Source organism: Antedon mediterranea, chromosome 3 (assembly GCF_964355755.1).
Source record: "Antedon mediterranea chromosome 3, ecAntMedi1.1, whole genome shotgun sequence".
In the NCBI taxonomy this organism is placed as follows: domain Eukaryota; kingdom Metazoa; phylum Echinodermata; class Crinoidea; order Comatulida; family Antedonidae; genus Antedon; species Antedon mediterranea.
Window position 1 is genome coordinate 22,090,220 of NC_092672.1, and position 72,089 is coordinate 22,162,308.

The 72,089-nt window shown below is 33.8% G+C and overlaps 4 protein-coding genes and 1 long non-coding RNA gene across 6 annotated transcripts in view; 1 reads left to right on the top strand and 4 right to left on the bottom strand.

The window, feature by feature from the left end:
* The window catches only part of LOC140045036 (unconventional myosin-XIX-like), a 12,447-nt gene extending 6,032 nt beyond the window's left edge, over nucleotides 1-6,415 (bottom strand). The window contains 10 exon segments of the mRNA XM_072089768.1: nucleotides 1-28; nucleotides 718-823; nucleotides 2,057-2,254; nucleotides 2,896-2,998; nucleotides 3,133-3,202; nucleotides 4,018-4,091; nucleotides 4,233-4,291; nucleotides 4,643-4,756; nucleotides 5,220-5,359; nucleotides 6,129-6,415. The exon segment at nucleotides 1-28 is cut by the window's left edge and continues 159 nt beyond it. Of these exon segments, the coding sequence (XP_071945869.1) occupies nucleotides 1-28; nucleotides 718-823; nucleotides 2,057-2,254; nucleotides 2,896-2,998; nucleotides 3,133-3,202; nucleotides 4,018-4,091; nucleotides 4,233-4,291; nucleotides 4,643-4,756; nucleotides 5,220-5,249 (782 nt within the window). The 5' untranslated portion in view covers nucleotides 5,250-5,359; nucleotides 6,129-6,415.
* Nucleotides 6,416-9,522: 3,107 nt separating this feature from the next.
* On the bottom strand, nucleotides 9,523-12,129 carry LOC140045039 (uncharacterized). Its single transcript, XR_011844529.1, has 3 exons — nucleotides 12,077-12,129; nucleotides 10,291-10,362; nucleotides 9,523-9,567 (listed from the first exon to the last, which is right to left on the bottom strand). It is a non-coding gene; the product is annotated as an uncharacterized lncRNA (long non-coding RNA).
* A 231-nt stretch (nucleotides 12,130-12,360) lies between these two features.
* LOC140045037 (2-oxoglutarate and iron-dependent oxygenase domain-containing protein 2-like) lies at nucleotides 12,361-26,386 on the top strand. 2 transcript variants are annotated; one of them, XM_072089769.1, is made up of 7 exons: nucleotides 12,361-12,552; nucleotides 22,807-22,863; nucleotides 23,338-23,448; nucleotides 23,718-23,817; nucleotides 24,184-24,308; nucleotides 24,632-24,889; nucleotides 25,354-26,386. In XM_072089769.1, exons 1-7 carry the CDS (start codon nucleotides 12,424-12,426, stop codon nucleotides 25,654-25,656), a joined length of 1,083 nt encoding a protein of 360 aa, XP_071945870.1. In that variant the 5' UTR covers nucleotides 12,361-12,423; the 3' UTR covers nucleotides 25,657-26,386. The 2 variants fall into 2 exon arrangements, with proteins under 2 accessions (XP_071945870.1, XP_071945871.1); XM_072089770.1 differs by lacking the exon at nucleotides 22,807-22,863 and having other exon boundaries at nucleotides 25,354-26,385.
* Nucleotides 26,387-26,599: 213 nt separating this feature from the next.
* LOC140045038 (glutathione S-transferase theta-1-like) lies at nucleotides 26,600-30,309 on the bottom strand. Its single transcript, XM_072089771.1, has 5 exons — nucleotides 30,184-30,309; nucleotides 28,742-28,829; nucleotides 28,330-28,480; nucleotides 27,739-27,906; nucleotides 26,600-26,911 (listed from the first exon to the last, which is right to left on the bottom strand). The coding sequence occupies exons 1-5, from the start codon at nucleotides 30,293-30,295 to the stop codon at nucleotides 26,765-26,767; spliced, it is 666 nt and encodes a 221-aa protein (XP_071945872.1). The 5' UTR covers nucleotides 30,296-30,309; the 3' UTR covers nucleotides 26,600-26,764.
* Nucleotides 30,310-43,006: 12,697 nt separating this feature from the next.
* Nucleotides 43,007-48,875, bottom strand: LOC140044144 (uncharacterized). Its single transcript, XM_072088623.1, has 5 exons — nucleotides 48,776-48,875; nucleotides 47,832-47,943; nucleotides 46,784-46,950; nucleotides 45,862-46,010; nucleotides 43,007-43,153 (listed from the first exon to the last, which is right to left on the bottom strand). The coding sequence occupies exons 1-5, from the start codon at nucleotides 48,873-48,875 to the stop codon at nucleotides 43,007-43,009; spliced, it is 675 nt and encodes a 224-aa protein (XP_071944724.1).
* Between the last annotated feature and the right edge of the window lie 23,214 nt (nucleotides 48,876-72,089).

Here is a 72,089-nt window from a genome sequence, read left to right on the forward strand (position 1 = left end):
GCAGCAGCATTAACATATGTGGTGTCAACTCCTGATGAAGCAACACCAATAGTACAACAATATGATATATTGAATAATTAGTAAATTAGAAAATCTCTCTTTGGCTGAAATATTTTATCAACATTTTTTGAAGATGGAGAAGAATATTAATAAGATTATTTAAGATTTTAAAATGACATAATTATTAACGATATTTTTTGTATATATTTTTTGGGCAACCTATCGTAATATTAAGCTATTCCTTAGGTCTGTTTTTAGTTATTTTTCATATATTATATTATGGTAGAAATAAAAACAAATTAAAAAATACTAAAACGATATATAAACTGTTGATAGAATATTTTGAATTATAAAAAAATGCCAATTTACTTTAGATTTAAAATTCTAATAAAATTTAAAAAAACAGTATTATAAATATAAGCTATTAAAACTTTAAGGTCGGAACTACTTTAAGCTGAACTATAAATACTGTATGCAATCTTAAAGGTTGCAACTACTTTAAGCTGAACTATAAATACTGTATGCAATCTTAAAGGTTGCAACTACTTTAAGGTAAACTATAAATACTGTATGCAATCTTAAAGGTCGCAACTACTTTAAGCTAAACTATAAATACTGTATGCAATCTTAAAGGTCGCAACTACTTTAAGCTAAACTATAAATACTGTATGCAATCTTTTTATTGGTATAATACAGAAAATAATTAAACAGCATAACCTTTATATCATTTACCTTGTTTTTCAGAATCAATTTCACATGGTCCAGTGACATCATCATCACTAATAAACTCTACATTTCCAAGATGAAGTATACCACTTAGAACCTACAAATAAACACATTTCAAATACAATTCAATAATTCAAAAATAGAATTATAACATTACTATTAGATTTATGTATAAAAAACACCACAGTCTATTAAAACACATATTTATATACTGTACTACTAGGTAAAAGTTCACTGATGTTTACTGTCCACATGTGCTGGATTAGTTAAACCAAGGCATCTAAACACATTGCTTTGGTTCAGTTAGTTCACTGATGTTTACTGTCCACATGTGCTGGATTAGTTCAACCAAGGCATCTAAACACATTGCTTTGGTTCAGTTTAGTTCACTGATGTTTACTGTCCACATGTGCTGGATTAGTTCAACCAAGGCATCTAAACACATTGCTTTGGTTCAGTTAGTTCACTGATGTTTACTGTCCACATGTGCTGGATTAGTTGAACCAAGGCATCTAAACACATTGCTTTGGTTCAGTTAGTTCACTGATGTTTACTGTCCACATGTGCTGGATTAGTTCAACCAAGGCATCTAAACACATTGCTTTCGTTCAGTTAGTTCACTGATGTTTACTGTCCACATGTGCTGGATTAGTTCAACCAAGGCATCTAAACACATTGCTTTGGTTCAGTTAGTTCACTGATGTTTACTGTCCACATGTGCTGGATTAGTTCAACCAAGGCATCTAAACACATTGCTTTGGTTCAGTTAGTTCACTGATGTTTACTGTCCACATGTGCTGGATTAGTTCAACCAAGGCATCTAAACACATTGCTTTCGTTCAGTTAGTTCACTGATGTTTACTGTCCACATGTGCTGGATTAGTTCAACCAAGGCATCTAAACACATTGCTTTGGTTCAGTTAGTTCACTGATGTTTACTGTCCACATGTGCTGGATTAGTTCAACCAAGGCATCTAAACACATTGCTTTGGTTCAGTTAGTTCACTGATGTTTACTGTCCACATGTGCTGGATTAGTTCAACCAAGGCATCTAAACACATTGCTTTGGTTCAGTTAGTTCACTGATGTTTACTGTCCACATGTGCTGGATTAGTTCAACCAAGGCATCTAAACACATTGCTTTTGTTCAGTTACTAAGTTTAACCATGTTTTACCAGTGAATTCACTCTTTCCTGGTAAAACAATGTTTGTTAAGTAACCAGTTCTAATTAAGTAAAAGTTTCTTACTTTAAATAATTCTTGTTGCTGTGACCTGCTAAAGTCCAACATTAGCCATCGCTTACTAACTAATTAAGTAAAAGTTTCTTACTTTAAATAATTCTTGTTGCTGTGACCTGCTAAGTCCAACATTACACATTGCTTGCTTTGTAATTATAAAATCTTGTTTATCCTTTTGATTACATGCATCTTCTGAACGGTTTAGTTTCACATAGTTTAAGTTGTCTGAACTCAATACATTTGGTAGTAACCAGTTCCTCATTTCCCTTTCATTTCCGCCAAACAGCATCTATGATAATTTGAAAGAAGAAATGTTAATGATATTATTAAAAAGACTAATAATGAGAATATAAACTAATAATATATTTCATGCTTTGATAACATTAGTAGAGTGAGTGCTTTCTTGCCCTATATTACAAAATATTACAAAGTGACAATTTTGTTTCAAGATGTTTAATATCAGTACCAGAAAGATCCTTTTCACATCTGCCTACATTGATCTCCAGACTTATTACATGTTTTCATATTTACTCACGAACCTTGTGAAATCACGGGAGAAGTATTGTCATTGTACAGTTGGGGGTGCTATCATTAGCGCAACCTCAAGTTTGTGAAAAAAAAACGTCACGCTCCGATACTTTCAAACAGGTGTGCGGTCAGTTAAATACCAGGACAAAGCACAAATGCGCAGAACAAACAAAAAAACAAGCCCCTGTGAATATCAGTAGAATTTTAACAACCTGATTACAACCAAAGGGTATATGTTTGCTATTAGCCTACTCACTTTAGAAACATGGCAACAGAAATAAATTGCAGGGTTTTCTCTAACCTGCAGAAAATATGCAAATGTATCACAGTTCCAACAGTTAAGTTAAACAGTTGGTTATCCGGTTTAAAGGTACACAAAAATGAAACATAACTAATACTAACTTGGTAAAAGATGTGAAAATTCCTGGCACCATCACATTGATAAACAACTCTAGTTTTCTCAAGAAGATATGTCTGAATAGAAGCACCAACAACATGATTTCCACTGAAAACAAAATTGGAAAGTTAAAATAAGAATTCCTCTTGTGTGTAATTTCATTCTTCCCTGCTATGACACACAAAATGGCATATGTAGAAACACTTGAACATTGACAAATAAACATAATGTATGAAACTTACTGACTGAATTGTAGCTGAATGTACTTTCCAAAGCGGCTACTATTGTGATTCCTGGTTGTGCTAGCATTGCCTAAAAAAATGAAATAATAGTTGTCTAACAGAGATGGAGTTGTAGGGAGGTGTAGGGTACTGGGTGGCAAAAGATTAATATTACTGTATATATATATATACTGGTACAGGCCATCAAATATTGCCATCAATTGCAATTAATTCTACTAGTCTTAATGATACCAAATCTGCCAAAAATTAAATTTGAGCATAAAATCTCACGAAATTCATATTTAGAACATACTGTAAGTTGGCCACTGCTGATCAACAGTTTTAGCCTATATATTATATTAGGAGTTTAAAGGATTTTGGCACCATGACTGAAGGTTAAAGATTATGCTAGAATTACAAAATGTAAAATCAGTACACAAACTGCTTTAAATTAGCATTTTAAATTTCATTTTACATAAAGCGTTAATCAATTTTAGGTTAGGTGTAGCTTTATTTATTTATTTTTAAATCAGTATGATACTTATTGACTTTTATATTTCAGTTTTCTCAGGGAAGAGTTAAATTACAATTTAATTTAACTCTTCCCTGGTTTTCTTGTAATTGTAATGGTACACTATCATTATGCTCATTTTTATTTGGTTCTCATCTCTTTATCGACTGTTCTTATTCTATTTTTTTCTTTATCTGTTGATGATAATGATGATGAATATAGAAAATTTGATATATTGATATGATTTAAAAATGCTGATTTTGTATATTTAACAAAAATAAAGGTGCTTCTTCTAGCGATGTTTCTTAGGACCATAACAGTACATAGATGTTTTTACATTTGAGAATGACATGTGTATCTTACTGTACTTTATTAAAGATAAACATAATAATTACCAAATGCTTCAAGAATAGGATTTGAGTCTAATATTCTACGTTCAATGCAATCTGCTGGTGATGGTGTAAAACCACTATGAACAAAAAGACAACAAGTTATCACAAATAAGTAACAAAACAGAGACAAATCTATAATTATGATGAAATAAAAACTGTAATTTTACATACATGAGAGTGTTTAATGATATTAAATTAAATGTGTTTATTTTTATTACCCAGGGTTACATACTGCCACCATTGTCAGATATTTTAGTAAACATCTTGCATTCCATGTCTGTAATAAAACAATAATAAATAACAGAGAATAACAAACGTTTTTGTATTTTCACAAAAAATATTGACAAACTGCCTTTGTGAAAATGGGTTGCCAACATTCCCTCTTTGCACGTCTGGCAAGCATTTATGTGACATTCAATAAATGCTGATTTTGTAACAGTGTCCTTTGAAACAGTAAAAACAAATTATAGCACTCTCTATTACTTGTCCATGCTTTTAGCCTCTCTATTTTTATTCAAGTTTGGGCCTCTCTATTATTTTAAAATAAACAAGAAATGGTTTTAAAGGTAAAAAATTGACTCTGATTACATTGGTGAAAACAAACGTAAAACAGAAATTGTTGAATTACCTTTCCAGAACCACTTTCACCGCTGACAATTATTGACTGATTAATCTTGTCTAGTCTTCTAGTAAGATTACACAAAGCTGTTTCTGCAATTCCAAATACATGTGGTGGGTGTGCCTGAAAAAAAAAAAATAAAGATGTATATTCCCCAAAAAACATGAAAATGAGGATTAATAAAATCAAGCCATTTTGCTGTTTTAAAAAAGTTATTCATTTTAAAGAAATAAAAACAAACAAATATAGTGTTTTTACTTTAAAAAAAGACAAAATTAATGGTTAAACTTAACCAAATGTTAAAAAATTACAGTTTTTCAGGTAAATAATGTTTTTTTTTCCAATTTTTGGTCAAAGTGAATAACTACAGTATTATGTGACATAAAATAGCATATTCAGCAAAACAATTATCTTTTCAGAGGAGCTCTGCATATATCTCTAAGTTCTCACTTCTAAGTGCAACTGAGGACATATTAATATTTTTGCCCAATATTGAAGATAAAGTGAAGTCAAGATTTTAATAGTGATGTCACCAACATATCAATTTTCCTAAAAATCAATAGTATACTAGCAAATTATTGTTTACCTTTTGATCACTATGGTAACGATGAATCATATGAACATCAAAATGTCCAGTTTCTTTGAAAGGATTTAAAGTAACAAGGGTGTTGCCAGTCTGAGTGTGGTATCTACCAGCTAAGTAGCGCTCACGTAAACAGTTCAGCACTATGAACAGAAAACATTAGAAGTAACAAGTGTGTTGCCAGTCTGAGTGTGGTATCTACCAGCTAAGTACCGCTCATGTAAACAGTTCAGCACTATGAACAGAAAACATTTTGTTAAGTAACAAGTGTGTTGCCAGTCTGAGTGTGGTATCTACCAGCTAAGTACCGCTCATGTAAACAGTTCAGCACTATGAACAGAAAACATTTTGTTAAGTAACAAGTGTGTTGCCAGTCTAAGTGTGGTATCTACCAGCTAAGTACCGCTCATGTAAACAGTTCAGCACTATGAACAGAAAACATTTTGTTAAGTAACAAGTGTGTTGCCAGTCTGAGTGTGGTATCTACCAGCTAAGTACCGCTCACATAAACAGTTCAGCACTATGAACAGAAAACATTAGAAGTAACAAGTGTGTTGCCAGTCTAAGTGTGGTATCTACCAGCTAAGTACTGCTCAAGTGTGTTGCCCATATTTTGTCAAATTTTCTTCAAATTATTTGCTGTTCTACTCTAAAAATGTATTACTGAACTATAAATTTTATTTTAAAGTGAGTATTTAATTTGGAAAAATTTGAAGGAAAATGTTGGATTCATCCAAATTGTGGTCTTTGATCTCTAATTAGTTAGAGGGAGGCAACAGCTAATGGTAAAAAATAGGTGATCATCTGGCTTTAAATTAGATTGAGCTTTTAATTAAAGGGGTCTTTAATAGAAGGAAGACCTGTATAGTAGTAACAACCATTGAAACATGTGTCTACTATTAATTCGCTTACCAGCAGGTTCTGAGAGAGGATTAATCAAGACAAGATCATCTGTATTGATCCAATCTGTTTGAGTACACAGCACTGGATAGCCAGCATGACCACGTATCACAACCTCCTAGACAATGAAGTTACAAGCAATATTTAAAATACATTATATAGAATACTTAGTAGCAAGGTTGGGTTGTTGACATAGATGGTATGCTTCCCTCCCCTCCTTACCTCACAATTATATTTTGTGTCTATAATCTTGCCATCACTAAAACATGAATCAACACACGCTGGAACCCAAACCTCTTACCTGGCCATTAGATTTAGTGACTATAATCTTGCCATCACTAAAACATGAATCAACACATGCTGGAACCCAAAACTCTTACCTGGCCATTAGATTTAGTGACTATAATCTTGCCATCACTAAAACATGAATTGACAAATGCTGGAACCCAAACCTCTTACCTGGCCATTCGATTTAGTGACTATAATTTTGCCATCACTAAAACATGAATTAACACACGCTGGAACCCAAACCTCTTACCTGGCCATTAGATTTAGTGACTATAATCTTGCCATCACTAAACATGAATTAACACACGCTGGAACCCAAACCTCTTACCTGGCCATTAGATTTAGTCACTATAATCTTTCCATCACTAAAACATGAATCAACACATGCTGGAACCCAAACCTCTTACCTGGCCATTAGATTTAGTGACTATAATCTTGCCATCACTAAAACATGAATTAACACATGCTGGAACCCAAACCTCTTACCTGGCCATTCGATTTAGTGACTATAATCTTGCCATCACTAAAACATGAATTAACACACGCTGGAACCCAAACCTCTTACCTGGCCATTAGATTTAGTGACTATAATCTTGCCATCACTAAACATGAATTAACACACGCTGGAACCCAAACCTCTTACCTGGCCATTAGATTTAGTCACTATAATCTTGCCATCACTAAAACATGAATCAACACACACTGGAACCCAAACCTCTTACCTGGCCATTAGATTTAGTGACTGTAATCTTGCCATCACTAAAACATGAATTAACACATGCTGGAACCCAAACCTCTTACCTGGTCATTAGATTTAGTGATTATAATCTTGCCATCACTAAAACATGAATCAACACACGCTGGAACCCAAACCTCTTACCTGGCCATTAGATTTAGTGACTATAAACTTGCCATCACTAAAACATGAATTAACACACGCTGGAACCCAAACCTCTTACCTGGCCATTAGATTTAGTGACTATAATCTTGCCATCACTAAAACATGAACTAACAGTTAACACACGCTGGAACCCAAACCTCTTACCTGGCCATTATATTTAGTGACTATAATTAGGTATCCCAATGAAAAAATTCAGATTAATTTTTTTACATTTTCTTTCAGTTAACCATAAAGAACTTAATGTAATTAGCATTTTGCGATTTAAATGATTGAAATCCGATTACCCGTTCTAAAGTTATGGTTATTTAAAGTGGTAAAAAAATATACGATTTTTTGCCTAAAAATGGTGTTTTTTGCAGTTGAAATTGGAAGCATTTTTAAAAGGTTATAACTTTTACAATAATTAGTTAAAAGTTTTGAATTTTGTTAAACCTATAGATATCACAGAGTTGTACAACTCTATTTTTTTTGGAGCCTCAACGAAACCTATTTTTTAAATTATTGGTCCGCAAAGTGGTAGGAAAGCATTTAACGCCCATTTTTGCTGGAATTCCCTAAAAAATGAAAAAACTGCTATTTTTCAATGATCTGTAACTTTTGAACTACTGTACTAATTCATTTAATTTTTTTTGTACTTGTTAGAATGTAGTGTATATTTCATTAATAAATATATTTTAGATGTGTATATGAAAAAAAAAAATTTTTTTAATGGTGAAATTTAAAATTATAAAAAGAAAAAATGAAAAAGTATGTTAAAAACGGTGTGTACTGTTTCTTTTCTTTTACACTAATTTTCGGTAAGTATAATTATTAGAATATTTTAATATACTTTATATTTATAATTTCAATCATAAATACTATTATATATAACTTTTGAATACGTAAAACAAGATTTTAGGCCCATATGATTATGACACCAAATCTAAGCCGGGCTGCTAAGTAAGATATGCTCTTTTAAGGCAAACGCACAATATGGGTCAAAATAAACTCATTTTATGTTAATTAAAACAATTAATTGTTTACCTGAATAGTATATATAACATTATAAAAATTGTTTTCTTTTCGTATTATTACGTTATTAAATTGAAATACGGAGCTAAAGTTTAGGCCAAGTCACGGCTTACTCGCGATCAGTAGTCGCTCCGTTAAAGTATTTCGGTCGCAGTTAATGACTTTCGGCCGCCGTATACAGAGTCAAATGTAACGTTGGTAAATTAGCTTAATAAATTTCCTCGGTACATTTTAACCTAACGCATTTGCATTGTATACTTGCATAATAAATCTTCCGCACATTACATCAATTTTAAGTTGTTAAATTAATGTGTAAAACCAGATATTCTACGACGGAAAAGGACATGTCAATCTCCGACATCGCTGCTGTCACACATCTCGCGTCGAGCCGGTCGAACTCGAGCGAGGAAAACTAAACAACGTGTTCAAAATATGGAACGTACCATTCGCTGATAGGGTGCATTAATGTATTTAACGGAAAACGCCACAACAAACACGCGCGTATTTTAGAGTACAATATTTTACTCACTACAATATTCACCGGATTATAATGGTTGGATCTTTAAAATTTTGAACGGGATTTACGCCTCATGCACCATTTTAAAATGTAGTTCGCTCAATTACCATGCACAATACGTTTGTAAACTATGTTTTATCGATTTCAATGTAGATTTAGCTATAATTTAATACCAAAATCCATAATATTTTTCCATAAACGGTGAATCAAAATTGGATTTTTGTCACAAAAATTGACTTTTCGTTACGAAAAACCTATTTATAGAAGACGATTTTCGTATCAAATTAAAGCTTATTTAAAGCCTGATAACATACAACAAAAATTAATCCGCTAGCTCCAATGGTAATCGTGCGATCGTGTTTTGAAAACTGATGGGGATTTTCCGATGAGGTTTTCAACGCGCGGAAATCGGCTCGACGGGATTTTAGAACCGTTTTAAAATCGCATTTTCTCGGCAACTAATTCATTAATTTTAATTATAAACACACTTATACATAGATTAAAACAAGTACTTTCAAACAATATAAATTTTGTAAGTATTAATTAAGACTGAATACGATTTATTTAACATCAAAGTCATACTACTTTTTCGAATTTCGTCAATATTTCAAAAGTGATACCCCTCTGTGCGCTTTCATTGGGATACCTACTATAATCTTGCCATCACTAAAACATGAATTAACACACGCTGGAACCCAAACCTCTTTTTCCTCATGTATCCACACCATTAACCCCTGAAAGTACAGTAAACAGTTCATTATTCAATTCAATCAACTTTTATTATCCACAATCTGATTCTTTTGGTTGTGGCAGACTCACAAATGTAAACAAACATTTAAAACAAACATTTAAAATACACATCTATACAAATTATTGCTAAAGAGTAATTTTTGTAAAGTCTAACAGCTTTCATAATAAATTATTCATTTGGAGCTTTGAGGACTAAAATATGTATTGAAAAGAGGATGTGTTTCATTTTGAAGGATCTAATAGTAATTATTCTGTATATAATTCTTTATGTTAAAACCATTCATGAATACGTACATGTGTGACGTTTCAACTTGTTTTTAACAAGTCAGGCAATGACTATTTGTAATTTGTAATAGTCTGTGATTTTCCGAAGTTCTTTGCCTTTTTAGGGGGCGCTAATCTACAACTAGCAAAGCTACAGTACTCCTAGCAACTACTAACATCTAGTCAGTTGCCAGATGAAGACTTATTAAAAACAAGTTGAAACGTTGCACATGTACGTATTATTTTTAAACAATCTACTGACTTAAAGAAGGGCTAGACGGATGGAATTAGTAAATTAACCAGCCATGTGTGGGCAACCATTTCATTCCATGTTTTAATACCCTAATGACTAACTGTGCCAAGTGTCAGAATTTTCACTTCAGGTCTACTAAAGTAGGCCTACTATGCATGACAGAGAGAATATCAACAGCATTTTCCTTTACCTTTTTGAAACGACATGCTGGTTTCTTTTTAACTTGTGGTGGAATGCATCTAGGCCTATTTTTGGTAATAATCTGAAAAAAATAGCGAAATGCTAAATTTTTACAAACAAATTTTTATGAACATATAACCAGTTGTGACCTAGCCTAGCTAGGAATTTAAATGGTCATTTGGCCCTATACTACTATTATAGCCTAGACAGGCCTGCCTACAGTACTAAGTACTAGGAACAGGCTTTTGCAGAAAAGTGTAGTCGGTCTGATTTGATTTGAATTGATTAGAAAATCATCATAAAAAATACATACAAAAGAAAGTGATAACATAAATTACTGACATTACAAATAATACAATTATAAAAGATTTTGCAGGATAGCCCAAAAAGCTTAGGCCTAAATAAACATTCATCCCTTATATATAGTACCAAACAAATATTGACCAGAACCAGCAATCAACAACGCTCCATACCGAACACCCGATTTTATTGGAACCAAAATAAAACATCGATTTGACCATATATCAAACATAAAACTACCACATTGGGCCCTGCGCTAATACGATCGGGCCCAGCAAATGAGACGATAGAGACCAAACTGGTTCCTAACACATGAGACGATCGGGCCAACGCATGAGACGATCGGGACCACATTTTCTGGGCCCAAGACGATCGGGCAGCAAATAAAAAAATTTTACTGTGATAACCGGCCTAGACTTCGGTTAGGCCTAATATAGTAATAATACGATTTCGATCCAAGTCGGCCCTAAACCGTCTCGGCCAAAGTCAAGTCGGCCCCAAGTAAACCCCAAGTCAAGTCGGCCCCACGTCAAGTCGGCCTCAAGTCAACTCGGCCTCACGTCAACTCAGCCAAAAAATAATCGGTCAACTCGGCCCCATTAAAGTATGGAACGCAAAAAGTGCAAATGAAGAGGATTGATAAAATAATATTTCTTCACAATTTTTTAACTATGAATAATTCTGACTTTTAATGAATATTAATATTTAGACAATAATATATTTAGCAACAAAAACAGGAATGATTTCACCAACTTTCCTTTATTTACGTTTAATAAAATTTCAAATTGCACAATTGAAAACAATTCGTAGCTGCGCCTCCCTGTGCATTTGGCAGCTTTTTCGATATCTACAACTGCTATGTGTTTTCGCTGACCGGGGGATTCCCCTTTTTTTAAAACGCAAAGTATGGACAAAAACGATGTACGATCATTTTTTCTATGGCCAAATGTGATGGAACCTAGGCCTCCGTCTTCGATTTACTAAATGCAATAGGCCTACCTGCACATGTTTTTGTAACACGCGGGTACTTCTATTCATATCGGCAATGAGTTCATTTTTTTATATGATATTATTATATTATATTTTTCATTTCTTCATTTTTTAGAGTGGATAGGCCTAGGCCTAGTAATAATCATAATAACATTAAGTACTTTTTGCGTTCCATACTTTATTGTGGCCGAGTTGACCGATTAGTTTTTGGCCGAGTTGACGTGAGGCCAAGTTGACTTGAGGCCGAGTTGAGTTGAAGCCGACTTGACGTGGGGCTGACTTGACCTGCACCCAATAATACCCTACCCAGGCCTACCTACCTAGCCTAGGCCTAGTAGGCTACTAGCTAGGCTATGATTGATAGCCTAGAGGAGGAGTATAGGCTAGCCTGGCTGGCCCTAGCCTAGGCCTAGATTTATTGCACCTGACCTGCATTATCCTACATAATTGCCTGTACCTAGCCTAGCTAGGCGCCGCCTAGTAATTGCATTAATTTAGTAACTTACTTTTTTGCCTACTGGAATGTAATTATTGCTGTTTTCCATCAAAATAGTTGTCATTTTGATAGGCGCGCCTCCTCTCTCACTTACCCAAAACCAACAGTTCCTTTTTTTTTTTTCAAAAACACCGCCGCGCGCGCCACCTATAATAAAGTATCTAATAAAAAAATAAAAAAACCGCTGTGTACCGCCCTCTCTGTTATGACTCGGTGACCTTAAAATAAACAACAGCTATTTAATTACACAATGTTTTTTGCTATGATTTTTGCGATCAATCAATCACACGCCACAAGCCAAGCTTTAGCTAGGCTACAGAACAGTAAGCATACAGTTACGTAGGCCTAGAAAATAAAATGAGTCTTGATGATAGAAAGAGCTTCTATGTTTGTAGCTGTTACTACACCCATAACATATTTTTACCTAAGTTTAAACTGCATGTGACGTATATAGATGATAAAATATTTGCTGATATTTGGAAACCGGTAAAACCTGTTGCTGCCAAATCTTTGTACTAGGCCTAGTAGTACTAGCAAAGAACTTATAAAGTTCTTTGGTACTAGGCCTAGCTAGGGTAGGCCTAGACAGCAGAACTTGGTCTGGTCCTAGTTAATTAAGTAGAACTAGCCTAGCCTAGTAGGGTTTACGATGAAATCGGTCGCGTCTGAAATCGGTCGCGTTTGAAATCGGTCGCGATAAAATCAACTTCCGGTATTTTGTATGGCGCGCCGCTAGAGCTATAATCCTTTTGATGATATCGGTCGCGTTTGAAATCGGTCGCGCTATTTTGTATGGATCGAGCGGGATGCATGCTAGAACGGGATATACATTTTTCGTTTATATATATTTAATTGATATTTTTTAGGAACTAGATTATTTATGTGGATATTTTTTACTTGGTTAATAAATATTTATTATCAATCATTAAATTAATTTTTTTTTTGTATTTCACAGGTCTCGGAGAAGGACTGTATCTTTTCAAAATGACCATTTCTAAACACGTTTAAATATTATATTAGGCATAATGAAATGTTATATTTATTAGGCATATAATAATTTACCTCTATTAATATGTACTGTAATTAATATATTATATAGAGAATATACGTCTGTCGTGTCTTTTATTACGCAAACAATTACGTAAAAGAGAACAATTTATTTAAAAACAAGAATGTTTACAATATAGCCCGTAAAGCCAGCGTATCCATTTTTATACTTATGCATACTGTGACTGATTATATCATGTCGTTAACAACATACTATTCGATCACCTTATTTTTATTTCTATTTTCTAAGTGTATAATGATTATTGTTGAGGCAAATCACGTGTATGTTTTTATTTCTAATGTTTAAAATAGTTTTTAGTAAAATGATCATTATATGCGGATGGTTAACAGGCGAGTTACTGAAATAAACCCCCGAATAAGCCATATTGGAGATGCGCCTTCTATGATCGTGCAGCTGTTTCCTCTAACAATACGTTATTTTGCTGACGGGGATTCCCCTTTTTAAAAAACACGCACTAGTAGTGTGTCAAATCATGGAGAAAACACGTACGATCGTTGTCCATGGCGAGGTAAAGATGACGTCTATTACTAATAACCATACATTTGAAAGGTCTATAGGCCTCCTGCACGTGTCATTACACGGACCAGGCTACTTTAGCGTTACGTTTGGCATCCACTGAATCAGTGGATGACCTATCCCCTCAACATGTCAATTGTGGTATAAGTTGACAGGAATAATACTCTGTGGTGTAATAAAAATGCCAGCGTGTTTATTTAGGACTGCAAGTGTTAAGAATAACTTGCTGTCCATTTTCAACTTCCTCTTACCAATGACCAATAGCAAACAGGCACTGCTTGTCAATCAGGTCCTCACTGACTGGGTATTAACCAATCAATTTACTATTAGATAGGTCACTGATTTTATAAAATAGTTTGCGGGAAATTTGATTTCTGACCTTGTACAGGAATAAATACTTTAGTGGTTGTTTATAATAATAATCTAAATATTTCTCAATGCTGCTTTATGCAAAGCAATTTAACTAGAACTACAGACACATTAAATAAATACTTTTAAACATGAACAATAGTTTTGTTAGGGAATTGGGATGGCCGTGTGATATTCAATTTATTAAATTTAATGGGAAAGTATATATCTTTCACATTTTTGGGAACAAAATGGATTGATAGTCAATCAATCATATTAGTGTTTCATGTTTTATTCACCTGTTGTTGGGTGGTGGACATCTTGTAGACAATGTACAGCAGCAACAAACATACATAATTGATACAAATAAACACAATTTAAATTTGATAACTCTACGCGATTTTATACGAGATAAATGCGTAGACTCGGTCATCAATGACCGTCTACTTGATAATATAAACGACGAGCGTGGAAAAAAATGTAGCCTACAACAGAACTATTAGAAAGAATTAATCGCAAAAGGGTTTGGCCTAAGCCAGATATACCATGGAGTTCAAATATCCCCCGCCATCCCTCTTGATGGATTGAGGCGGCAGGCATCAAAGCGATTTTAAAATTGAATGGAAGCGCATCGAAAATAAATAAAAGATCTTTCTCGGAAGATTCATTGTGGAGGAAAATCTGACTTGCTGCATGCGTTTGCATGGTAGGTAGAAATCAACGTGCCGATAAAAATAAAATAATTAACAAATTCTTATCAGATAGATCTACGTAAACGTGTGAAGTAGGACTAAAGAGGTCTTATTTACAGTATATCAGTAGGCCTAATATATATTCGTATAAAATATCCTAATTTCCACAACTCAGGATTATGTCCATAATGATATCAATAATAAGAATCTGTTATAGGCCTATGCGTAATTTTTTTTTTTATTAAGCCACTAATTTTTCATTATCATACATTAAATTCAATTATACCATACACAATTCAGTGATTATTTTACAATTATTTTCTCATTTTCCCAATTGTCTTTTCTCTTACAGGTAATAACGTGGTGCGTGCTTCATGATTGATGGTAAAATTAATTTATACCTGTAACAATAGATTATGGCAAGGCGTTTCGGACCGGACGGAGTAGGCCTACTCCTTTAAAGTTGTCATCGGAGGAGAAGATTAGGTGGAAGAAATGCTTTCCATGGACTGCACCAGAAGTAATTTCTGGTGTCGAAGCCCCATCAGAGCACAGCGCTATTTACGCGTTTGGATACATGTTCAGCCGCATATTTACCAAAACGAACAACATAAGAATACGGGAAACTGGCGAGATATGCATGCGGCGGCCGTCACCTGCAGAGCTAGCTTGACCACCACCTTTTATGTAATAACGTTAGATCATGAATAATTAAAAATTGAATGAACCCACATAAGAAAAAAAAAGTTAAATGAAACTTTGATGGGTTATACTGTAGATGCAAAAAAGGATAATCTGTTGGAAATAAATTTTGTAAACATTTAAATAGCAAAAAAATCAATGTTAAAGGATGAGGAAAATATAATGTTAACAGTAAAAAGTTAGTAAGTAATTAGTATAACAGAGAATATGCATTGTTTAAATGAAAATATGTTTGCATAGATAAATCCAAAGAAAAATAAAATGGGACAAACCCATGGGATGGATTTAGTAAACATAAACGTATTATAATTGTATGAAATAAATATGCATGTAGATGAAAAAAAAACAACTATGTAAGAAAAAATTGTTTTGTACAAAAACATTGACTGGGTACAAAAACGGTGGCAGGGTATAAAAACAGTGGCAGGGTACAAAAACAGTGGCAGAGTACACAAACAGCGACAGGGTACAAAAACGGTGGCAGGGTACAAAATCGATGGCAGCTGGGTACAAAAACAGTAGCAGGGTACAAAAACAGTAGCAGGGTACAAAAACAGTAGCAGGGTACAAAAACAGTGGCAGGGTACAAAAACAGTAGCAGGGTACAAAAACAGTGGCAGGGTACAAAAACGGTGACAGGGTACAAAATAGATGGCAGCTGGGTACAAAAACAGTAGAAGGGTACAAAAACAGTAGCAGGGTACAAAAACAGTGGCAGGGTACAAAAACGGTGACAGGGTACAAAATAGATGGCAGCTGGGTACAAAAACAGTAACAGGGTACAAAAACAGTGGCAGCGTACAAAAACGGTGGCAGGGTACAAAAACGATGGCAGATGGGTACAAAAACAGTGGCAGGGTACAAAAATAGTGGAAGGGTACAAAAACGGTGGCAGGGTACAAAAACGGTGGCAGGGTACAAAAACGATGGCAGCTGGGTACAAAAAAAGTGGCAGGGTACAAAAACAGTGGCAGGGTACAAAAACGATAGCAGCTCGGTACAAAAACAGTGGCAGGGTACAAAAACGGTGGCAGGATACAAAAACGGTGGCAGGGTACAAAAACAGTGGCAGGGTACAAAAACGGTGGCAGGGTACAAAAACGATGGCAGGGTACAAAAACGATGGCAGCTGGGTACAAAAACAGTGGCAGGGTACAAAAACGGTGGCAGGGTACAAAAACGGTGGCAGTGTACAAAAACAGCGTCACTAATTTTATACAATAGTTCGCGGGAAATCTGATTGCTGACCTTATACAGGAATAAATACTTAGTGGTTGTGATATTCCATTTATTTAATTTAATGGGAAAGTATATCTTTCACAAAATGACTTAAAATATCTTTGTAGGTCAGGCAGTGTTAAAAAGGCTGGAAGGGCCTGGTGGAAGGGTACAAACAGTGGCAGGGTACAAAAACGATGGCAGCTGGGTACAAAAAAAGTGGCAGGGTACAAAAACAGTGGCAGGGTACAACATTGATGGCAGTTGGGTACAAAAATGAGCAGGGTACAAAAACAGTGGAGGGTACAAAAACGGTGGCAGGGTATAAAAACGATAGCAGCTCGGTACAAAACAGTGGCAGGGTACAAAAACGGTGGCAGGATACAAAAACGGTGGCAGGGTACAAAAACAGTGGCAGGGTACAAAAACGGTGGCAGGGTACAAAAACGATGGCAGGGTACAAAAACGATGGCAGCTGGGTACAAAAACAGTCGCAGGGTACATAAACAGTGGCAAAGTACACAAACAGTGGCAGGGTACAAAAACGGTGGCAGGGTACAAAAAAAGTGGCAGGGTACAAAAACGGTGGCAGTACAAAATCGATGGCAGCTGGGTACAAAAACGGTGGCAGGGTACAAAAACGATGGCAGATGGGTACAAAAACAGTGGCAAGGTACAAAAACAGTGGCAAGGTACAAAAATAGTGGCAGGGTACAAAAACGGTGACATGGTACAAAAACGGTATCAGGGTACAAAAACAGAGACAGGGTATGACAAGCAGTGGTCTATGGTACAAAAACTTGTGTTGTATACAAAGTGTCTGGGAAAAAAGACGATGACAGTGGTACAAAAACGGTGGCAGGGATACAAAAACGGTGGCAGGATACAAAAACGGTGGCAGGGTACAAAAACAGTCTCAGGGTACAAAAACGGTGGCAGGGTATAAAAACAGTGGCAGGGTACAAAAACAGTGGCAGGGTACAAACACGATGGCAGCTGGGTACAAAAACTGGGGCATGGTACAAAAACAGTAGCAGGGTACAAAAACGGTGGCAGGGTACAAAAACAGTACAGTAGCAGGGAACAAAAACGGTGTCAGGGTACAAAACAGTGGTCTAGGATACAAAAACTTGTGTTGTATACAAAGTTTCTGGGAAAAAAATAAGATTGCAGGGATACAAAAACGGTGGCAGGGATCATCAAAACAGTGGCAGGGTACACAAAATTGTGTTGTACTAAAACAGTGGCAGGGTAAAAAACATACACACTTATTTGTAGCATTTTACGAAAAAAAGTATCAGAGTATTCATCAACAGAGCTAAACAAATGAAGGAAAGGGTCAGAACATGTGACTCTGGCAGATAACAGATAACAATTAACATTACTTTTCAAGAGTGATAAGAAAAAAGGAAACATATTATATTCAATTTGTTAACCTAAATATATCTTTCATTTTTAATTTAAGACAATTATTTACATGATGATAAAACTTTTGAATGTGTATTAATTTAAATTGGTTATCATCACTTGGCGTTTATTTTTGTTTATATGTTTATTTTAGGGTTCTTTCATAGGTCAATCATTTTTTCCATTAAAACAAAAAAATTGGCTATTTGTAGTTTATTGTATTAATCTTTATGGTTTATTTTACATCATTTATATCTCAATGTATATTGAATTATTGTTCTTATCTTTGATTAAATATTAATATTATCTACTGTAGTAGGCCTATAAACATTTTTAAAAATGCTCAACAAAGTCTCAAACCACATAAAATCTAAAAGTTGAAACTGAATATTTAATGGCCCATGAGAATTCTAGGTAGCCTGCGCAAAGGTCATCGAGGCCAAACTTAAGAGAATGACTCAAGCTCTTCCATGCGAATCATCTTAGGTTAGACCAACCTCCAGTGGGCAGGACTTGTAGTTAGAACTTGTGGCTCAAATGACACTCCAGGGCAATAAAATCACAATAACTTACAAAGCACTGACAGTAATTGCTTGTCAAAACCAAATTGCCTAACCGTAACGCTAACGTAGCCTGGTCCGCGTAATGGTTTTTGTGAAACGATCCAATGAGCTATAGATGCTCGACGCGATTATGAGATCATGTTCATTCATTAAGTTTATTTAGCCTTTAAAATCGAAATACATTTAAAACATAGGTAACCAAATCAAGACACGTGAAAATGTAAGGAGGCAAGGATAAGCAAAAGCAATTAAATCGCTGTAGCTCACAGGCTTGCTTATCCATAATAATTCCGAATAAAGCACTTTTTCTATAATTTGACAGTATGATTTATACGTATATACGTCGGCGATACTATAGATTTTAATTTGAATATTTTTTATTTTTTTCTTCATTTATAATAATCATTTAATGTAAATAATTAAGTAAGTGCAACTCAGTGTCTCGCATTCATACGCCGTTCGTAAATCTAAACGTTTAAATATCAGTGCAGATTACCTCTTTGAGAATTGTGTCCACCTTTATTATCCATACATTATTATTCTCACATCTATCATCGGCATATTATCTATATATTTTATTAATATCCTAAAACCATACGTAATTGTTTGCATAATAAAAGACACGACAAACGTATATTCTCTATATAATAAATATTAATTACAGTACATATAAATAGAGGTACATTATTATATGCATAATATAACATTATGCCTAATATAATATTTAAACGTGTTTAGAAATGGCCATTTTGAAAAGACACCGTCCTTCTCCGAGACCTGTGAAATACAAAAAAAAAAATTAATTAATGATTAATAATAAATATTTATTAACCAAGTAACAAATATCCACATAAATAATCTAGTTCCTTAAAAATATCAATTAAATCTATATAAACGAAAAATGTATATCCCGCTCTAGCATGCATCCCGCTCGATCCATACAAAATAGCGCGACCGATTTCAAACGCGACCGATATAATCAAAAGTATAGCTCTAGCGGCGCGCCATACAAAATACCGGAAGTTGATTTTATCGCGACCGATTTCAAACGCGACCGATTTCAAGCGCGACCGATTTCATCTGACACCCCTAGTAGTGGCCTGTCTAAACTAACCCTAGCCTACCATAGACGTCATAGCTAGGCCTTTATTTTGGAAATTAGATTTTTGCCGCTGTAGCCATACTGAAAACTTTACATATATGAATTTATGATATAGGCCTTTAGTTAGTCTATTAGGGATCCAGTCAAGTCGCCCCATCGCAAAGTCGCCCCAAAACAAAGTCGCCCCGGCACAGTCGCCGGATTATCCCTGATTTATAGTTTCGAAAATGTTAATTTAATATGATTTTAAAATTAGTTACCAGAGCCACAATTACGAATCTTTCTTCAACCTACGCGTGGATACCAGCTCATTTTTTAGGATAATAATAGGCCTAAATGTATAAATGTGTAGTACTAGTAGGCCTTCGTATAGATTTACAGTAGTTAAAACAATTGAATAACTGTGTTGTAAGACAATGAGTGTTATAGGCTACTTATTGATCATTTTACATTTATTGACAAGTTATGTACGTGTCTTAATTTTATAATGACTTTTCAAAATGAAGAAAAAAAAAAGGATTTCATCGCCGATATGATTGTTTTACATGCAGGTATTTTAGTAAAATTTAAAACGCTACATTTTGACCATGGAAAAACCATCGTACAGTATCGTGTGCGTGTTTTTTAAAAAGGGGAATCCCCGACGGTCAGCAGAAAGACGTAGCAGCTGTGTGAGGAAACAGATACCAGAAGGCGCAGCTCCGATTGGTTTCAGAGAATGTTTCAGATGGCGAGTCGCCTTTTATTCAACAGCACAATGATCATTTTACTGAAGAAATTCTTTTCAACCCTTTTGGTTATAGAACATTCTAATTATCATGCCTAATAAATATCCTCATATCGGGTGTTTATTTAATTTTAAATTAAACAAGACAGTGAAGAGGCACGGAATAATACGTACACGGACGTACGACGAATAGGCCTACACACACGCACGTCATTATTTACGACATATAGTGGTGATATGATGCAATTTTATAATGGATATAATGATGGGATTGCCTTTCCAGGCTTACAATCAATTGTTCATTGTAATACTATGTATATAATAGTAAACTGAATGTTTATAAATAAATTGTTTTACGTAATTTGTTGCATATAAAATAAAAGACACAGACGCAGCCGGGGACGCAGTCTACGTTTCCTATAAAATATTTCACATTTAAATAATTATGTACTGTTAAATGACATTATGCTGGATAATACTATAATCTTAAACTATGTTTACAAATTGTCATTTTTTAAGGCACGCATCTTTTTCATCATACTGACCTGTAAAATAAAAACAAAAATAAATTATTAATATAGCCCTAATAGTAATAATAATAATAAATATTCATCGACCAAAGTAAAATAATCTAGATCGTATAACATCATTTTATCGCGACCAAAATTAAACGCGACCGAAAATTTCAAACGCGACTGCTGATATCATCGTAAAACTCCGGCGGGGTTTCCCGTTGTAGTGCGACAACGGCGGTGTAATTACGGGGGTTTCCCTCTGGTAAGCTAGCACAGTGGCGGATCTAGGGGGGGGTGAATAGGGTGGCTAGCCACCCCCCTTAATTCTCAAAAAAAAAAAGAAAGATGCAACCTAATCGCGATTGACCGTCACTAGACGTGGATTAATCTTTTAATTAAGAAGAAGAGTAGGCCTAGCTAGCTAGGCCCTACTAGAGCTAGGGTTAGCATTAATAGTTCTGTGTAAATAGGCCTACACAGTGAAAGAGCTAAGAGCTCAATTACTATTATGAATTCAAGAGTTTAAAAAGAAAACACGATTTACAATCTTCGGAAAATACCCATTTTCAAAACACACGCACTCCTAAAACTACCAGCGTCACGTTGTCAAGCTCGCTCCTCGTGTGAATGCTGACGTCATCACTCTCCAAAATACACCATTTTCCATTGCCTGGTCTGTGTGTGCACAAGCGTTAGCGTGGTATATTTACACCCCTGAGTGGAGTGTAATATCGGGAACTTTTTTCTCGCGCATGAAAGTTTTTTGTATAATATTATGGTATGCAGTATAAACGATAAAAATAAACGAGAAACATGGTGTTCTTTTATTATTTTATAGGCATAAAATAAACATGAAATGTCTTGTATGTACACGGGACGGCCGAAAAAAGTATGTGGCGTATTTGGCGTTTTTTGATTTGTGTTATAGACACGGCGATTACTGCGATCATTGTATACCAAATTACATTGAGTTATTCACCCGGCTGTAGGGTATATATATCTCTGAGGTTAACAGACCACCAAAACACGGTACACAACACATGCACTCTATCGAGGCATTTTCGGAGTACCGCAACCAAATGTTCATTTTGTTTGAAGGTTTTTCGATCAAAGTTTATTATTAGTTCGTCGAAAAAGATCCGTACAGTATTTAGGAAGGATGTATTTAAATTTACATTATGTAATATTTGTTATTAAGTGTGATGGAAACAGTTTCTCTAGCCTATTAAACAGTGTGTAAGCATCTATTTTTTCAAAAATTTTCGGAAACTCGGGAGGGGGACACCCCCTCCCAAACCCTCCCCCGCACCTCGTTTGCCACTTTCGTGGCCACCCCCCCCCCCCCTCGTCAGATCCTAGATCCGCCACTGTAGCACGCTAGTGCGACCGCGGAGTGATTGTCGGGGTTTCCTCTCTGATGATGGGGGGGGGGGGTGCGTGCCGATCGTGTGACCTGAGACTACATAGCGGGGCTTCCCCTTTTATGCCTACACGCTCCGTGTTTTGTGTATCATTTTTAACGTTTTGGGGCGACTTTGTGATGGGGCGACTTTGCGATGGGGCGACTTTGCGATGGGGCGACTGTGTAAGGGGCGACTTTGCGATGGGGCGACTTGATTAGCTATATGTTACTATATATAGGAGTATTTTTATAATTTACATGCACAGGTCAAAATTAACAAGTTATGCATTATGATGGTACGGTAGTACTGTAGTTTCCATCATAAGTGCTCCGTTTAAGCACTGAGTGAGTACATATTATATGGTATGTAATTTAAATGTGAATGGGAAATAGAGAGAAACAAGCTTCAAATTGGAGCTACTGTATAGTACATATAATATTAATAATAAAATGTGAATTGTTTGTGTATTATTTTGTAGATTATTAAAAACAAAGGGTGTGACAATGAAGAAGGATTCACAGACGTTCTGAGAGTCGTAAGGAATTGATGTTTTAATTTATGTAATTATGTTAAGTTATCTGGCTGATAATGGTACAAGTAGCAAAATACAGTTCATGTGTGTGTTGTAGCAGAATACGGTACCTGTGTTCAGAATATGGTACATGTGTAGCAGAATACGGTACCTATGTAGCAGAATAGTGTACATGTGTAGCAGAATACGGTACATGTGTGTAGCAGAATACGGCACATGTGTGTAGCAGAATACGGTACATGTGTAGCAGAATACGGTACATGTGTAGCATAATACGGTACCTGTGTAGCAGAATACGGTACCTGTGTATCAGAATACGGTACCTGTGTATCAGAATACGGTACCTGTGTAGCAGAATACAGTACCTGTCTAGCAGAAAATTTTTCCCATAGTGGGACATTCAAATGCAAAACTATATTTTCTTTATTTTATTTCATACTATTAAACACATGTTATCTCACTAACAATTCATTTCAGGTTAAAACAGAAGTAGAACGTAGAAAATCACTTGGCCGAGATTATTTAAAGAGAAAAGAGACAATTTTAAAACATTACACACCACTCCATCAAGAGATATACAAACTACAGGTATGGAATTAAGTAGTAAAAAAATTAAAAGAATATTTTACCTGTTAACTACACCTTGCTGATGGAATACAACTATGAATGCATGTCTGATTTTGTAAAGAACAACTATTACAACAAATGTTTAGCTTGACTATTTGCCTGACTACAACTGACAAGGACAACTTCCCCCTTTAGTTATATATTTAGTCAAGATATTTAACTAAAAAATTTGAAATAGTTGGAAAATTTTTCATCTTTATGGTATTATTTTCTCATTGAAATTGTTGTAGATTTCATTTCTGAGCCTAACATTTCTGAAGTTGGTTGAACATAGCAAGCAGAAAAATGCATCAATGCAAAGTTTGATAAAACTCATGAGTACTGAAAAAGGTTTGTTGATAGTTGACCTATTGTAATCAAATTCTATAAAAAAATAGTAAAGGATTCTAACTTAAATAACTGTACATTGTGAAGCTCATTCTGCCATGGAACAGTAATCGTAAAAGATAAAAATCAAAGCTATACACTAGTATAGCAGGCTTTCCTATATGATTAAAACTATTTGACGAAAAGGCATATTTCAAACACATTAAAGGAAAAGTTAAGCACACAAAAAATGGCAAAATTACATGTTTTTGCATTGTTATTTTGTGAACAATGGATGTTCTATAACTCATTAAAATGGCATTCAAAAACTTGCATATTTACTGTAATTACGTTTTATGTTTCACATTTAACTGTTTTTTTTTTATGTAGGAGAGCGTATTTACTCTTTTCCAATATTTACTGAAGAGTTTTGTAATTCATTTAAAGAAGAAATAGAACATTTTGAAAACACAGATTTACCAAAAGGAAGACCAAATACAATGAACAATTATGGCGTAAGTGTGGCTACCGTAAATGCCCTGCTTTGCATAAACTAATCAAAAACCCCACCTCAAATATTAACTCCCCTACCCCATAGAACATCATTTGGTATAAATGCCCCTCATAAACATGACATGACTTCCATAATCTACAATTGACCAAGCATTGTGATTTTTACTGTATTTTATGACTTCTTGATATCAATTTTGTTTTTAAAGAATTTATTTGATTTCTTTGTTATGTAGAAGGATTGAAAATAAATAAAAATAAAATAAAAGCCACTACTATTAGTAAGGCATAGACCTGCTTAAAATTCTCAAAATGTATTATGTTGTAGGTATTAATGAATGAATTGGGATTTGATGACTACTTCATCACACCTTTACGTCAGAATTACATAACTCCACTCGCTAGGCTCTTGTATCCAGACTGTGGTGGAGACTTGTTAGACTCTCACAAAGCTTTTGTTGTAAAGTACAAGATTGGAGAAGATTTGGATCTTAACTATCATTATGATAATGCAGAGGTCACTCTTAATATATCACTTACAAGTGATTTCACTGAGGGCTCATTGTATTTTGGAGGCATGCGTCATGTAAGTAAAAACAATGCCTGAATGTATCTGGTTATAAAAAACAAAGCAACGATTTGTATAATTTTGGCACTGAATACCATAATTAAATGGTTTACATTGTATTTTAGGTAATACTTTATGACCAATATGATTTTGTTATTATGACCCGAATACAATATTTTAAAGTAAAAATGTATCTATATTGGTGACAATCATATTGTATATATTCTCCCAACCACCCTCAGATGCTTTGTTTTCAGTACCTGAACTTTTCTGTTCATACACATGATAAAGAATCAAGACAAGGTGTTCTTAATGTCATTTCCTGGTGGCAGTCTGAAGCCAATCTAACATTAGTCATATAAAATATTGTACACTAGGCTTCCATTTTGGCTTTTGTATACCTCTGTTGAATCTACAAGTGACATGGTTGTCTTTTATATAGCAACATAGCAGGTTTGTTAATTTTGTGTTGTTTTTAACAGCAACGAGGAATAGAAGAACCACAGCGTACTGAATATTGCCACAAGCCAACGTATGGTTTAATTCATCGAGGACAACACAAGCCAACGTATGGTTTAATTCATCGAGGACAACACATGCACGGTGCTCTTCCAATAGCAGATGGTGAACGGTACAATCTAATTATTTGGATGCGATCTTCCAAAATAAGGAATAAATTGTGTCCAATGTGTGATAATAAACCTCAACTTATTAAGACTGTTGGATTCGGAGATGGATTCACTCAACCAGAAAATACAACTGTTGATGTTTGTTGTACTTTATAATGCATAGGTCAACAATTTTACAACTCAAATAATATATTTAAAAGATTCTTCCAATGTACATGTGTCTTTATGACCTCTCTGCGACCTAACTATGTGATATGTGACATGTAAAGATGTCAAGAATGGTTGAGCCCCATGTTAAGGCATAAAGATGTAGCAGAGACATGGGTTTGAAACGTTTTTTGTTTGAAAAAGTGTGTCGACTGTGAGGTTTAAGAGGAGATAGAATATGGGAAAACATAGTCTCCATTAAAGTATTATAGTACTGTATATACATTATTATATTATTATAAATATATATTATATAATACAAAGAATAATAAACTTTTATAAAGCGCTATTTACTGATGTTTTACAGCACTAAAAGACCAACAAGAATTATTGAAAAGGTGAGATTTTAGAAGTTACTTGATTTACTTAAGAGATTTACATTGACGGGTATGGAGTGGAAGCTGGTTCCAAACTAGTGACACTTGTGCAAAAAACTCCTTGAAAATAAGCTTAATTATTGTTTGATAATTGTAAAAAGTAATTAATATATTGTTGATGGAAAATGTTTTAATAAACAAACGAAAATAAAGAACTGATTGTAAAATAGTTGGAAAAATGTTTTAATAAAACGAAAGAAGAACTAATTGTAACATATTGTTGGAAATGTTTAATAAACAACAATAAAAGAAACTGCTTTAGTTGTTGGAAAATGATAGAAAGAACATAAACGGCCATCTCTTGCAGAAGCCGATTTAGTTCATTGTTGAAAATGATAGAAAGAACATAAACGGCCATCTCTTGCATAGGCCTATATAGTTCATTGTTGAAAATGATAGAAAGAACATAAACGGCCATCTCTTGAATAGGCCTATTTAGTTCATTGTTGAAAATGATAGAAAGAACATAAACGGCCATCTCTTGAATAGGCCTATTTAGTTCATTGTTGAAAATGATAGAAAGAACATAAACGGCCATCTCTTACAGAGGGCTATTTAGTTCATTGTTGAAAATGATAGAAAGAACATAAACGGCCATCTCTTGCAGAGGCCTATTTAGTTCATTGTTGAAAATGATAGAAAGAACATAAACGGCCATCTCTTACAGAGGCCTATTTAGTTCATTGTTGGCAAACTGCTTTCAGTGGTTTATTCAATTCATCGTAATCTGGATTCAATTTGTCTTCTACACGTTTCATCCAGTCAGCAATTTCCGGCTGGTTCTTCAGTAAACCTTTACCAGATGGACAGGCCAACGGTTGAACAAGCTGAAAGAATTTAAAAAATACTACTATTATAATGAAATATTTTAATTGGAACGAATGAAATTTGTTCTTACTAATGCATGCACTAATCATGTAACATAAACTCCAAATATTTAGAATTTCGTTTTTTTTATCGATATATGTTTCGGGTTGATGAATAAACAACGATATGCATCTTATAAAATCAAACAATGCTTCTCAGAAGGTTGTCCGTTAATCGTTGATGAATAAAGAGCAATAGGATTATTTGGACAATGGGAATGTATCGCATAAATCAAACATTGCTCCTTTAAAAGTTTGTCTGTTGAACGTTGATGAATTAAGAGCGATAGCATGATTTGGACAACGGGAATGTCTTTATCGTATAAAATTAACTATAGCTCCGTTGGAAGGTTGTCCGTTGATGGTTAATGAATAAAGAGCAATAGGATGATTTGGACAATGGGAATGTATCGTATAAAATTAACTATAGCTCAGTCGGAAGGTTGTCAGTTGATGGTTTATGAATAAAGAGCGATAGGATGATTTGGACAATGGGAATGTATCGTATAAAATCAACTATCTCCGTCGGAAGGTCGTCCGTTGATGGTTAATGAATAGCCTAATGAACGATACTTGATTGAGACAGTGGAATGTATGGTACATTATGTACAACCATGGAGTTGTAAAATAAGTTATTTTACAACTCCCTGGTACAACTATGGAGGAAAATGATTAAAATTTCGAATTACTTATTTTTGTATTGAGGTAACATGCACATTATCTGATTCTGCGCATGCCAAACCAAAATATTAACCACAACCTAAACTTCTTTTAAATCTAGTGATTACCTCACAAATAGCAAACAAGTCGGCAACAGATATCTCGTCTCCACACAAGAACCTCTTTCCTTTGAGAAATAACCTATTTATCTTGCCGATGGACTCTTCAGCTTCTTTGACAAACTTGTCGACTGCCTCCTGATCTTTTAGTTTCCCGGTACGTTTTGGAACAAATATCTGTATACAAATATAACAGTGGTCTTATTTTGACTAGTTGTGTAGGTTTTAAGTTGCTCCCGTATATCTCATTAATCTAGCCGTCGTTTTTGTAACTGGCGTTTTTATAGTTGCATGAGTTATGTATTTTTTAAACTTTACTTTTAAATTATGATATCGGATATCAAACTTTTCTAGAGACTTCTTCTTCTAAAAACTCAGATATCTTCTTTAGATCTACAAAAGTCGGATTTCTTTTTTGATAGATCTGAGAAACTCGGATATCTGGCTTTTCTGACTTAGGTTTCGCCTTATTCCAGCCCATTCTCCCTTTAATTACATCTTCCCGAATTTAGCCATATGACCGTAATGTTAGTTTTGCGCCTTCATACCACACATTCTTAGCAGCATAACATTGAAATGAAACATTACATTGTTATTTACCTCATTCACCATCACGTTAATTCCCGCTTTCCTAATACCTGTATGCTGCCAGGCTAAGTATGCAGCAATCTGAGCCCGAGTCTCAATATTTTTAGGATACCAATGATCTGCTACGTTGTATTTTGCCGCCAGATATCTCACTATTGCAGTACTACAAAGAAACAAACCAGAATTCAAAAGGGCCTTATTATTTATAGACTGTCGTTACCAAGTTTTAAATGTTTAGGCCTATAGATATAGGAAAGTGTTCGTTAGTGACCAATATGTTGTCAACTTGTAATTTCTGTGTTGTATCACCTGCAATTAGGGGATATTGGAGAAAATGATTAATGAAATTGAAAAAAAAAACTTCTTCACACTTGCATTCTTTACAATGTAGCCTACATGGTTGGACAAGGGGAGTAAGGCATACATTTCTCCAAGTGTGAAATCACCATATTTAATTGCTGGTACTGACTGAGCTGGCTGGATTGCAGTGTATTCTGGCATTCTATGCTCACCTGTCAAACAACATTATACCTTATTATTTTCTACAGTATATACAAAATGTCTAATACAATTTTTGAAAATAATTAAACAGCTTTAAGACAGTGGACTACATTCAGTCAATAAAGGCTCATTATACTAGGACGATTACAAAGGTAAATATACATTTTCCTATTTTTCTATTTTCGTCCAATTAAATGACGTCATGATTTGTAATAGCAATACTATCGTGACGATACCACAATTTTATTGTTCTTATTGATCATGACGTCATTTTCATTTGATTTTTAAAAAAAAATCTTATTTTAGGCCAAAGACAGCAGCATAAGTGTTATAGTTTCGAAAATTTTCTAATTTTGTTTTTTAAATAAATATCTTTGTTTTATATATTATCGTCGTTCGTTATCATTCGTAGTATAACCGGACCTTATATTATCGTCGTTCGTTATCGTTCGTAGTATAACCGGACCTTATATTATCGTCGTTCATTATCGTTCGTAGTATAACCGGACCTTAAATCACGAAGAATTATATTTTGGACAACCTACTGTACTGTAGTAAATGTATGAATAATTATACAATGAAATGAATGTTTAAAATTACAATATTCTTTTTGCTGATTCTTTCCGCAATTTTGATTATCCTTGAGATAACAAATATTTAGTGGCTCTGAAATGTTGACTATTATTAAAAACCACAGCAAAGGGACCTGTAACATCGGTAATTAGACCTATAATATTTGTAGACCTGATTATCAAACCAGGCACACTATAGTGTTTTCATTGTAAACCTTGTTCCTATGAATGAATGAAAATCACTGACAAAAGCATGATTAAGCAAATTTGTCTGGGTATTTTTAGAAACTCCATATAAATATTTCATGTGCACATGTTTATTCACATAGAGGTGAGGAGATCTTGGTCTTGGTCTTGGACGCAAAGTGAAGGGGTTGTTATTTTTTCCCCTCTCCGTCATCACTCTGATTCAGGATTTTTAAGGTGGTCAACTCATTTTTTATTCCCTTTTTTTTGAGCTGAGAAATGCTACGATAACTTGGAATGTGATCTATTAGAGTGCTGTTTCTAAAAAATATGTTTCACTTGCCAAGGCAGCATACATGGGATGGGGGAGGGGGTAGTTGTGCTAGGGGATAGTTGTGCTAGGGGGTAATTGTCCGGGTGGTAGTTGTCCTTAGGGGGTAGTTTTCCTATAGGGTAGTTGTCCTATGGGTAATTGTCCGGTTGGTAGTTGTCCTATGGGGGTAATTGTCCGGGTGGTAGTTGTTCGGGTGGTAATTGTCTAGGTAGTTGTCTGGATACCTTTAAAACAACAGCATATTTTAATAGTGACTAAAATAAAAAAGCATACCTTTTGCCAAGTCGATGACTTTTTCATGGTAGGGTATCTTGTTATATTTGCAAAACAATACTACGGCACGACTAGGTTGAGATAATGGATTATAGTACACTGTTAAAGCCATCTTTAGCTTTAGTAGAACAATTTAATTGTACAGTATTATCAGGGAGTAGCAACTATCTGGTATTATCAAGTGACTGGAGCGGCTGCAATGCTAATGTCAACAAAGTTCGTGCAAAGAGTCAATTGAATATCATTCATGAGCGTGATCTGATCAGGGAGTTGTTATTAGTAACAACTCCCTGATCTGATTATTCAACCATATCAACGTCTTTTGTACATTTGACCTTGTCATCTCCTTCCGTTTTTCACAAATAAGAGAGCCTAAATAATGCTATAGAAGTTTGTTTGAATTAACAGTTACGGTTGTGTAATTGTAAAAAAAAATTGTCGTCATAATTATTTATATTTGTTTTATACATTATTACCGTATCGTTATAGTGGAGGTCATGCATTGTTAAATGTGGGCTCTTATTAGGCTCTGTTTTCGCTGCAAAAAAAACAACAAAAAAACAAAAAACAAAAACTAATGGTTAAAAACGTGTGATTGTAAATAATTACCATCACATTTCTTTCCTGGCAACGTTGAGAGATTTTAAAAGACTTGCATCGGACTATAAAAATGCCCCATAATAACAATCACCCATTAAGGTAACAGTTTTAACCACTAACGTAACCAACTTCAATAACCACGTAACAAACTTAACCATTAACTTAACAAAGGGTAACTACTAACGTAACAACAGTAGAAAATTCGTGTAAGTTAAACATCTTATTTTTAACTTCAGTTTCCGTCCGTGTGTGTTTGTCTATTCTCTATAAAAAAAGTGTCCAGCCATTGAAGTTTAAAGTCACTGGACAGACAGACATGATACAAATGGAAATGGAACGGCTTCGTCACAATAAGGTTTCCATACGAAAATAATGGGTTTCTTACGGATATAACATTTATTGCCCGCCGGACTAAGACAGATAATTCATAATAGGCTGAAGTTTTATGATTGAAATTTAATTTTCAGCTGTAAATCAACACACCATACGTCTAAAGATCAACACATCGAAGGATCGATACACCAACGTTGTCAGTATGATATAAACAAGGCCATATACATGGCTGCAGTCGCGTGCTCAAGTTAGTGTTTACCGACCAACCGACCGACCAACCGACCGACATAGTGAGCTGTAGAGTGGCTTTGCACGTGACTAAAAAAAAGAAATTTAGTTAAAATTAACACTATTATTTATCATCTGGTAGGATGATATTTGTTTCCAAAAAGATAGAATTGATGTAATGTGTATGGCCTTGCTGATGCAATTGATGGTTAACATTGTTTGTGTTTTTTTGAGTTTAGTAATTTCATTTGGAACTCAGACTGAAATCTATGCTGTTTGTCCTTGTTACCAGTGTTAGTGGATTCTTGCTGGTTGTTTGGACCGATGGATCTTTTCTGGTTTCAGCTTTACTATGGAATAGAGCAGAGCATGGTCTGTGTCACAGTTTGCGCTGTGGAAACAGCGAGTAAGGGATGCGTTGCTGAGGAAGGATCTCGCTAGGATATGGTCCAGTGATGCCAGTCCTTGGATCATGGATAGCACCATGAGACTCTCCTCTTGAAAGATATTCCATAAAAGGTGTTAGTGACGGTGAAGTGCAGTGAATTCAAGGAGTCTACGTCCATTACTGTTTAATTTTCAAACACCAAAACATCTTTTGTGAGGGGACCAAGGCAGAAAATCTGCCCCGACACGTACATTGAAATCTCCAAAGATAAGTATTGTTCTCTTTTCAGGATCTTCAAGACAGCTTGATCTTATTGAGTATAGAACCCATCAATTACTTCCGTCGGAGCTTGCATAGTCGGAGCATAGATATTAATTAGGCTAACGACTCCAAGATTGGTGTGAAGCTTCATTGAGATCGTCCGTTCATTTCCATCAGTAGGTGGTTCTATAAATGGCAGGATAGATCTACTCGTTTCTCTCCATTATTTTCACCTTTCCAGAAATGTTATAGTTCTTTTCTGCAAATGAACCTAAGCCAGGAATTCTTGTTTCCTGGAGTGCTGCTATGTCGATATTTAATCGCTGTAATTCTTGATCGATGATTTTCTCAGTTCAGCATTCGGTGTTAGAAAACTCGGGATCCATATTAACCAGAGGGTATATGTCTAATCGAAAGTGTACAAGGAAAATCATGCATATATCTTTATGAAACGAATTAATGGTAATGTTTAAATTAGAACAATCAATAGTTATTATATTGTAACGATTTCTAACTATACCATAGGTAAATTAAATTAAGTGTCATGGTTCGTACATTCCATGACGCTAGACAAAGTTTAATGTAATTTGTGTCTATGTATTCGTTGGTAAGCAATTGCGGTCTACTTGTCAAGTTTGCAGGCTCAATCTCTAACCACCCAATCAGAGAAAGCAGACGATGACGGATCAGAACCTAAATGGCCAAAAGCTGCTCAGCTTAAGGCAGGCGGTAACTAATAACTGGGATTAAATAACCCCCCTCCTCCACCCTACCGTCAGAAGTAGCCTAATCCGTAGCGTCCACATTTCACGCCAATACAATCTAGACTTATAACTCGTAACTATTACTTCTCGATTTGTTTTCATCCTCAGATGCCAGAGTTTTCTTCTCCGGTGTGTGTGTGTGTGTTTGCCTGTGTGATGTTAAGGATCCATGGGTTACCCAAGCGTCACGAATCCTCTCTCTGCCTTCCCTGCGAATTCCAAAAAAGACCGATGCTATACATTTGGTACAGGGTTGGTTGCAGCATCGATTTGCTATCATTAGTTGACTTCAATAGAAGGATGATGCGATCCTGTTTCAGTTTTCTGTTGCGGTTAACTCCCTTAGCTTTTAGCTTTACCTAACCTAATCCACAAGGCAGTGGGTGCTAATGACCCATAGGTGTGCATTTTTACTCATATGTGGGCTTATTTTACCCATAGGAAGGCTTATTTGCCCATACAGTAGGTGGGACAGGAATTGATATAAGGCCAGGGCGTGTCTACACTCCGGTGGGCCAGATACCTTCTATCGGGTTCCTATTCTTCTGTAGCCCTCTCCACATCAGTTTCACTAGTCGCAATAGTAGCTGCTTACAGCGGGTTCCGTACCGACGAGAAGGTTGTGAAATAGGACTTGTAAAAAGAAAGGATATAAATTCCCAATAGACTGTAATATATCCGCCATATACCAGTACAGGAGAGTAACCGGATAAAAAATGGTTGTAGTAGAATAAATGTGAAATAATGAGAAAAATGAAAGAGACTGATGGGAACCACAGGCTAGGCCTCGTAACGCATCATTAGACTTCACCCACCTTCATCCAACAAAAAAACATAACTGAACTTGAAAATTGTCAACTTTCTTAACAAAAAATATGACGAAACAGTTTTTAAAGTCCAAGATTTCTTAACCTTTTTTTTACGGTTACGTTGGTGGTTAATGGAGTTTGTTACGCACGTTGGTTGTTGATTTTTGTTACGTCAGAGGTTAATGTTACATTGGTAGTAGATTGTTACATTAGTGGGTGTTTGTATACATGCGTCCGCATGAACCGCATTAGTTTTACCCTCACCAAGTTCTTTTCTGTTTTGTGAAAATGATGAGAATGTAAATGATTACATATTATGTCGCCATAGGTTATAATATATACATTGTTCATTTATTCATTCTGATTAAAATATCCATATAAAGATGCATACAGTACAGAAAACAAACAAAAAACATCCATTCTGAAAGTATCATAATACTAATGCAGCAGTACTAGGCCTGGCCCACACTTTGAATGAAGAATAGATTAATTTTTTTTACCTATGGTATAGTTAGAAATCGTTTACAATATTCTTCTTTCCCTTTTCAGGGAATTTATTGGTTCAAAGTATATTGGCCTTTGGCCCTAATACAAACAAATAAAAATTAACTATAACTTAAGATAATGGTTTCTTCTTTCAAAAGCAAAGTAGACGTATTTTCCTAAATTATAAGTAAAATTTGTGTTGGAAAGTAATATTAATAACTTATTAATAGAAGGAAAAACACGAATAAATCTTGGAATAAAACTTTTTCTTAAATCATTGTAAAATGTGCATTGCAAAATAAAATGATATTCATCCTCAACAATGTTCTTTTTACATAATTTACACGTTCTCTTATATCTTTCTACACCCTCCCATCTGCCCTTTTCAATTTCTAGCTCTAATATCCCTAAACGTAACTTAGTTAATAATCTTCTTTGTTTAAAATTAATGATGTTGGTCAAGTGATAACTTAAACATATTTCTTTTTTATAAAGAGAAAAGAGCCTTAACTTATTATGTAAACTATATTTTTGAATGCATTTTTGTTTTTCAATATCACATAAGCGCAACTTAAATTCTCTCAAAAATAAACCTTTACTATTAACATATTGTTGTAACCATATATAACCAAAACCAGTAGAAAAGAGTAAGTGTTTGACCTGTTGTGCCCAACAATTCTCATTACGGTTAACTTTTCTAAGTTGAAACTCATAACACTTAAAAATGAATCTGTCATGATCTAAAGTAATAATATGTAACCAAAATCTTATAACTGTAACTAAACAATCCAAAGAAAGTGGTAATCTACCTAACTCAGAAGTAACAGCGGCATTTGGTGCATTTTTTCCAACTTGCAATAAATATCTACAAAATTTAGTATGTGTTTTTTCTATAATGTTTGTGCTATCTGACATTCCCCAGATTTCGCTTCCATACGTTAAAATAGGAAGTATTTTCACATCAAAAATATGGTTCCATGTATTAATTGGAAGAAAAGATAAGTTACGATAAATGAATGATTTTAAGCAGAATAAACTTTGATTTGCTTTTTGTTGATTATGTTGCATTGAGTTGTTCCATGCACCATTTGAACTAAAAATAACACCAAGATAATTATACGAATTAACAATTTTTAATTGAATATTTTTATACTTCCATTTTTCAATGTTCCTTAAATTGCGGCCATTTTTAAAAACCATAATTTTGGATTTTGTAGTGTTTACAGTAAGTTTCCAAGTATCACAATAAAGTTCAAGTTTATTTATTAATTTTTGGAGACCTTTCACCGTATCACTAACAAGCACTAAGTCATCTGCATAAAGAAGATGATTCATATGACAATCTCCAATTTGAATAAAATCGTTTACCTGATTAAGTATACCACTCAAATCATTAATGTAAATATTAAAGAGTAAAGACGACAACGGAGAACCTTGTTGTACTCCAATCGAACAATTAAAAGATGGACTAAGTTTGTTGCCAATTTTAACATGAGCAGATAAGTTTTGGTATAAGGAATTTATTATGTGTAACATTCTGCCTGAAACACCGATACATTTCAACTTATGTAGTAAAAGTGTATGATTTATAGAGTCAAAGGCACGTTTAAGATCAACAAAACAAACAAAAATCCTACCCCGCTTTTTATCTAAGTATTTAGAGATGAGGGTATCTAAAATGAATATATTATCTGTCGTTCTATATCCCTTACGAAAGCCTGCTTGTTCCTCATGAATTAACTTTTTACTATTTGTAAATTGTGTTAACCTAGAATTAAGAATATTTAAAAATATTTTTCCTAGGATTGGAATTAAAGAAATACCTCTATAATTTTCAGGTTTGTTTTTATCTCCATTTTTAAAAATTGGAACGATTAAGCTTGTTGCCCATTGTTTGGGAAATTTTTCAACTAAAAATATGGCGTTAAAAAGAATTTTTAAAATATCAAAAATAATGTTGGGGGCGTTTAGCAAAAATTCAAAATTCATTCCATCAATGCCGGGAGCTTTTCCACTATTTTGAGAATTAAATGCTTTTTTTATTTCATCCACCGTTATGTCGTGGTCTAAATTATCATCGTCTTCATTCTGTTGGCATTCTGTGATTTTTGGCAACTCAGCGCTACCAATAGACTCATCGTTTTTAAATAGGTTCTTAAAATGAATATAACATTGATTAATAGAAAGTTCGCAAGATAATTTCTGTTTTGTCTTCAACTTCATCCAAAACGTTTTGCTATCCTTTGTATTGAGTGAATCGATAATTTGTTTGCGTATTCTTTTATGAAAGTTATTTTTTTTGCATTTTAATAGCGATTTATATTGCTTTTTTATCTGAATATAATTATTTAAAAAAGGTTGAGTGCGCATAATTCTAAATCTCTTTAATGATTGTTTAACCTGCATTTTAAGGTTCTTACAATCTTTATCAAACCATTCGTTTCGTTTTGTAGAAGTTGAAGACTTACTTGTTTGTGTATACTTAATTCCTTTACATACGTATTCAAAAATTTTACATAAATGTGAAACTGCCTCATCAATTTTATTTTGAGAGATAGCATTCATAAAATCATTATCAATAGTTTCAATGATATCATGTTCCCATCTGACTTTGGATGCATTAATGTAACTGTTGGACCATTTGAACGTACTCTGGGTAAACGTGTCATCTTCATTGACAATCATTTTGGTGTGTTCTTTGTCTTTGAATTGAATACTAAAGGCAATTGGCATATGATCCGATTCAACACGGTCATCAATTCTTAAATAAGATATTAGTTTAAAGTTGTTTGAGTTAGTAAGAAGGTAATCACATACACTTTTACCTTGTGAACTGATAAATGTAAAACCACTGGATGATTCTTTATCAATTCTACCATTTGTGATTCGCATACCAGTTTCTTTGCAAAATTCTAATATATCTTTACCGTAGCAATTTAGTATACAATCAGAATTCGTTCTACTTTCAATCCGGATGTTGTCTTCCAGAAATAGATTATTGTTCCATGTGTCATTTTCGTCAGCAGATATGTAATCGTCCTCCGAACCAGTTCTACCATTAAAGTCGCCAACTACATATACTATGTCTGATATTTGGGAGCTGTAATGCAAATATTCGTTAGATAAAATGTCAAAAAAGTCAGTTGTCGCGTAACTGGATGTACTTGGTGGTCTATACAAAAAACCGATTACAACAGTGTCGGTTGGGGATAGAGTAATCCTTAACCAAATAATGTTATTCGATGCACTTGGCAGTTCTTCAACGACGAGATTTAATTTATAATATACCATTACGCCTCCACTATTTCTTCCATGTCGACTTGTTTTATCTGGTAATTTTGATATGCAAGTAAAACCTTCAACATTGTAATCGTTCCGATATTTATCCCATGTTTCACTAAAACAAATTATGTCAAATTTGTTAACATACTCAATAAAGTCAGAATCAGCGAATTTGTTATTAATACCGTTAATATTCCAAGAAATACAATCAATGTGTTTAGTGACTTTCAAAGATGGTTCAGATTGTTCTTCATTAGGACCACGGCCAAAACCCTATTTTGTGAGGTTTATGATTTTGTTGTCTTCTACGTTGAATGTATATACTTCGTCGCCTATAAACAGCTTATCATATCTGAGCCGAAAACGATCGTTGTTTTTGATTGCTTGTTGTATCCTTGGTTGTAGGCCTTTTCTAATTTTACGGACTCTGAAAGTATAATCTTCACCCATGTTAATTTTTGATTTATTTCCAGTCATTTTCCTTTTGAGTGCTCTATTTTTGGACATTATTTCATCTTTTTGTTTGTAGCTAGTAAGTTTTGCTATGATTGGTCGTGGGTTACTTTTGCTGTGCAATCTATGCGCTCTCTCGAAAGCGACCTCTTCGATTTCTAAATTTGTTGTTATATAATCCTTTACCTTTCGTTCGCAGTCAAGCCACGTTTCATTTCTATCATCTTCAGGGATATCATAAATAATGATGTTATTACGACGACTTTCAGCTTCTAGTTTATCTAGTTGTGTAGTTATAACTTTGTTTGTGTTTTTTAGTCTTATATTTTCTTCTTCCAAATCAGTTATTTTTTTAGTTAGCCTGTCAAATCCTTTCGACATATCTCCTTTAATTGTAGCGAAATCAGAAGCTATCCTATCCATTTTATCGTTTAAAACTGTATTCATATCGTTAAGTTGTTTCAAAACATCTTTCAATGAAGGTTCCATTCCCATTGATTCTTTAATTGTTGTTTGTCTGGTTTCTATAGGACCCGGATTTGTTTCTATATCGCCGGCTATAATAAGTAGCTTGAATGCAATTGGTACGAGAACAATGGTATTTATAATTATACTGACAATCATTTTATAGTAGTCTTGGGTATTCCAATTGTTAATAGCCATCTGCTATAGACCATTCACTATTTTATGAAACATTCCTCAGTAAAATGGGGGTTTTGTCCATAAATAAATACACACAAATTCAACTGTGTAAATCAATGGTGATTATTAATGGGTAATCCGTTCTAGATTATACTAAATAGACAGTGGTATGTTTAAGTTGTGCCGTTATGAGCTTACCCTCAGCGGGAAATATGAGTTGTTCAGCTTGGCGTGTTTTAATCGCTGGTTTAGCTTGGCTAGCGATAGCTTACTTTCCTCGGCAAAGTGTTGGTATATAGTCCATGTAAACGCACAAATAAATTCAACTGTGTAAAGTAATGATGATTATTGATAGGTAATCCGTACGAAATTGATCCAAGAAAAAAAAAAGTCAGAGTCTAGGCTTAAGGTGTGCCGCTGTGATTTGATCTGCAGCGGGAAATATGAAGTATGTTCAGCTTGGTGTGTTACAGTTAGTTGAAACGCCGGTTTGGCTAGTATGGCTAGTATAATAACTATTGATTGTTCTAATTAAAACATTACCATTAATTCGTTTCTTTAAAATATATGCATGATTTTCCTTGTATACTTAGGAACTTTCGATTAGACATATACCCTCTGGTTAATATAGATCCCGAGTTTCCGAATTCTAGAAAATGGAAACAATCTCAGAAAATCTGAGTATTCTTAATTAAATCTAGAAAAACACAGATGTTGGCCTATGATTTTTCTAGATGAATCTAGAAACTCATATATATCCGAGATCTGAGATATATATCCAAGATCTGAGTTTATAGACACCCTTCTTAGGTTATAAATAAAGATTAACCCTTTGAAGACGCGAGGTTTCTACCCCAAGTCACTGAGGCTAAAATAAGGTATTTTTAATAGGTTTAGGAAAAATGCAAAATACATTTTTAACTGTAACTTTCTGCAACTACTTTACTTTCTGCCTTCTGAAAAATGTCATTTTTTTACCTAGGTCAAAGTCAAATGCTCAAAAATTGCAATTTCAGTGACCCCCAAAAGTCAACCCGTACATATACGATCGAGCCTCGCGTCCTGGGAGAGTAAATTACCCCGTGTGGGAAACGGATCACGTCTTCAAAGGGTTAAATAAGGATATAACCTCTAGTCAATGGAAAAAAATAACATTAACGATTTAGTTCTTTGGAAGGAGACGCCTGTTTAGTTCATGTTTCATCATGAAATTAGAATTTAGCCTGTGGCTAACGAGACAGAATAGGCCTATAGGCCTAATTCAAATAATTATTTTATATACAAATGAAGCAAAGTTAGTACCGTATACCAAAACATTTAATAATTCTAGAATATCAAATGGCCATCTTCAAAAAGTTCTACATTTGTCTGTGGCATACCATTCTGAAGATTATCAATTTCGTCTTCTCCAATGAAGTCCCCTATGTCTTCCTCTCTGCTGTAATAATCGCATGTAGAGACTGGAATAAACTCCGTTAAACCAGCGTGTGCGTTGACTCTTTTACACGTAGAACCTCATCTAATTTCCAGTAAGGATCTGTAACGTTCTCTCGTTCACATTTTTCTGACTTCTGAGGTTTATCCGAGGAAACTGACTTCATTGGCGTGTAAGGATTTGAGTCCTGCTTATTTCTTGTGCTTTCCACGAGTAATGGAGACAATTGCAGTGCATCATCATCACCTGTTTGTTGCAGGCGGAAGTATGCCGTGCTTTCCTCTTTAACTGCCATTTTGTCAATGGTAACTGGTGATGAGTTTATAAAACCACTTTTCGTAACTGGTGAAACTTGGTCGATAGACGGTACAACCATGTAAATGTTTTTCCCTTCTATCTGAGAATCAGGACTAAACTCTTGAAATCCTTGATCAGAACTTGTTGAACTGCGGTACGATGTAGGTAAGTCCGACTTCTTCGTCTTCAAATCATCAAAAACTTCCTTTTCTACTGATCGTGGACGAACGGGGCTAATTTCCTAAATAAAAGAGATATCTTTATTAAACATGTTATTTCACGTCTGTTAGGACAAATACAGTGAATGCGTGGTTCTAAACAACATTTCATTACCACGCAAAGTGGATTGAATTTCGTGAAATACACACCTACATCATTTAGCTAGAGGACCCTAATATTATTTTTAATGAAAGGATCTACACGGGTTTTCCTTATTAAAGATGACAAATAAATAATAAATCATCTAGGCTGCCTAGCCCTTAAAGATGTATTGTCCCCCAAAAACCTGAAAAATGAAGATTAATTAAATCAGAATTTGGATAGGTTATAATAAAGTTTATCACTTCCATAGAAAAACAACGAAAAAAAAATGTTTTTACTTACAAAATGACAAAATAAATGGTTAAATTTAACCAAAACCCACTGGCTGGCAGCCAATATGACTAGTTTATTTTAAATTACTGATTTTTCAGGTAAATACATTTTTTTTCGGTCCAATTTTTAGTCAAAAAGATAACTATTATGTGACATTAAAATGGCATATTCAACAAAAAAAGGATGTATTGTCTTTAACTTGAAAGCAATAAAGACATGATATTTACCACTTTGAAGAATTTTGGGTCAGGCCATTCAATGAAAATTCGCTTACGTATATACGCATTAAAAGCTCCAAAAAACAGCATAACAAATAAGATAATAATTCCCACCACAAGAAACGGAATGATAAATTCATCTGAAAGTACAACATATCATGAATTGTTGCAAATTTTCTGAAAACATGAACATTGTAAAAGAAAAACAAGAGAAACAATCATTTTTTTCTCTATATGGATTATGAACAATATACGATCACATCTAAAACAATAGAGGCACTTCTTTAATTTGATCACACAAATGCACCCAAAATATTATTCAAGCAGGTAGTAAAATTACGCTATTTTCAGATTAACGTATGGCTATTGGTAAATTTGCCATGAGAAGATATTATATGCAATAGTGAAGCTATTTCTAAGCATTCAGTAGTAGAGAAACAACAACAAGTAGGCCTAACATTGTCGCAATTAAACTCGACATGTGTGCTATTCTAAAGTGTAATAATTGTTAATAGGCTTATTCACATACCAGGCTCATCTTGCACTGCAACTGTATTAAGAGTTACAGGTTGTCTCTCGGTCACCAAACCTAAAAAAAAATGAAATTGGTAAATATGAGGCTCTAATGTCTATCTCTAGTTATACATTATGTGATGAAGTAAAATAGATTATGTAAATTTGTTAACATTAAAGTAAAGTAAGTGTTGAGCACTTTTCACATACTAGGCTCATCTTGCACTGCAACTGTAGGCCTATTCAGAGTCACGGTTCTCTCGGTCACCAAACCTAAAAAAAAAATGAAATTGGTAAATATGAGGCTCTAATATCTATCTCTAGTTATACATTATGTCATGAAGTAAAATAGATTATGTAAATTTGTCAATATTAAAGTAAAGTAAGTGTTGAGCACTTTTCACATACTAGGCTCATCTTGCACTGCAACTGTAGGCCTATTCAGAGTCACGGTTCTCTCGGTCACCAAACCTAAAAAAAAATGAAATTGGTAAATATGAGGCTCTAATATCTATCTCTAGTTATACATTATGTCATGAAGTAAAATAGAATATGTAAATTTGTCAATATTAAAGTAAAGTAAGTGTTGAGCACTTTTTCAGAATATTACCGTAGCTTTTGAGAAGAAGCCAAATGATTTCTTAACTTTACTCAATGATACAGAAAGTTGGTGCATACTTTTGGTTCTGATTTAACCATTATAATGAAATTCTTATTTATTATTAGTTATATAAGTATTAATTGACGATGAAAACAAAGTTTACCCCGAATATGGGTGTTTTCCAAATACATGCACAAGCGAACCCTCTAGGTATCATAAAGAGACATAGGCCAACATACCTTGTTTCAAGCATTTGAACTCATATAATATCCTTGTTGGAGGACCTTCAACTTCGACTTCAAACGTGTCTACCTGAACACTCCTTAGCTCTAGATTATAGACAATGGTGTTCTCTGTGATGTTGTTGCACGGCACATTTATGTCAATCTTATTCAATGTTAATTCTTCCTCAACAATTTCATTTAGTGATTGTCCAGTATAGTTTCCCGTAATGCGGTAAAAATACTGAGTTTCTTCATTTGGTGTTTCCCATTGTAGTGACAAGACGTTTTCTGACGATGTTACGTTCACGTCTATGATCATAGAAACTACAAAAACAAATTTAAAAAAGAAAATGTTCTAGTCACGTACTGATATATATTGATCGAGAAGGTAAACTGTTATTTTTATATACATTATGAGGATTTTGATATTTAATTTCATTTGGTCATTATTAATGCAGATCTGATTAGTGAGCACATAATGACAACTCTATTTTGCAGCTGTCACTAGATACTATCTAGCTGACTATTGCAAGTTAGTTAGATACAACTGGAGGTGGATTAAATACACTATTAGTGACAGATGTAAAATTGGATGTAATGACCCTAATCACTACATATGGTTATTTGAACATTGAATGCAATTTACAAACGTGTAGAAACGATCTAGGTACTAGGTATACGTATTCTAAATTACTTTAAAACTCACTGGGTAGTGTGATAATTGGACTCCAATCACTGAACTGGTGATGTAATGAAAACCTTGATCGCACTTGAAATTCATATTCAGCCACAGCTGTCGTAATCTCCTCAATAATTATCTGCTTTTTATGCTGTTTTTCAATCTAATAAAAACAATTCGCTTTTAGTCACTTTATCAATTATTGGGAGCTACATGACCTTATTTTTCTTTTGAAGAATTTTTTTACGTTTCAAGAATCTTTAAAGGGGGATTCTGGGTTTAAAATTGCTTTTAAATATCGTTTATTTATTAAATAAAAAATATTATAACAATATAGACATGTCAGAATGAAGAAATAATAACGAGAAATTAAAAAAAATTAATTTCATATACATTTTAGGGTAAATTCATGGAAAGTCTGTTTTTCAGCAGCTTAGGGAAGCTCATTAATACTCATGAGATATTCACAGAATCACGTCATCAGTGGATTCCAAAATCGCGACGTCAAGCTTGTACGTTGTGTTCTCTCTCCTCTCTGTCAAACGACGACCACCCGATCATTGTGAAATACATTTTTTTGTAGATTTGCTAAGCTAGGCCTAATTAAAGTGTAATAATAACAGTAGTAGCATATATTTATTTGACATTTAATGAAATACAAAATTTAGTACAGATTACGGAGTCATAAATTATACTATTTTTATACCTCGAATTAATAGTACAGATCGTATTTCGGCTTCACGTACTAGGCTAGGCCTAGCCTAAATAATATTATTCATGCCGGGGTGAGAGCCATTTCTGACTAGGGATTCCATGCCACGATGGCTACGTTAAAACATCGCTATGTCTAAATGTCTAAAGATACGGTACCGTATCCATACTTTAAAAAACTAAAGGTACGGTAATTATAGAGGGCGCTATGTAATGTGGATGTTAATCAAATAGGTTATTGCATTGGTTTTCTGCAAGCCAGCTGTGTAGGCTAGTGGGCATGTGGTGAGGCTTTGGCCTAAGGGGTTGTAGGTTCGATACTCTTCTTGACGTCTTTTTTTTAGTTTTTAATTTAAGAGAGATTATTTAGAGGGTTAGGTTTTTAATAATATTATTTAGGAAGGAGTTTAATATTTAGGAAGGAGTTTTATATTTAGGAACGAGTTTTATATTTAGGTACGAGTTTTAGGAATGCAATTTTACCGGACTTTTAGCAAACGGAAGCGCCCTCTATAATTACCGTATCTTTAGTTTTTAAAAGCATGGATACGGTACCGTATCTTTAGCAACGGCGTTAAAACATTGGGGCCATCATTCATCATGGGCCTAGCTAGCCTATTACTAAACGATTGGCCCATCAATAACAAAACTCAGTGGATTCCAAACCCATCCTATCAAACCAAACTCCTAAACAATCTAAACCTAAAACGTTCTACAAAAATCGGCTGTAAATATTGAGGCAAAACAAGGTCCGATCGCGTTGCCGTCCGCACGTCGTATGGTGTCCCGATCGTCTAATAAGTAGGCCTAGTTTACTCTCCAAAAAAGCGGATACTGCATCAAGCAAGTAGACCGGTAGTAGGAAGGAGACCTAGCCTAGCCGATCCGGCCCAGTTAAAAATTGAGCTAGCTAGAGTGTAGTAGACCCTATGCGAATTGATACTACCAGGCCTTTCTTTTACTATAGGCTACACTTGTTAAAATTAGCAATACTGTACTTATGTTTACAAATATTCCAACTCTCTCATTCGAGCTATATTATTTATACCATTCCGGTGGGTTGAGTCGACCTTCTATCAAATACTGTACATCGTTCATGTTGTGATTATAGACGGGGTATACTCGACCCGACCAGTTTGGTATTGTATACTGTATCTGCTTATCACGTGACGATGCCAGGCATGGGCAGAGAGAGCACGTGTATCGTCGTCTCGCTCTCCTCGCTCAGCAGGAATGTATATGTTACGCTTCATTGATTTTGAAGGCTTTCCCTAAGTCAGTGCGAAAATCGGCAAACGTAAAGTGCAAACTTATCTAATTTTTCACTGTTTTGATGGATTTTCATAGAAAATTGACTTTATAAATGGGAAGACCGACTAAAATTACATCAGATAAGTATAATTTTACAAAAGTAATTGATATGGTTAATGATAACGAGTCGTCGGAAGATTTACCATTTCACGAATTTCCTATTCTGTAACCACAGTGTGATTTTGCCGTAGCTGCACTTGTAATCTGGCCTCATTTCACAGCCTTCGTTCTGCTTCACTGGGCGCTTATATAAATTGAAACTTTTACCGTTCAAGAGACAAACAAATATATTTTACATTTTTTACTATTCATTTTAAACCCGGAACCCACCTTTAAATTTTCTAATGAAACTGTACGATCAAGAGCGTCAAAAGTTTCAGATGTTTTGTAGAAGATGAATAAATTATTATTGTCATGTCATCACAGTAGCTTACCACAAAATCAGTGCAAATATTTTCACTTGCACTGATGGAGGGCAAGTGCTGTCTGAAAGCTACAAAAAATTCATTTTGATTTAGGTCTTTGCTTATTTTATTTTGCATCTCCATTGCGATCTAGCCACTGATACCTACAGTCTCGTCATTTTTTAGTAATTTGCCTTTAGATTAATAAATAAATTAAAATAAATAAATTCTAATCCTGGATAACGGTATAACAATCTTTTAAAATGTGTGCTTTAATATTTTGAAAAATTGTTTAATGAAACCAAAACGACAACGTGATCTTTAGGAAGGAAGTGGTCTTTTGGTGCATACGTGATATACGATAGTTATTCCACAATTTGTTGTCTCCTGATAATATACTGTAGATATGACAAAACAAATAGTGAAAATGATTGTAACTTCATACCTCTTCCTTCCATGTTTCATTTAAACGTCTGTAACGAAGTTGAAACCATAGCGAGTTACAATAATAGCAATCTTCTTGTAGTTTCCAGAATACTATGACGTTTGATTCCTCCACTGAAACGTTATCAATTAATGGTGACAAAGGTACGGCTAAAAAAACAACAAAATGAAACGATTAGATCGTGCGTACAGCCATGAGAGTTACTCCAGTGAATATTTAACGATTAGATCGTGCATACAGCCGTGAGAGTTACTTCAGTGAATCTTTAACGATTATAATAATCGTGCGTACAGCCATGAGAGTTACTTCAGCGAATCTTCAACGATTAGATCGTGCGTACAGCCATGAGAGTTACTTCAGTGAATCTTTAACGATTAGATCGTGCGTACAGCCATGAGAGTTACTTCAGTGAATCTTTAACGATTAGATCGTGCGTACAGCCATGAGAGTTACTTCAGTGAATCTTTAACGATTATATCGTGCGCACAGCCATGAGAGTTACTGCAGTGAATATGTAACGATTATATCGTGCGTACAGCCATGAGAGTTACTTCAGTGAATCTTTAATTTAGATAAGTAACGTCTGCCGTACATCAAAAGACATAACAACAGAATCATTGAGACATTCTAAGGTTACCGAACATTAGTTCATTTAGGAGACACAAAAGCAAACCTAACTTTACTAGTGTTTATTCGTCATGCCAATCTTCAAACAATTTAGATATTATTTAAGATTAAAAATTATGATTTTTGTTATTTTATACTTCAAAAGCTCATTGAACGAAACCTTGTATCCCCGCCGGATTAATCACATAAAAGAGATTAGAAATTTGATCTTCTGTGGTGCTTGTATATTTTATGAAATAATTTGATGGTAATGATCTATATTTCCCAAACTTGTGCTAAATATTTGCCTACAGACCTTCAGTCTTAGAATCAAATGTGGATGTTGTATTTGCAGTACCAAACATATTTTCAACAACTACTCGTACTAGATGTGCTGTCATCGGATTTCCATCACTTTCTGAAACTTTGCACGTGCTGTCGTTTAGCTTATTAGAACAGTCGATCCACACATTAGAACTGTTTCTAAGAATTAAAACAATTTATAATTCAATATTAATTGTTAGGAATCAAAATTCTATAAACAGTAATCAGTAATCTGTAATCAATAATCTGTTCTCGATAATCTGTAAACAGTAATCAGTAATCTGTAATCAATAATCCGTAATCAATAATCTGTAAACGGTAATCTGTAAACAGTAATCAGTAACAATAATCGGTAATAAGTAATTGGTAATCTGTAATCAGTAATTTCTAATCAATAATCTTAAACCAATAATCTGTAATCAGTAATACTCAATAATATTTAATCAATAATCTGTAATCAGTAATCTGTAACAATAATCGGTAATAAGTAATTGGTAATCTGTAATCAGTAATTTCTAATCAATAATCTTAAACCAATAATCTTTAATCAGTAATACTCAATGATATTTAATCAATAATCTGTAATCAGTAATTTGTAAATATAATAGTATTATTTTGTTACTTTGTCCTTTTGTATAATATTTGATTATGCACGTGCAGCTGTTGAATTTAATGAAGGAGCGATGAACAGACAACTGGTTGGTGTCACATTACGAGACACTGTGATAAGAGAAGAGTAAGAATGGCAGCCGACAACCGGCAACAGAAGGGAAGGGACGACATTATTTCTAATACAGGAAAATCTTTGGCTAGGCCAGCACAGAACAGAAACGAATCATGGCAAATGCTTGTGGAGGGCTACAGTACATCCGACAGTGTTATGATGGAGCCGAGGTAAGGAAAGGTCATGCATTCTGTATTAGACATACCTAAAGAAATGTTTCATTTGAAATGAAACATTTAAGAAATTTATTATTTATGAGAAAAGTAATGATTCTAATTATTTTTTTTCTTATTTATCAATAATACAAATCACTTACTGAAATTGAAATGTATAGACAGTTCTAACTCCGGTGAATTCCGTTGCCCATGTACACCAATAATCAACAATATTTGTCGATCTGCAGTTTAATGTTGGAGACGATGGCACGACTAAAAGATACAAATATAGTATAATATATAATATAATATAATAATATAATATTTATTCGGTCATCAATGTAAAAATAACCAGGAATGAGAATAGGCTAAAGCCCAAACAGATTCTGCACTCACTCCATACAATACAATCAGTTAAAGATAAAACCATATACAAGAAAAATACAAATAAATTATACATAACATGAAATATAGTGTTTTGTTAGAGCAGCCTTAAATATTGAAATTGTTTGTGAATCTTTTATGTCATTTGGTATTTGCTCCCATAGTCTAGGAAAGGAAACAAATACAGAATTATGAAAAGTATTGCCTTTCGAATTCCAACGTAAAAGCCTACCCGGACATCTTTCACTAGTTTTAATATACTCATTGAAAGAATGGGGACAGTAACCTTTCAACACCTTAAATCCTAATGAAAGTCTATGTAATTTAAACAAGTCATCAATAGATAATAATTCAAGCACTTTCAAGGTATATAACTATCTGTTGTGTGGATTCTTATTACATGTAAGGAGTGGTTTTCAATAATAACAACTCTCATCTCAGTCTCCAACCACATACAATAACAGACGGAAACAAATGTTTTAAATATATCATTAATCTGGGACGGTGCGGCCATACACGCCAATTGCCACATGTACCGCCGCAACATCTCTTTTTATTAACGGTGATTAATTAGATTCTAGGACTTCATAAAGGTAACATTCAAGATACACCTCGGTCCCGTTCATGATTACACGTAAGTTTGCTTCATGGATCAATTATCGTTAACTTTGGCGGGATCAAATCATGTTTTCAAAACTATGTATGCCATTGACTAACTTACTACCAACTGTAAATGACGATTCTGATCTATTTGTCGTTACTCTTCCATTTTGTTTTTCTACAAGTAAAAAGCATTCAATCCAATGTTGATAACCTGTCATGTTTAGGTTTGTTAAGGTAAGAATGGCTTCTGTATTTGAGATTACAGCAGTATTTTTTCCTAAATTAATAGGTACTTCGTCAACTTTCCATTCAATATCCGAGGCATTGTACGATGTTTTTGTTTGATCTAACGTACATGTGAAGTTCAGGGTGGAACCGGCCAACGAATATGGATCAACGGGCGTCAGTTTAAGTGCTGCAATAAAATAAAAAAATGTTTAGGTACGTACAGCATATAAGTTGTGTCCGCACCCAACAATATTACTGTACAAATAAGAAAATAATGGTAACATTGTAAAGAACAACAGTGAAATAGTTATTTAAAAAATATTTATTAAAGAAAAAAATTGAAAAAAGAAAGTTGTTAATTGTTTAACATTATAAAGAAGATTTATTAACCTATCATGCAAATATTTCTATTTTGAAACATAGGTGTATTATAAGAAGTAAGTTCCATCGTTTCCTCAGAATATAATTCTTAAGTTAAATAGTTAAAATAAACAAAATGATGGTGTCTACTTACATGATGTAGCTTTGAAAGCGCAGACAGTGGTCAAAATAATCCAAATCTGGAACGTACACAATGGAATGTTTAATGTATAAGAGAGTTCTGCCATCGTCTTTGGAACAATAAAAAGCTAATGATAATTATACATAGTATTAACGTGATTGGTCGAAATGAATTATCGGAATGATCGTTCTAAATGATAATCGTATGACGTCATCGAAGTACACAAAATAAAATGAGAGGGTTAATTTAGTGTCAAAATCAAAACATTAACTCTAAGTGACCGGAAACATTCTTATTGAAAGGCAAATGTAACCTTTTTTATGTAATATAACGGATATTGCCTTATTTTAAAGATATTTTATAACATTTGAGATCCTCGTTTAGTAGTCAATATATTTTCTCACCAGACTATAATTTCCATAAGCGCTACGCAATTCGAGGAAATAAAATACGATTGTGTTTCTTGTTGTTCTATGGATATTGCATCAACGGATTCTGGTACTGCAGTTTCAGGGACATAAGGTTGAATAAGATCCACATCTTTCCAAATAACTGGTTAAAACTTAAGAAAAGACTAATCAGCACTTATCGTAGTCTTTCATGAGAGTGATCCCTTCCTCCTGGCTGAACAGCAAATCCTGGTCACGGCACCAAATGTAACAGGTTCATACTACTAGCGTCGTAGCTGTATCGCGTAGTATTTTCCGGAGCTGCAGCACTGGCACAACACAATAAAATCATTCACAGAGACAGTTCTTGGTTTGGAAAAGTTACATTCTTTTATTGAAGCTAGTAACCAGTCGGAAGGAGATATAACAAAACCAGTGTTACTATATTTAAAATAACATCAGTGATCGTATCATTAACGACAGTATGCCTATAGGCTACTATTGCGTTGTGTCTAGTATAACATCAAATAACTAATCAACTATGTTAACTGTAGTAAAACCATTCTCAAATTAAGAGAGATAAAAATATAGATGCTTACCTAGTAACCAGTCGGAAGGAGATGAAAACCTTCACTTTGGGCTAGGCACTAGTAAGTGTTATCCATTCTCAGTTGGGTACTATGACAATTTTTAACCGATGGTACTGTATATACATTTACCATAACGTTATTTCGAAGTTTACAGACCGATTGTATTGTAGGCCCAACTCGAGTCATACACATGTAATTATCAATTTAAATTCGGTTACACAAGATAAGAAACTATTAAAAATGCAAATCAATTAACAAAATCCCTTGTCCATTTATGAACTGACCCATACTGAAACATTATACACTAAATATTCATGACCATTTTCCCGCCACTTGGATGAGGTGACTCGTCTATTTATAGCATGGTCACTTATCATTCCAGCTTTTACTTTAATGGGTCCCACAGGGTTTCTCAGATTCAAGTCAGATTCAGCAGATAAATCATTCAAGTATTTGGGTATAAGCATACCTGTTACCCTGTTACATATATAAATAAAGAATAATCGTACGCCTCTTTAAGTTTAATTAGGTGTTTTTAGTTTGAACTTTCAAACCAATACTATGACAATCTAATGCGAGTGATCGCTTGTGATTGGTCAAATCACCTTCGTTTCGCTTACGTACATACGTTACGTCCAAGAGGAGAACCAAGCTTTATTTTCACTGACGTATATTAAAATGTATATCCTGTTCATAATGCAATCATGGTAATATGCTAGATTACTTTAACCCAATGTAAACACACTTCTAATTAAGATGTAAATTATCGTAAAAGGCGACAGTACCATTAGGATAATTGTGTCATTTCGTTATTCGTGTACGTGAAGACCGTAAGCTTATTATAAATATAAGATAAGATAAGATAAGATAACTTTTATTGATCCTCAAAAAGGAAATTCATTGCTCGTCATAATAACAAAGAAAACACTATAAAAACAAATATAGCATAAAACCATTCATATAAAAACATCTAAAAAATGAACAAATATATAGTATTTTAATACCTGCTGTATGAGTAGTACCGTATCCGTGCCCTGCGTCTTGTTATGATCCACCACAATCCACGATTTTTGTATTGTCATGGATCAGTTGTTGTTCGTGTGCGTTCTGCGTATTTGCATATAAGTGTGTTGCTGCTAGTTGTTTTTTGAGCATTGTGTTTGGCGCATTTGCATATAGGTGATGTTTTGTTTAACTACCTGGTTTTTCTGTCTGCGCGTCAGAAAAGCTTTTGCTGCAAACACAGGAAGATGTGATTTTCATTACGGTGTTGTATATATTAGTATTAGGCCGTTGTTGAAGTTACTATTCTAAGTAGTAAAAAGAATTATATTACACGATAGACGGATCATTGCCTGATAATTTATTATAGGAAATTGCATGCATACTAAATAAAGCTGGCTTGACTGTGTGATAATGGCCGTTTTGATTTGTTGGGTGTTACATTTGACTTAGAAATAAGCAAAATGACTAAAATAAATGTTGAAGAGAAAACTGGTAAAATTAGGTCTACTATCAATGTGTGGCGTAAGAGAAATCTTACTGTGTTGTGAAGATTAACTGTCTTAAAATCTCTAATATTATCAAAACTTAATTATATTTTTACAAAGTTGCCAAACCCTACTACAGCTTATCTAAGTGAACTTAATAGGATGTTTTCTTAATTTTTTCTGGAAGGGAAAGGATAAAGTCAAAAGAAATAAGCTAATTAGAGAGTATAAGGATGGCGGAATTAACATGATTAATATCTTCAGTTACATAAAGGCAGAAAGATTAGTTGAATGCGAAGAATACACAGTGTGTAAGTATAGTGGTAATACAGTGGTAAAGTGAAGTTATAAACTGACTGTTATTGAAACTATGTAACGCTTGTTTGTATATTTGCAGGGCTTTTTCCTTCGTTCTCTTTATTTTCCGAGTAACGTTGATTCGTACACAATAAATGGTAGCCTATGGTAGCGGCAATCAACAACTTGTTGTCTTTCTGTTGGTCTTGATATTGCATTCATTTGAGCCAAGCCTCGCACGCTTGATACCCGGGGAGAAAACTTCTAAATTAATCAGCGGGGTTGGTGAAATCTGTCCATAATGGGTTACTTTTCTGTCCATAATAGGTTACTTTCTGTCCATAATAGGGACTAGAGGGCGCTGTTGTTTGTCCATAATAGGTGACTTTCATAATTGGCTGTCCAAAATAGGCGACTTTTTGTCCAAAATAGGCGAGTTTATTGGAGTAGTGCGCCATCCATTGTGTTGTCCATAATAGGTGATTTTTTGGCCTACTCGTACGTACGTAGTTTATTTCGCGAGTAGAAGTAATAAATACTAATAGGAGGCCTAATTAGTATAAACATTTAAGTCTTTCTAGCCTAGGCCTAGGCTAGTCCTGTTAGTTAGGCTACCTCTATAGATAGGCCTACTAGTACTACTAGCCTAGGCCTAGTCCATTTGTTATTGTCCACTAATAATAATGAAAATTTATTCAGCAACAAATAATTTAATTTGAACCTCATTTTAGGTTTGATAGTACGGACAGACATTACGCAACTTACCATACTATTGCAAGTTTAAATAAATCACCAAACCCACGCATTCTTTTACAAAAATAAAAAATACCCCATAATACTCTAATACCGTAATAATATTGATTAAAGTTTTATTTTTATAAATGCATTGGTGTTTCAATGTATTTGTTGTATTTTTTTTTTCTTTGGACTTATTTTGTTTTGTTAACAGTAATAATAAAAATCAACTTTATCAATTTAATATTGAAAAAGACATCACAGTTCAGCACTTCATTTGTCATTTTAGGTCCTCCCCTATTTCAAAATTCTGGATCCACATAGCTCAATGACAAAGTCTAAAGTAGATTAACAGCAGCACATCTCATCCATTTATTATATTGTTTAATTAAATGAATCAATATTAATGTTTAATAATAAGAAATACGACAATAAATCAAGTTTACATACACGCAGTGTACAATCAACACCTTTGTTCTGTATTCAGAACAGTTTATTCAAAATCTAAATCACATTTAAAAAATACTGAATTATATTAATTTTATTAAGTGTAAAAACATGGTTAAACTACAATTTAAAAAATAGCAAGGATTAATAAAATACACCATAATTATTATGTTTATTACTATAATTATTGATCGATGATCAAAAATAATATGTTGAAGTGATGTACTTTTTCATTTCAGCAGCATACTGTATATGAGCAGAATATCAAACATCTGTATGCCTATAATAAGCAAGGCCAACAGCCATTAAGTCGCGTGCTACAATGCATAGTGATACCGGACCGACAGACAGACCGACAGACCGACAGACAGACCGACAGACCGACAGACAGAGAGAGAGAGACCGACCGACCGACATAGTGAACTATACTGACCGAAATTACTGAACATGTTTAAAAATATTGAAATGTTTAAAAACATTTATTTTTTTTTAATTTACACGTGCGTAGCCTGTCACTTTCGACGTGCTCGTATAACGTAATTTCGAGTTGAAAAGTAAGTCATAAAAACAGAAATCGGGCAAAAAGAGTGCGCAATAACATTTAACGCGCAGTGCGCGCGCAAAAATATGCGCACTCATGGCAATTTTGTAAACGCTTAAAATTGCCTGAAATGTACTCTTATTTCATCGAAAATAAATTTTGAAAATGTTAAGCGCGCGTACGCATGCGTTACATGCGCTACGCACGTAATTGTATTGCCATATGATGATTTATGCCCTGAAATTTATGAGTACCAAATTTTATTTAATTGTGATTCATGGTTGTGAAGATATGATTACAAACGTGATTTCGTTAAATCGTGCGTAGACCGCGTAATTTTTTATAGCGCACCGTGAAAACATAACCACATTGATTCCTGGCCATAAGTAATATACTGTGAAAAATTGACCTAGCTAGATTAAACTGATATCAAGATAAGGTCAGAAAGCGATAAAACGCATAGTGATACCGGACCGACAGACAGACAGACAGACCGACAGACAGACCGACAGACAGACCGACAGACAGACAGACAGACAGACAGACAGACAGACAGACAGACCGACCGACCGACATAGTAAACTATAGAGTCGCTTCCACGCGACTAAGAAAAGGAAGCATTTAAATACTATAATAATGTTTAAGTATTGTATAATGCAAGTAACTTCAATCTTAGTAATGCTGAGACAAATTTTCATGTTGTATGGTGGGACACACTTAAAGTGTTCTGGGCCCATTTTGCACACCTGTAAATTAATAATTGTCTAGTGAATGAGTTTTTGCTTTATCATAACTAACGTTTACGTAATTATAGGACGTCTACGTGCATGCTAATTGATTTTCAAATTGGTTAGGGCCTAAAATCAAATACTTAAGCCTAACCTAAAACCACAAACTAACTAACGGTTGAATTTCATAAATATTAAGTATAAGATTCAATTAAAAATTGTTTGTTAGGGCTACTCAACGGATAAGTAATATAACCAGGGAACAATAAAAATAGTGTAATTTCACTGTTATTATAACTAATCATAATGTCCTAGCCTATTAATGAATTATTTCATGCGTTAAATATACTGTAATGTATGTAACGGCTAGTTAAATTAAACGAAATAAAATAACCATGAGACAGAAAGCAAATATTAACCATGAGACGGAAAGCATGAAATAATCAAGATCACAATTTGTTTATATTAAGTATTATTATTATTATTTGTATAATGTAAAAAGAGGGACTAGGCCTACAGCGACATGCCAATTGGGCTTCTTGTAGTCTTTCGACCAAATTTTTACTTATATGCCAACAATTGTAATGATATATATTTGGTCAATAAATGTTTCTTGAATTGAAAGTTTTAAAAATTGTTTGTTAAGGGTACTAAATGTTAAAGGATAAGTAAGATATAACCAGGGAACAGTGAAATTAGTGAAAACAGTGAAATTAGTGTAATTTCACTGTTATATAACTAATGTACTAGCCTAGTAGTAGAGCCTAATAATGATAATAATAATCATTTCATACGTTTAAATAATAATTATTAATAATAGGCCTACCTAGCCTAGTTTATTAATATATGTATAAATTGAATACACAGTAAAGTAAGGTTAGTCCCTACATAGCATAGGCCTATGTTAAGATGTAGGCTACTTATTTAATTACATAAATTTACCTGTTCTTGTCTTTGGGAAAATTGTAAAACTTAAGTTCTGGGTTGGCCTTTGAATTGCTTTTACAATTAATTGCAGCACAGTACATCCCTCCACCTTTTCTTTTTTCATTCAGTGTTTCTTAACCATACAAACTTTGGCGCGACTCCTCAATCCCATTTTCTAAAGAATATTGCGATCGTCACGCAAATGTTCGTTACTCGTTTAAGCGAGGGGGCGCACTATAATTTGACGCTCCTAAAGTGTTACGCGTAAACGCGGGAGTGTCACATCTTTAGTATATAAGATCTTTGAATAAACTGGCCTCGCATTTTGGAAAGCCAATTATGAAAGTTACCTATTATGGACAAACAACAGCGCCCTCTACTCCCTATTATGGACAGAAAGTCCCCTATTATGGACAGAAATCCCCTATTATGGACAGAAAAGTAACCTATTATGGACAGATTTTACCAACCCTATTGAATTAATCCGGGCATGGTCTCACGTACCACGACAGTATGAAACGCCATGTGTCCCAAATATGTATTATAAAATACACAGAATCACCATTTCTAATAAATACCACATTATAAATCCACTTGTATTTTAACTATTTACACCGAATGTTTGCACTTTGTTTATAACTATTGCAGATCATGTACGGTGACATACATAACGAATAAAAATAGGCTTATAAATAAACGTGCCTTCAATAACTGAGAAGTCTGTATAGGTATTAACTCCAATAACGCTTTATATATTTCCGATATATGTAAGCCGACTGTGTCATTAGCACATGTTATCAAAAGCATCTTATACATTTTTTTTATATTTTTTTTTTGGGTAGGGTATATGTAGGGTATATGACACCTAGGCCTAACTATATTTATATGGTCATACAACGCCTACTATTTATGCTCAATATAGAGATTTAAATACAACGCCTACTATACTATGTTTCCATTACTACTAACCAACACTTTATATACACAGTCATACAGATAGGCACTAAGTCGCAGTTTCAACGCGTCCTCCACTAATAACATGATCATACTTACTCAAAGAGATTTGGATACTGCGCCGAATAGGCAATTATTAGTATCAATCCTCTTAAACTGTATATTATTATTATAGTAAAACATTCACATAAATAAAGTAACTCCGAATACTATGTAAAATCAAAGAGGAAATAAGACTCACCAGAGGTATTGAGAGCATGCACCGACTCTAGGAACAACGTACCAATCAATTCACCCATCCATATTATCATGTTGTCATTCTCTCGATTTAATATTCACTAATCCAAAATTGAACCAATATTATAAGTCACCGATTCCAGTGTGTGTACAATAACAATAGCAGCATACTAAACACAAATAGAACACCTTTGTGTATGTATAACGTTTGATTTAGCACGCCGAGTTTCAGTTCTGAGAAAAGCCGAATAGGATATTTAAAGTATTTCCATAAATCATGGATTAATGAATGATAAATCCGGTTTCTGCTGCCAAGAAAATCGTAAATATACGGTATATTTCATATACAGTACTGTTTAGTTATCTCGATTGTTTTTGACGCACACAAACAATACAACTTGGTCATGACTACAAGTCGGGTAGAGACAGGCTTGCTCGATTAGATTTCTTCTCCCAATTCATACTTCCGACGAAACGCATTTTTTTTGGTAAAGGAAGCCGAAAACAGTCCTCCCACAAAGTAGGTTTAGGCCTAAATTGATAAAAGGAGAAAAAAATCTTACCAGATATGCAGGAATAAATACAATTGTACAATTGTATCATGGCCAATTCAACAAAGCAGGATATAAAGGTGTACAAAATCAGCGTGGGGAATTCAGTATCTGAACACCGATTGAAACGGGGGCGGTTAAAAGTGCTTGAAACATACCAGGCATTGCATAAAAGCATTAAAAAAACACGTTATAACAAGTTATACATTCGCAACTTCGTGTGTTTTGCGCTACCTTTTAAAATTAAGACATAGTCCCAGTTTACATTTCATTTTGTTTTTTATGTTCTTTTCATTTTCATCTATTATTTCCTTTTAACATATTTGTATAAATAAACTCCGAATACTTGGTTATGATCAAATAAAGTTCAAACATTAAATTATGAGTTCTTCCCTCTTATTATATGGAATTGGTTGTTTTATACTATTATGTTATTTATACATAATCCGTACATTGCTTTTTTGTATTTTAACCTATGTAGGCCTATATATTTTTTATGACGAATAAACTTGAATTGGAGATATTTCTCTACCTGTCTAAATCAGACACATTCTTCTACACAGCAGCACAACAATGGAACATATTACCACACATTTTAAAAACCATTTTTAGCAAGACAGATTTTAAATTTAAAGTAAAGGAATATTTAGCAACGTCTCATGAATGAATAAATGACAGATGTATTTTAACTTACTGTAAGTCGACTTTAAAGAATGACTTGTAATATTATTTGAATAATCAATTTTATACAGTATGCTTTTATATGCTATGTTTTATTGTTTTACTGGTTTAATATTTTATTGTTTGTATGTATAATGTACCCCAATGGAAATAAGCTGGAATGATATTTACCGGCTTTTTGGGTTATCCATGGAACTACCGTATGTTTTAATTGTTCTTGTTTACCAATTGTAATGTATATTTGTGTACTTCCGAATCAATTCAAACGAATGTTTAAGTGCTTAGAAGCATTGTGCAATAAGCGCTTTGTACGAACGAATATTATTATTATTAAGAGAGAAACAATATATATAGAAAAGCAAAGCACTGAATTGCCATCATATTCTTCTATGCTTTCTTCTATGTAACCGGTTCTTGCTGGTTACACACCAAATTCGGGATGGATTCGAGGTGACGTTCAGATAGTTTTATTCTCACTGCGGATCAGTCAATAAGAGATGAGGTTTCTTATTGATGTCCACATCGAAATTCTGACCAAATCCATTTTCCGCGAAAGGAACCGACAACTTCGCGCATAAAAGACACTGCGATAAATATGTACTATATGAACAGCGATATAAATGTATTAAATAATAATGATATTATTTACCATTTTTATATGATTTCATAATTAATAGAATGCAACGAAATATTAACTTAATTAACCAAATAAATGTATATGTACAAAAATGGTAGGGTCCAACTAACTTAACTAATTAAAACTAGTATTTTAAGGAAAGATAAACAATTAACTTTACTAAATTAACCGGACTAAGAAAATATAAACAGCATGAATATTTTGGAGGTGTGAAAATAATCTTATTTCAGGAAGTTCTTAATGAGATAATAGTTAATTCACATGTGTATTAAGATATTAATGCAGAACAAAGGAAATAACAAGATAAAATACAAATAAGTAACAGGCCAGATAATTACCATAAGTAGAATATTTTAGCACTTTGTCGTAATTCAATGTTGTAATTCAATAAATGTGTACAATGTTAAACAACACACTGTTACATTAACAATTAATATTACATGAACTGATACGTACCACCAGGTGCACAATAGAAATTTATGTTTATACAGAATGTGTATATAGATTAAAAAAAGTACAATGACTTCCGTGTTTAACAATAATGAAATTATGGTGAAACTATAATTAATAAATACTTGAACCACGAAGGACAGAATAGAAGTGATACAAACCACAATGACAAAACTTTAAACAAAATATTATTAATGAGTTTGTTGTTGTTGCTTTTATATAGTTTTGTAACTGCAACGTTAATTAATTCAAAACACTTTTATAAATAAATCTGAGTAAATTCATATAATAAATTAATAATTCAATTAATTAATACCAAAAATGAAACATAGATAAATCTAATTCGATTCATGTCCTTGAACAAATAATCTGTTGGATAAGATAAGATAAATTTTACAAGGCAATGTAAAAACAAAAAGAAAAGTATAAAAAAATAACATAAAAGTAAAATGAAATACTGTAGTAAAAACAAGGTAATCTTACAGATCGAACAATACTTAACCTATATGATGGAGTTAATGTTATTATTTATTTATTATCAGTATTATTAATATTTTCAAGTTTAAAGCGAATATATTATCATTATTATTACTAACAAATATATATTATATAATTGCCAATTGATTTTATTATACTGTTATTATTAAAATAAAGGCAACTGTTATATGATTATTTGTTCTTATTATATTTAATTTTAATAGCTATTTGTAATTTAATTAAACGTGATACTATTTTTAGTATACTATTTAGTCTTATTTTTACATAGTTGGTATAAACTACACCTTTACATAGTTGGTATAAACTACACCTTTACATAGTTGGTATAAACTACACCTTTACATAGTTGACATAAACTACACCTTTACATAGTTGGCATAAACTACACCTTTACATAGTTGGTATAAACTACACCTTTACATAGTTGGTATAACTACACCTTTACATAGTTGGCATAAACTACACCTTTACATAGTTGGCATAAACTACACCTTTACATAGTTGGTATAAACTACACCTTTACATAGTTGGCATAAACTACACCTTTACATAGTTGGCATAAACTACACCTTTACATAGTTGGCATAAACTACACCTTTACATAGTTGGTATAAACTACACCTTTACATAGTTGGCATAAACTACACCTTTACATAGTTGGTATAAACTACACCTTTACATAGTTGGTATAAACTACACCTTTACATAGTTGGTATAAACTACACCTTTAACATAGTTGGCATAAACTACACCTTTACATAGTTGGTATAAACTACACCTTTACATAGTTGGTATAAACTACACCTTTACATAGTTGGCATAAACTACACCTTTACATAGTTGGTATAAACTACACCTTTGCATAGTTGGCATAAACTACACCTTTACATAGTTGGCATAAACTACACCTTTACATAGTTGGCATAAACTACACCTTTACATAGTTGACATAAACTACACCTTTACATAGTTGACATAAACTACACCTTTACATAGTTGACATAAACTACACCTTTACATAGTTGACATAAACTACACCTTTACATAGTTGACATAAACTACACCTTTACATAGTTGGCATAAACTACACCTTTACATAGTTGGTATAAACTACACCTTTACATAGTTGACATAAACTACACCTTTACATAGTTGGTATAAACTACACCTTTACATAGTTGGCATAAACTATACTACACCTTTACATAGTTGCCATAAACTACACCTTTACATAGTTGGCATAAACTACACCTTTACATAGTTGACATAAACTACACCTTTACATAGTTGACATAAACTACACCTTTACATAGTTGGCATAAACTACACCTTTACATAGTTGGTATAAACTACACCTTTACATAGTTGACATAAACTACACCTTTACATAGTTGGTATAAACTACACCTTTACATAGTTGGTATAAACTACACCTTTAACATAGTTGACATAAACTACACCTTTACATAGTTGGCATAAACTACACCTTTACATAGTTGACATAAACTACACCTTTACATAGTTGGTATAAACTACACCTTTACATAGTTGGTATAAACTACACCTTTAACATAGTTGACATAAACTACACCTTTACATAGTTGGCATAAACTACACCTTTACATAGTTGGCATAAACTACACCTTTACATAGTTGACATAAACTACACCTTTACATAGTTGGTATAAACTACACCTTTAACATAGTTGGCATAAACTACACCTTTACATAGTTGGCATAAACTACACCTTTACATAGTTGACATAAACTACACCTTTACATAGTTGGCATAAACTACACCTCTACATAGTTGGCATAAACTACACCTTTACATAGTTGGCATAAAGTACACCTTTACATAGTTGGTATAAACTACACCTTTACATAGTTGGTATAAACTACACCTTTAACATAGTTGGCATAAACTACACCTTTACATAGTTGGCATAAACTACACCTTTACATAGTTGGCATAAACTACACCTTTACATAGTTGGCATAAACTACACCTTTACATAGTTGGCATAAACTACACCTTTACATAGTTGGCATAAACTACACCTTTAACATAGTTGGTATAAACTACACCTACATAGTTGGTATAAACTACACCTTTAACATAGTTGGTATAAACTACACCTTTAACATAGTTGGTATAAACTACACCTTTAACATAGTTGGTATAAACTACACCTTTAACATAGTTGGTATAAACTACACCTTTAACATAGTTGGTATAAACTACACCTTTAACATAGTTGGTATAAACTACACCTTTACATAGTTGGTATAAACTACACCTTTACATAGTTGACATAAACTACACCTTTACATAGTTGGCATAAACTACACCTTTAACATAGTTGGTATAAACTACACCTTTAACATAGTTGGTATAAACTACGCCTTTAACATAGTTGGTATAAACTACACCTTTACATAGTTGGTATAAACTACACCTTTACATAGTTGACATAAACTACACCTTTACATAGTTGACATAAACTACACCTTTACATAGTTGGCCATAAAAAAAACATAAAAAGAATACAAACAATACAACAAACGGATACAAAATAAATGGCGTGAATACAGGAACAACTAATTTTAAACCAACCGACTCGATCTCTGTTGTAGTCACACATCACTGAAATAAAAAAAACATTAAATATTAGGGTAATAAGTGAAAATAATCATAATAACTTAAACTATAGTATATATAATAATGACTGAAAAATATCGATAACTGAAAGGGTAACATACACTACTCCACACTAACATTTGCAAGCTAGCTCTGAGATTATAATTTTGTTTTTCCATGATCTTTATCCACATAGATTGTTATTGCTGAGGAAAAGTGTATAGTGTTTATGTGTACTGTTGCATACAAAGTCACGTTAAATTAATAATGTTTCTTTCCGAAGTCCAGGCAATCTAACAACAGGATGCAGGATCTATTATGCTATAATAATAAATTAATAATGTTTCCCTCCGAAGTGCTATACTAGATCACGTTATACCCAGATATTTATAATTTATACTACACTCTAGATAGAAAAAGAGATCATTCAAACACACTAATATCGATCAGCAAGAAGTTAATTTTGAAAAAAATGAGTTGCAACCATAATTTCCACATTTGGCTAGCCTGAGATCATGTTTACTATTATAAATGCCAATACCTTTAGTCTTATAATAGTGCCCTCTATAATGGTTTGACATTTTTTCAAAATATTATAGTGCCCTCTATAGTTTAGACATAATTTTATAAAACCTCCAGGAATATTTAATTTTTCCAAATTGATAATTTTAGGTTCACATGAATTGACTGCTTTATAATTATCAGCGAAAGACGCTGCATGGATCCATATCAGTTTGTATATTGCGTTAATGAGGACGATTTTTTATTTGTTATTTTTTAAATCCATTTGGCTCATCTGACAAAGGTAAGTCCTATGCATATCTTCATTTTTGAAATTTCCTCTCGGCATTTAATACCATCGACTCTCTTATGTATTAATAGATAAGCTTTGTTTTGCCCATGCCTCACCTCCATCTATCCAATCTGGAGCAGTTGTATCGTTGATGGTGATTTTACTGAAATGAGTATTTTAAGAATGTTGTTTATAACAGAGGCAAAATGTTTTTGAACAAAAATGAGACCGTCGATATCTAGCTTTGAATGAAGCAATTGTTGTGGAATATTTAATTTCAGTTGGTAGGTTATTCCATATTTAAGAATGTTGTTTTTAACAGAGGCAAAAACATTCCACAATATCAGTGTTCAGTGGCATGGTACAAGTTTACACCATGAGGCAAATGTATTTCTAATGTTATATTAAAATGATACACTTGACGTTAATGCTATTAGGCCTGTCAATTTGGCTGATATGCAAGAGCTTGTGGTCAGTGTGATAAAACTGGGTAGATTCAGAAATACAAGATATTCGATATAATACTCGTAACGAAAAGTTCAAGTATGTTTACATGACCATTGCGTGATGGTATATCATTAACATCTTTAGGCCTATACAGGATTAAACTATCAGGTAAAAGAAAAAATACTTACTAGCCTATACATAGATTCTTTATTCGTTCGTCATTCCGAAGTTTAAAATAAACCATACTAGCATATACTGATCTTGCATTTTGTTCGCTTTTGATTCTCGCACTGAGTGGTGATATAGCATTATAACCCCGGCCCACTAAGGATCCATTTGGAAAATCACAAGAAGGGCAGGGCTTAGGATTGTAATTTATGTATATACTTGAATGTAAACAGGATGCAGGAACTGTGTATAACAAACGACTTACTGTATTAAAGATGTAGGTAACCTGTACGGATTATGGATGGAATAACGCTATCTTCTTTGTGAAGCAGGTGACACATTTTGTAGATTGCGTTTTACCAAGAGAACACATGCATCCTGTTTACATTCAAGTATATACATCAATTACAATCCTACGCCCTGCCCTTCTTGTGATTCTTGTAATTTTTCCAAATATAGGCCTAGTAGTTTCTCGACAAAAGAAATAACACTAACTTATTGTCAAGAGATCGGTAATTTGTAATTATATACTCACAAGAACTGTACAGTTGTTTTGATTTAACCGCATGATCTCCATTGTATTTTAAATTACAATTGAGTTTTATCCCTTTGTTTTTGTTTCAAGCTGTACCGTTTATCGATTTATTTATTTGTCTGTATTGTACAGGCCACATACAGTGAACATGGGAAATCAAAGAACTGCCCTAGTAGTTCTATTAATATTTGTAATTTGTAAAAGGGGGAAGGCAGAATGCTTGTTAAAGTCAACTGATACTGTGGAATCAACACAAATAATAACACGCTTCTTAAGGCTTACTAGCCTATACATAGATTCTTTATTCGTTCGTCATTCCGAAGTCCAAAATATCATAACCAGCAACTACAATTGAACAAGGCCAACAGCCATTAAGTCGCGTGCTACAATGCATAGTGATACCGGACCGACAGACAAACAGACCGACAGACAGACAGACCGACAGACAGACGGACCGACCGACATAGTGAACTATACTGACCGAAATTACTGAACATGTTTAAAAATGTTGAAATGTTTAAAAACATTTATATTTTTTTAATTTACACGTGCGTAGCCTGTCACTTTTGACGTGCTCGTATAACGTAATTTCGAGTTGAAAAGTAAGTCAAGAAAACAGAAATCGGGTAAAAAGAGTGCGCAATAACATTTAACGCGCAGTGCGCGCGCAAAAATCTGCGCACTCATGGCAATTTTGTAAACGCTTAAAATTGCCTGAAACGTACTCTTATTTCATCGAAAATAAATTTTGAAAATTTTAAGCGCGCGTACACGTAATTGTATTGCCATATGATGATTTATGCCCTGAAATTTATGAGTACAAAATTTTATTTAATTGTGATTCATGGTTGTTAAGATATGATTACAAACGTGATTTCGTTAATAATAATAATAATAATAATACCACATTTATATAGCGCCCTTTTCATGAGTAATCATGCTCAAAGGCGCTTTACAAGCATTATTACCCCAGTATTTTTAGTCGCGTGGAAGCGACTCTATAGTTCACTAAGTCGGTCGGTCGGTCTGTCTGTCTGTCTGTCTGTCGGTCTGTCGGTCTGTCTGTCTGTCGGTCCGGTATCACTATGCGTTTTGTCGCTTTATGACCTTATCTTGATATCAGTTTAATCTAGCTAAGTCAATTTTTCACAGAATATTCCTTATGGCCAGGAATCGATGTGGTTATGTTTTCACGGTGCGCAATAAAAAATTACGCGGTCTACGCACGATTTAACGAAATCACGTTTGTAATCATATCTTAACAACCATGAATCACAATTAAATAAAATTTGGTACTCATAAATTTCAGGGCATAAATCATCATATGGCAATACAATTACGTGCGTAGCGCATGTAACGCATGCGTACGCGCGCTTAAAATTTTCAAAATTTATTTTCGATGAAATAAGAGTACGTTTCAGGCAATTTTAAGCGTTTACAAAATTGCCATGAGAGCGCAGATTTTTGCGCGCGCACTGCGCGTTAAATGTTATTGCGCACACTTTTTGCCCGATTTCTGTTTTCTTGACTTAATTTTCAACTCGAAATTACGTTATACGAGCACGTCAAATGTGACAGGCTACGCACGTGTAAATTAAAAAAATATAAATGTTTTTAAACATTTCAACATTTTTAAACATGTTCAGTAATTTCGGTCAGTATAGTTCACTATGTCGGTCGGTCCGTCTGTCTGTCGGTCTGTCTGTCTGTCAGTCTGTTTGTCTGTCGGTCCGGTATCACTATGCATTGTAGCACGCGACTTAATGGCTGTTGGCCTTGTTTGGGATCAAACACGTATGGAAACATACTCCCATAATGCAGCCGGTAACCAGCGCAAAGTTGTGTCTAGATCTAACTGGGTACCCATTTATACACCTGGGTGGAGAGAGGCAACGTAAGTAAAGTATCTTGCCTACGGATACAAGCAATGCGGCGAGAGTTGGATTCGAACCTAGGTCTGACGATCGGTAGTCCAACGTCCAACACACTGCGCCACACGCCCTTACTTAAATCGTGCGTAGACCGCGTAATTTTTTATTGCGCACCGTGAAAACATAACCACATCGATTCCTGGCCATAAGGAATATTCTGTGAAAAATTGACTTAGCTAGATTAAACTGATATCAAGATAAGGTCATAAAGCGATAAAACGCATAGTGATACCGGACCGACAGACAGACAGACCGACAGACAGACCGACAGACAGACCGACAGACAGACAGACAGACCGACCGACCGACCGACATAGTGAACTATAGAGTCGCTTCCACGCGACTAAAAACATTCATGTAAACAAGAAAAGCAATTTACAAATATAAACTGAACTTGTCATGTCACACAACAAAGCGGCAAGTACGCCACCACTATTTTGGAACGTAAGTGATAACAGTTATCAGACATTCAAACACTCTCCGTTTATTTAAGTGTTGATATACTATTTGTTAGCAAAGTGTATTTAGAAGTGATAGTGAGTTGAAAATTACAGTAGGCCTGTAAAGATGGTCTATGATTGTGTAAATGCTATTTTAGGAAACAAATGCAAACTTTGTCTTGCTAGTACTTAAAGATGTATTGTCCCCCAATAACATGAAAAATAAAGATTAATTAAATCAGACTTTGAATAGATTATTTTGTAGTTTTAATTAAGTTACTCACTTCTGGCCGTAGAAAAAAAATAATAATTTCACTTAAAAAATAACATAATACAGTAAATGGTTAAATTCAACCAAAAATCCATTGGCTGGCAGTCAATTTGATCATCTTTGCTTAAATACTTTTTATAGATCAAATTTATCGAACAGTGGATAACTATCATGTGACATTAAATTGCATATTCAACAACAAAAAAGTTAAAAATTATTTTTCAGGGGGGACAATACATCTTTAAACGAAATGTCCTAGATTTAATTAATTTTGTATGCCTGCTAACTATATGGCCGTCCAATAAAGTGTAATTTGATTGTATGAGCATTAACTGATGGGACTGATTTCGCGAGAGCGTAAAACTCATCCTCTAAAAAGTTGGTACAATTCAGATGGAATCAATAGTTGCAATCGTCGCATTGAATACCGCGTTGATTCGATCTGACACACTTAGAACAAGAACCGAATGGATCCTTAGTGGTCTGGAGTTATATGCTATATCACCACTCAGTGCGAGAATCAAAAGCGAAACAAATGCAAGATCAGTATATGCTAGTATGGTTTATTTTAAACTTCGGAATGACGAACGAATAAAGAATCTATGTATAGGCTGGCAAGTCTTGGGAAGCGTGTCATTATTTGTGTTGACTCCACGGTATCGGTTGACTTGATGAGTATTCCGCATTCACTTCAAAACGTCCATTTACAAATTACAGATATTAATAGAACTACTATACTAGGGCAGTTCTTTGATGTCCCATGTTCGCTGTATGTGGCCTGTGCAATACAGACAAATAAATAAATAGATAAACGGTACAGCTTGAAACAAAACAAAGGGATAAAACTCAACTGTAATTTAAAATACAATGGAGATCACGGTTAAATCAAAACAACTGTACAGTTCTTGTAAGCTTATAACTACAAATTACCGATCTCTTGACAATAATTTTAATGAGGTGGTTCACTTTAGAAACTAGTGTATGATATTGTCGTAAAATGAACTAAAATTAGAACCTGAACGTGAACCTGATTCAAGTTGTCATATTTTACTACAAGATGCACACTAGGAACAATGTTAAAATATGCAAATTAATTACTTGCGAACTTGATTAAGCTTGGATGGTGTAGACATAATTTACATTTAAGGAGCTTCTCTAATTTGTTTCGGAAAATTTACTTTTTAAATTCTTAAAATGTTGTATGTATCGGCCTGTAGGCCTAATTGTTAGTGTTATTTCTTTTGTCGAGAAACTACTAGGCCTATATTTGGAAAATCACAAGAAGGGCAGGGCGTAGGATTGTAATTGATGTCTGTAATTGAATTTAAACAGGATGCATGTGTTGTCTTGGTAAAACGCAATCTGCAATATGTATCATTTGCTTCACAAAGAAGATAGCGTTATTCCATCCATAATCCGTACAGGTTACCTACATCTTTAATAAGTCGTTTGTTATACACAGTTCATTGTTGCTATATTATTATTCATAGAGAGCAATCCCGGATCACTTCATTATTTCTTATAGTATATTTTGAAACAGCTTTAAATAATACAATGTTTAACCAGGTTTTATATTTTTTTCTATATATTTGGTATTAATGAAAATAATGTATTTGTTATGTATATTGGAAAAAATATATAAAAAATAAATATATTTACAATATGATTTTAATTATTTGTATATAATTTGACACACGCACATACAAAGACGCAGACAACTGATGGGTAAACTTTTACTTTGATTAGAAGAATTTAATATTGGATTTGATATAATAATTCTAATTTTTGTTAATTATAATCACAGACAAAATGAGATTTTAAGCTACAGTAATCATTCATAATACCGTAAGCATTAATCTACAAGCACATTTAATTGTCATAAATGTAGGCCATACAACTTTGGAATGTTGGTCTTTAACTCGCTGAGATTCCGTATTACCGTAGGTTAGAGCCTATTTATACACGTATATGCGTAAGCCATGGCGTACGCATTGCGTAGCATACGCCTTGCGTGTGAACTAAGCACTTACTACGCCACGGCCGTGGCGTTAGATAACGAGATAACGAACAGTTCATTGTTGCTTGATAATTTATTCATTCAGAGCAGGGAGTTAATAACAACTCCCTGTTCAGAGCACACCGGAACACTTCATTCAATTTTTCAATAGTATATTTATCTATATATAAATTTACGTAAGGGCAAAAATCGGTAAATCACGCGTTATTTCTAGAATGTTTACTCGATGGTATATAAAGTTGGTTCGTACTTTCGGTACTAATTTTTTGTATTAATTAATAATTTAAAAATATATAAACGTACGTAGTGGTGTATCGTTACATGTACTTTACTATTTCAATCGACTATGACAGTGAGAGTTTTAACAAAGTATTAAATCGTAAATGTTTTACTGTATTTAGTGGTATATTATTTATAGGCCTATAAAACATTAAAAACAATATTTCGTTACTGAGTGGATAAGAATATATTTTAAAATGTTTCCTCTTTGTACCTATCTTCTTCCCCCATCCCTCAACTCTTAATGTTACATACAAAACACAAATTGGGTTTGTTTAAATGAGTCCAAATAAAAAAATTTGACTCATTTTGTTTCTCTCTCGGAAGTAATTCCCAGGGTGCTAATTTTAGCTGACTACATAAATCATCGTGTATATTTATTCGTTTCTGTAAACGACAATGTATTATAGTCCTGCAGTACGTACATTTGAAATCTCCATTTTTTTCTCGCTGGAAAATACTGTGTATTAAATAAACGTCGTAGTGGTGTATCGTGACATGTACTTTATTATTTCAATCGATTATGACAGTGACAGTTTTAACAAAGTGTTAAATCGCAAATGTTTTACTGTATTTAGAGGTATATTATTTATAGGCCTATAAAACACGAAAAAAATATTTCGTTACTGAGTGGATAAAGAATATATTTTAAAATGGTTCCTCTTTGTACCTATCCACTTTCCCATCCCTCAACCCTAATATAAAAAAACCCATACAAAACACACATTGAGTTTCTTTAAATGAGTCCAAATCAAAAATTTGGACTCATTTTGTGACAATATAGTCCTGCGGTACGTACATTTGAAATCGCCAGTTTTGTGACGCTGAAATTACTGTGTATTCGAGAACCATCTGTGGGCACAACCTAGATGGTACGCGAGCGAAGCGAGCGTACCATCTAGTATAATACAATTTTTAATAACCAGATTTTAAATTAAATTTTGTAATGACCAATTAATGATATATTTAATATGTATATTGGACAAAATAAAAAAAGAAATATATTTGACATATTATTATTTGATATAATTTAACGTACGCACATAAAGAGACGCAGACAACTAAACTTTTACTTTGATTAGAAGTAATAATTGTTTATTTGATTTGATATAATAATTCTAATATTTGCTACGTCTACTCTAAGACCCGTAAGGTCCGTATTAATGACTGGACTATCTCTGGATTTAGTCTGGACAATCTTTAGTCCTGGACTAAACCAGTATTAAAATCGGCAAAAGATAGTCATGAATACGGGCCAATGTGATTGTGGCCTACACTATGCAGTCATTCACAGTAAGCATTAACCTCAACAACAGTCACTGATCGTTTTATATTTTAGTACATATAGATATAGATATCACATACCAGTTCATAAATCACATTTAGTCCAAAAATATCATAACCAGCAACTACAATTGAAAAACATTCATTTAAACAAGAAAAGCAACTTACAAATATATTAATAAACAACTTCATTTAACAGGTCTGCCTCATATTTAAGCCCTTAATTTCAAAACTGAACTTGTCATGGCACACAACAAAGCGGCAAGTACGCCACCAATATTTTGGAACGTAAGTGATAACAGTTATCAGACATTCAAACACTCTCCGTTTATTTAAGTGTTGATATACTATTTGTTAGCAAAGTGTATTTAGAAGTGATAGTGAGTTTACAGTAGGCCTGTAAAGATGGCCTATGATTGTGTAAATGCTATTTTAGGAAACAAATGCAAACTTTATGTCTGTTCTGTTATACTAGTAGGCCTACTTTAACTAAAATCATTGGTAATGTTTGTCTTGCTAAAAGATGTTGCTAGTACTAGGTTGTACTCAAAGATGTATTGTCCCACAAAAACATGAAAAATGAAGATTAATTAAATCAGACTAATAAAGTTAATCAATTCCGTAGGAAAAAAAAAATGTTTTCACTTATAAAATAACATAATAAATAGTTAAATTCAACCAAAAATCCATTGGCTGGCAGCCAATTTGACCATTTTTTCTTAAATACATTTTTTCCAATTTATCCAAAAGTGGATAACTATCATGTGACATTAAATGGCATATTGAAAAAGTTAAAGTTAAAAATTATTTTTCAGGGGGGACAATACATCTTTTTTTCCCCTAGGTTTAATCAATTTAGTAGGCCTAGTATATATGGTCGCAATAAAGTGTATTTTGATTGTATGAGCATTAAGCGATTGATTATTCAAACTTTCGCTTGTCATTTAATTTAATTTAATTGTCATTTAATATTTAATTTTAATTGGTTAAAACAACGAAAGGAATGTGCTCACCCCCACAACTAACGTTTGCACTATTTTCTATAAATCGATAACAGGCGTAAAATCAGAAGTAAAATAGGCATACAACTTATTTTTCTAAGCATGCAATTTGGGTAAAAATACACACAATTTTTCAATAAAAATAGGTAGTCTGTGTAAAAAATAATATAAAAATATATTAGTTGTTAAGGTTTTTTTTAAAATTGTTGTCATATTGTTTATGGGGCCCTCAAAACGACAACAAAACATAATAATGGCATAAAAATGGCAAGGAGGCATTAATAAAAAGATTAAAATGTAGGGCTACAATAAAACAATGTTAAAAATTGGATTAATTAATATGTCATTGCAGTCATTTCCCAGGTACGTACTTCTCAAGATCCAGGTCATAGAATGTAGAGTCGCCCACCCTTCTTCAGCAGCAGCACAGTACACGTGTGTGATGGCATGATGGCTCATCAAAAAAAGTTCTCAAAATGAAACATGTATTTATATGGGGTGAACATGATGTTACGTTTGTTACCGGTTATATTTTATGGTAATTAATAATTTATAGAACAGTGAATGTTAGGAAAAAATGGCGAAATAAATGTAAGGGTACACTCAGCTACTGAACTATAATTAGGCCTAGCCTAGCTAGGCCTATTAGGCCTAGGCTAGTACTAGTAGGCCTAGGCTAAATACTACGTACTAGCTAGGCCTAGCCTAGGCCTAGCTAGGCCTAAGTGTCTGTAGGCCTACTT

Coding starts and splice junctions, on each gene's coding strand:
- LOC140045038 (XM_072089771.1), bottom strand. CDS start 30,295: ATGGCTTTAACAGTGTACTATAATCCATTATCTCAACCTAGTCGTGCC. Junction 28,830..30,183: donor AGTCATCGACTTGGCAAAAG/GTATGCTTTTTT, acceptor GTTGTTTGACAG/GTGAGCATAGAATGCCAGAA. Junction 27,907..28,329: donor TTAACGTGATGGTGAATGAG/GTAAATAACAAT, acceptor ATTTGTATACAG/ATATTTGTTCCAAAACGTAC.
- LOC140045037 (XM_072089769.1), top strand. CDS start 12,424: ATGAGTCTTGATGATAGAAAGAGCTTCTATGTTTGTAGCTGTTACTAC. Junction 12,553..22,806: donor TTGCTGATATTTGGAAACCG/GTAAAACCTGTT, acceptor ATTATTTTGTAG/ATTATTAAAAACAAAGGGTG. Junction 24,890..25,353: donor ATTTTGGAGGCATGCGTCAT/GTAAGTAAAAAC, acceptor TGTTTTTAACAG/CAACGAGGAATAGAAGAACC.
- LOC140044144 (XM_072088623.1), bottom strand. CDS start 48,875: ATGACAGGTTATCAACATTGGATTGAATGCTTTTTACTTGTAGAAAAA. Junction 47,944..48,775: donor ATCGTCATTTACAGTTGGTA/GTAAGTTAGTCA, acceptor TGTATCTTTTAG/TCGTGCCATCGTCTCCAACA. Junction 46,011..46,783: donor ATTTGATTCTAAGACTGAAG/GTCTGTAGGCAA, acceptor TTGTTTTTTTAG/CCGTACCTTTGTCACCATTA.